The sequence below is a fragment of the Gymnodraco acuticeps genome, unplaced genomic scaffold, assembly GCF_902827175.1.
Source record: "Gymnodraco acuticeps unplaced genomic scaffold, fGymAcu1.1, whole genome shotgun sequence".
NCBI lineage: Eukaryota > Metazoa > Chordata > Actinopteri > Perciformes > Bathydraconidae > Gymnodraco > Gymnodraco acuticeps.
In genome coordinates, this window is record NW_022990276.1 from 1,888,692 (window position 1) to 1,955,250 (window position 66,559).

At 41.0% G+C, this 66,559-nt stretch overlaps 6 protein-coding genes and 1 pseudogene across 7 annotated transcripts in view; 2 read left to right on the forward strand and 5 right to left on the reverse strand.

Annotated features, from left to right (window-relative positions):
• tmem145 (transmembrane protein 145) overlaps positions 1-13,251 on the forward strand; it is a 53,575-nt gene extending 40,324 nt beyond the window's left edge. Inside the window, exons 8-15 of the mRNA XM_034221630.1 lie at positions 872-940; positions 1,564-1,644; positions 2,214-2,292; positions 3,649-3,742; positions 5,997-6,169; positions 6,838-6,958; positions 7,300-7,488; positions 10,921-13,251. Of these exons, the coding sequence (XP_034077521.1) occupies positions 872-940; positions 1,564-1,644; positions 2,214-2,292; positions 3,649-3,742; positions 5,997-6,169; positions 6,838-6,958; positions 7,300-7,488; positions 10,921-11,160 (1,046 nt within the window). The 3' untranslated portion in view covers positions 11,161-13,251. The remainder of the gene's footprint in view (positions 1-871; positions 941-1,563; positions 1,645-2,213; positions 2,293-3,648; positions 3,743-5,996; positions 6,170-6,837; positions 6,959-7,299; positions 7,489-10,920) is intronic.
• A 1,362-nt stretch (positions 13,252-14,613) lies between these two features.
• Positions 14,614-16,984, reverse strand: mrpl17 (mitochondrial ribosomal protein L17). Its single transcript, XM_034221631.1, has 3 exons — positions 16,617-16,984; positions 15,142-15,210; positions 14,614-15,039 (listed from the first exon to the last, which is right to left on the reverse strand). Exons 1-3 carry the CDS (start codon positions 16,788-16,790, stop codon positions 14,800-14,802), a joined length of 483 nt encoding a protein of 160 aa, XP_034077522.1. The 5' UTR covers positions 16,791-16,984; the 3' UTR covers positions 14,614-14,799.
• Positions 16,985-28,038: 11,054 nt separating this feature from the next.
• Positions 28,039-29,723, reverse strand: LOC117549614 (trypsin-1-like). 2 transcript variants are annotated; one of them, XM_034221649.1, is made up of 6 exons: positions 29,684-29,723; positions 29,338-29,488; positions 28,997-29,247; positions 28,459-28,595; positions 28,251-28,352; positions 28,039-28,153 (listed from the first exon to the last, which is right to left on the reverse strand). In XM_034221649.1, exons 1-6 carry the CDS (start codon positions 29,721-29,723, stop codon positions 28,106-28,108), a joined length of 729 nt encoding a protein of 242 aa, XP_034077540.1. In that variant the 3' UTR covers positions 28,039-28,105. The 2 variants fall into 2 exon arrangements, with proteins under 2 accessions (XP_034077540.1, XP_034077541.1); XM_034221650.1 differs by having other exon boundaries at positions 28,459-28,585; positions 28,993-29,247.
• A 2,349-nt stretch (positions 29,724-32,072) lies between these two features.
• LOC117549576 (trypsin-1) lies at positions 32,073-33,715 on the reverse strand. The gene is made up of 6 exons (XM_034221599.1): positions 33,575-33,715; positions 33,154-33,304; positions 32,774-33,024; positions 32,555-32,691; positions 32,354-32,455; positions 32,073-32,245 (listed from the first exon to the last, which is right to left on the reverse strand). Exons 1-6 carry the CDS (start codon positions 33,612-33,614, stop codon positions 32,198-32,200), a joined length of 729 nt encoding a protein of 242 aa, XP_034077490.1. The 5' UTR covers positions 33,615-33,715; the 3' UTR covers positions 32,073-32,197.
• Positions 33,716-42,488: 8,773 nt separating this feature from the next.
• LOC117549575 (trypsin-1-like) lies at positions 42,489-44,146 on the reverse strand. Its single transcript, XM_034221598.1, has 6 exons — positions 44,025-44,146; positions 43,609-43,759; positions 43,230-43,480; positions 42,995-43,131; positions 42,794-42,895; positions 42,489-42,670 (listed from the first exon to the last, which is right to left on the reverse strand). The coding sequence occupies exons 1-6, from the start codon at positions 44,062-44,064 to the stop codon at positions 42,623-42,625; spliced, it is 729 nt and encodes a 242-aa protein (XP_034077489.1). The 5' UTR covers positions 44,065-44,146; the 3' UTR covers positions 42,489-42,622.
• An 8,029-nt stretch (positions 44,147-52,175) lies between these two features.
• LOC117549605 (trypsin-1-like) lies at positions 52,176-53,546 on the reverse strand. Its single transcript, XM_034221638.1, has 6 exons — positions 53,495-53,546; positions 53,247-53,397; positions 52,901-53,151; positions 52,662-52,798; positions 52,473-52,574; positions 52,176-52,357 (listed from the first exon to the last, which is right to left on the reverse strand). The coding sequence occupies exons 1-6, from the start codon at positions 53,532-53,534 to the stop codon at positions 52,310-52,312; spliced, it is 729 nt and encodes a 242-aa protein (XP_034077529.1). The 5' UTR covers positions 53,535-53,546; the 3' UTR covers positions 52,176-52,309.
• Positions 53,547-54,844: 1,298 nt separating this feature from the next.
• Positions 54,845-56,953, forward strand: LOC117549546 (annotated as a pseudogene).
• The last annotated feature ends 9,606 nt before the right edge of the window (positions 56,954-66,559 follow it).

Below are 66,559 nucleotides of genomic sequence, written 5' to 3' on the forward strand. Positions count from 1 at the left end.
GCTGAAATATTTTTGTGATTTCATGCAAATTGGGAGAAGGCTGTGAATGCTCGGCTGTATGTTCCCCGTGTGCATGTTTCTTCTGCCAGCTTTATTTGAGAATTCACTGAAACGCAGGCTTGAGTTTTATATATTTGCACAAGTTAAAGTCAAACAAAGGACATCAAATAACAATGTAGAGTGTTGTACAAATAGAAGAAAAACAAGCCTGAAGGGACTTTATTTTTTCATTACTTCTACACCTAACAAAACAATATTCACAATGCAGTAGGCGTGTGCAGATTATAAAAGATGGGAAAAATGTTTGAGAAAAATATTTAAGTTGACAGAATTTCAATTTATAGGGAAATCCTTTGATAGCCACCATTAGCATACCTTTGAGGAAGCCACAGAAGGATGCTGGATACAGAAGCTTGTGTTTATTCAGGGCAGCTGTGAGTGTGTGTGAACGTTTATGACCCGTCCTCCCCCCTGTAAATGTCTCCCCCGGGCCACTTGTGTTCGCAGTGTTTTGGTAATAAAATTGTCTGGTTAAAAGCGCATTAAACATATTTCCTCAAATCTTAGGGAGAGAGATGGCGAGGGAAATATATATGCGGCCTCATCTAGAGACGACCAGCTCAAGATGGGTGCATACTGATGTCCGCTCGCCTCTTTTATCTGGCCTGTCTCGCTCTCCTTTGCCATCTGTTAGCATATCTCCATCCTTTTTATCTCTGGACACACACACACACACACACACACACACACACACAACACACACACACACACACACACACACACACACACACACACACACACACACACACACACACACACACACACACACACCGCCTCTATCTGATTCCTGTTATTTTCCTCTCTCATGCAGACAACCTGAAGGGAAGACAGCTTCTTCACACAACCTACAAAATGTTTATGATGGCGGCAGGTGTAGAAGGTGAGAGCTTCTGTCCTGAACACACACACACACACACACACACACACACACACACACACACACACACACACACACAAATATCCTCTCCACGACTGCAGCATCTCATATCTTAATCCTCACTTCAAGAGCCCAGATATGATCGGCCTGATTAGCCTTTGAATAAGAACTTCTGCAAACAGCCGTACTGCGCTACAGTGTTCAGTGGAGCATGCTGTCACTGACAAACACCCCCCTTCTCTCCTTTGCCGATCTCTCCTTTTTCCACCCTCCACCCCTCTTATCTTGCCTTCCTCCGTCTCGCTTGCGTGTCCCCTTTTCAAATCCCTTTGCGATCCTCCTGCCACCCCTAAATTCTCCCTCTCCCTCCTCCTCGCTTCTCTCAAGCCTTCTGTTTCTCTTTCCTCTCCTTTTTCATCAACTCCTCTTCTTTTCTGTCTCGCTTCCCCACTCCCCATTTCTCTCCCCTGCCCTCTCTCTTTCCTCATTATCACCTCCCTGTCTCCTCTCTTCTCTATCTTCTCTTTACTTTGCATCTCTGACATCTACTTCCTTTTTTATCTTCTCTTCTCCTTCCTCTTATTTCTTTCCAATTCCTCTCCTCCCTGTGTTTTTCTCGTTGGCAGTGCTCAGCCTGTTGTTCCATTGTGTCTACTGGGGCCTGTACGCTACAGATGGAGTTGGCAACGGCAGCCTGAAATTACTCGGTGAGTTCTTCTCCTTCATCGGCCGCTGACTGACTGACTGACTGACTGACTGACTGACTGACTGACTGACTGACTGACTGACTGACTGACTGACTGACTGACTGACTGACTGACTGACTGACTGACTGACTGACTGACTGACTGACTGACTGACTGACTGACTGACTGACTGACTGACTGACTGACTGACTGACTGACTGACTGCGACCGACCGACCGACCGACCGACCGACCGACCGACCGACCGCGACCGACCGACCGACGACCTGACCTCCCGCGACCTATCCTAGCCGACCGACCGACCGACCGACCGACCGACCGACTGACTGACTGACTGACCGACCGACCGACCGACTGACTGACTGCCTCTGCACTGGAAAATCACTCAAAGCCCGAGCAGAATGAATGAGAGGACGATGATGAATGTGGGTGCAGTGAAGAAGTGGTTTGATATTGCACGTGTGTGTGTGTGTACCTGATTTTGTCTCTCCCCACTGATTGTACATATTCGGAAACCTCCACCTAATTACCCTCTTCTCTTTCTCCCTTTTTGTCTCTGTCCGTCTCCAGGGAAATTACTGTTCTCCGTCAGTTTCTTGGTGTTCCTTTTGATGCTCATATTGTTGGGCAAAGGGTTCACTGTCACCAGGTGGGGGTTTGCAACTTATTTTCATGTATATATTTGTCTCTATTTTCTCATGCAATCCTGTTTTTTTATGCCACTGTCTCTCACGGTCACAATCATAAAAGTATCTCATGACATTGTTAGCTGTCAGTTAGTACGTCGGGTGCGATGGAGTGGATGAACACCTGATATGTCGGGGGAATGAGATAGATGGATGCTGCTCTGCTGTGAACATTATGTTGTTTTGGTGTTTGCAGCTGACAAACTAATGGTTCTCTCACTGTTTCCTGGCGAGGCTTAGTGGACATTAGCTCGGGCAGGCGTTGTTTCAAATAGCCCGCACAATAGACGATTGAAGAGCTCTCTCTGGTTTTCAATTCCAATGTCGAAAGTCCAGTTATAAAACCAGCCAACTGTTCCTAAACATTGTTAGATTTCCCCCAAGCCGTTTCTAGACGTTGGTTGCTTAAGTCAGTGTTTATACAAGAAACAGCTAAATGATAAATAACAGGCTTTGATTTATGGTGAGTCATCATCTAAACCACTGCTCACAAGATTGGTCGTGCTCGGGGCTCATTTGAATCTCTGAACTCTTGTATCGAAAACTGAGCTTGCAAGATTTAAGCTGGCTTTTCAACTCGAGGATTACATCCTCCTCTGGGCTCCACAGACTGATCTCTGAGACTTAAACCCTCTTAAAACCCCGGTTACTAAACCTAAAAAGTGCATCGTCATCAAGCTTAAACCACGGCTGTTTATCTGCCGTAGCATTGTGACATTTTGCAGATAACTACCTGGCAACGTGTGTTCCTCTGCTGTGTGGGGTTACTTTAGTCTGAGTGAAAGATGTTTGGAAATGCTTGTTTCAGTTGTTGACTGCAAATAAAGAAGTATTAATTTCTGCTTTTGTGAGTGAGGACAGGTTTGTACACAGCCTGTCATTTTATATGTATTAAGCTCAGCACATCAGTCCCTTTGTGCTGCATTTTAGATTAGGCTGTCTTTGCTTTGTGTGTGGAGGAACTAATCTGTGTGTGTGTGTTTCACTGCATCACGCCCTCTGTCAGTGTACCTTTTGAATGTGCCTGCATTCGTTTCTTATCTTCCGCTAACTTGTGTGTGTGTGTGTGTGTGTGTGTGTGTGTGTGTGTGTGTGTGTGTGTGTGTGTGTGTGTGTGTGGTGTGTGTGTGTGTGGTGTGTGTGTGTGTGTGTGTGTGTGTGTGTGTGTGTGTGTGTGTGTGTGTGTGTGTGTGTGTGTGTGTGTGTGTGTGTGTGTGTGTGTGTGTGTGTGTGTGTGTGTGTGTGTGTGTGTGTGTGTGTGTGTGTGTGTGTGTGTGTGTGTGTGTGTGTGTGTGTGTGTGTGTGTGTGTGTGTGTCAGGGCGAGGATCAGTCACAGTGGGTCGGTTAAGTTGAGCATCTACATGACCGTCTACACAATCACCTACGTCATCCTCTTCATCTACGAGGCAGAGGTACTACACACACGCACACACACTGCACTTGGGCTACTTAGGTTATGTTCGTTATTCAACATCTATGGAAATGTATAAAATCCACAAAGCCTAGTGAGTGAGTTGAAAATCCACAGATGTAACATTTACTTTTCAATAAAAAAATGTATTAAAATTTGCAAAGCTAAACGGGTTTATTGGTTTTAATTTAGAGTTTTCAAATGTCAGTTATTTTCAGCAATGCTAATTCTTTATCAACAGTTTTAATAATGAATAATTTCAGTTCAAGTATTTCTTCGGTTGAAGCTTCTGAAATGTGTGTGTCTATCACAGAATGTCAATTACATAACTTTATCTTATGTGCATTTGGACTATTGAGTTGACAGAACAAATAAGACTTCAGTTTGTCTCTGGGAGATTGCCATGGCCGGTTTTCACTATTTTCTAACACTTTCTAGACAAAAACGAATCAGTTAATTGGGGATAACAGAATAACATCACTTCAGACGTGTCTTGAAAGCAGCGTTTGATCTAAGCACAGCATGAATATTTCTGACTAGACTGTCAACACAGTATCTGCAATTATTTTTAAGCTTTTTTAACGATATCGTAATTATTCATCGTAGTAGACTATCCATATTAACGTGGGCTGTACGGGCTTTTTATGTCAACTCACTGAATTGATTGTTTAATTTAAAAAAATGATAATGATGAAACTAACAAACAACAAGACGACTCCCTACTAAAACACTCTTTAAGAGGTTTGTAGTACACGCTGCTGTACCTAAGATAATACATCTTATATCAATGACCGCTTCTTTAAGGCTTGCCGATTAAAAGTTGTGCTAATCAGCAAACTGAGAGATCTACACTCTCATTAATCACACTGCGTCTCTGCATGTGAAGACAGAAACATATTTCAGCCGCTATGATGTTATAGCATATAGAGCACGAGAGCTCATGAATTAATTAGACACTGGGGAGTGCAACACTTCCATACATTACTTACTGTGCATGCTGCATAGGCTCCTGCACAGTCCGCTGGCGATGTAATGATGCCGCAATCAAGGACAGTAGATTACAGTCTTTGAATACAGCCCATTAATGACCCAGTGGGACTAGTGCAGGGGAATTATCCAAGCTATATTCAACAGCGGAGCCTATATACTCTTCAAAATGCGGATCTGAAGCAGTGTCATTCATCTGCCGCATGCCCTCTTTCGCAGACCCTGCTATTCAAGAGAGCAAAACTCAGGGGAGCTCCTGCTAAAAATACGCCAAACTAGGTTACGATTGAAATGGGAATAAAGAGTGGAAGAGTGTTCTTGGTACTGAGCCTGGAGTTGGAGAATGACTCGGGTGCTTGGATCCAAAAAACACACCGAGCCGTAAAACCTATGCATTATGTAGCAAGAGGTAACCCTGTATGGCCATCGCTGTCCACTCACTGGACTGTGAAATGCAATCTGGTGTCCGCAGATGCAAGCCACACACACACACACACACACACACACACACACACACACACACACATTCTGACACCCAAGTTGTGGAGACAAGGTGTCAAAGATTCCTGCTTTGGTGTATGGTGGTGCAAACATAAACAAGATAAGAAAATAAGTTGTAAGAGGTAAAAAAATAGCGATTATAAATAGAAAATATATAACATTAAAAAAAGAATAAAATCAAGTATTTACACCAAATTTAAATATATATACTCAGGGTGTCCGAGGGGTCTTAAAAAGTATTAAAAGTTGATAAATCAATTTAGCGAAAATTAAGGCTATTAAAAAGTATTAAACGGCATTTTCCAAGCTATTATATTATGTAGCTTGTTTTCAATGAGTATATAAATTGTCCAAAGAGGTTGTATTCTACAGTTTGGTTGGAAGATAAGGAGGAAGGACAGTCAATACTGTATATAGCAAAGTGCTTGTGTCGCCAATGTAACCGGTTAAAACTCCAAGTGGCGATGAGGTCTTAAAATGTACGGAAAGGGTCTTAAAAAAGTCTTTAAAAGGTTTTACATTTGACTTCAGGATTCCTGCATATACCCTGATACTGCCGTGTATTATATTTTAAAGTGCAGGGCTATGCAGAAATGTGCACAATATATTCAGAGAGATGAACATGGCTCACAGTATTTGAAAAATCTAAACAATATTGTTCTTTTCCAGATTACAATGTGAAGCCGAGCCAAGAAATGCTTATTTTCTAATCTTTTTTTATTGCGTGAGTCTGCATTTTGGCATAACTCCTGATGTTCCTGTGCCAGTTCTTTGACCCAGGTGAGGTGCTGTACGCCTACGACAGCCCCGCAGGATACGGGCTGATGGGCCTGCAGCTGCTGGCCTACGTCTGGTTCTGCTACGCCGTGCTGGTGTCTCTCAAACACTACCCTGAGAAACAACCCTTCTACATCCCTTTCTTCACCACATACACACTATGGTGAGACCCGCACTGCTTCCACTACTCTGCCCTCCCCGGGATAATAGCACCTGAGTGAGATTGCAGGAGTAGCAAAATACACTATTCTCTATTTGAGCTATCTTCAATTTGAATAATTTATGCCGCTGTGTGAAAATGTGCACAAGATAGCCGATGCTTCAGCGGCACGGGAGTGAAAAGTTGTTTATTTTACACTGCCCTTCTACAGCATTGTGTTCCCAACCTCTGTGCTCTGCTAACAGATAAGATAATTGTGCTTGAGTGAATGATTGCTAGAGGAAAACATCTATTTTTACCCAGCTGATGAGGTCTCTACCATTAGAATAATTTATTCTCCCATCGCTTTTTACTGCAAAGTGTTTTCCCTTTTTGAACAGAAACTCTTCTACATACACTCCTCGGCTTCACTGCCCTTCACTCACTGGATTTAAGAGCACGAGCTTCAAATGGAGAGTAGATTACAAAGAATAATATTATCTCAGTTTTTATTTCGCACTCTCATTGCACCACTATCTCCCGCCTCATTATCTATGGCTCTCCCCTCCTTCAATCTTTCTGTGAGATCTCTTTCTTCTCTGTCTGCCTCTCTTTTCCTCGCCATTAAAAACTCTCTTCTTTTCTTTGAATGTGTTTTTTATTATCCTAAATCACTACTCGTCTTTTTTCAGGTTTTTCGCAGTGCCTGTTATGGCTCTGATCGCCAACTTTGGGATTCCTCGTTGGGCTCGGGAGAAGATCGTGAACGGCATTCAGCTCGGCATCCACCTCTACGCCCACATTGTCTTCCTTGTGCGTAACACACACACACACACACACACACGCTTATGCAGACCCTTCATAGTTAACATTGTTCAAGAGTCATTATTGACGCTGTCAGTCATACATTATTCACTATCCTTGAGTCATAACTGCTTCATGCTGATTGTCTCCTCCACACATCATTATCTACCTCATCCTCACCTTTGACACATTGTTCTAGTCTGCGCTGCTTACGGAAATCCCCTTTTATATTCACTGCATGCATTACAATCACATCTTCTCACTTGGGACCTATATGTTCTAGTTATGTGTTAGCTATTAGAAATGATCCATACATAGAGTATACATGTAATCTTTTTGTCCCTTTTAAGGTTATCACACGACCCTCAGCAGCCAATAAGAACTTCCCATATCACGTCCGGACGTCTCAGATCGGGATCCTGCTGTCCAGCCCAAAAGCAGGCGAAGGGGCGGAGAGTTTCCCCCATCATGCATATGGAAACGGTTCCTTCCTGGGAGACTCGCAACCCAACTTCACTGAGCTTTTCTCCATCCATTCAGTGAGTGTAGCTCCACATGGTTATGGGTGCATGATTAATATCTTAGATCGAAGTTGTTGAAGTAGAAGACACATAAGAGAAAGTGCTGTGACGTAAATGACATCGCAGAAACAGGTAAAAGGTCAATAAAATCATTAGAGGGAGAATTGTAGCCCGTGTGCTATATGTAGGGCTGGGTAAAATATCAATATTTCATTAATGAATTAACATTTTATTTTTTGTACCACACGTGGTAAACAATTCACAAAACAAGTACACTTTGACAGGGTGTCCGCGGGGTCTTAAAAGTTGATAGCCTTAATTTTCGCTACATTGATTTATTAAAAAGTATAAACGGCATTTTCCAAGCTAGTACATTTTGTAGCTTGTTTTCAATAAGTATATAAATTGTCCAGAGAGGTTGTATTCTACAGTCTGCCTGAATGTAATCATGGCGTAGGTGTGTAGTGTGATTCTGTGTAGTTTATTTATGGCATCCCGTTGGATTTGACGTCATCTGAACAGGACTTCGCACGCTCACTGTTTGATAGCGCGAAGGTCCGTTTACGCCGGTTGTTGAACAACCGGCGTGAAAAGACGGACATTATAACGCCGGGGGGGCGGCGGTGAGGGGTGTGTGTGTCTACAGAAGGTCCAGTTGTGATAGACACGGTTCGCCACTGGTGTGTACAATATTTAAATGTCTCCATATATTTAGGGCTTTTCTCCACAGCCCTGACGGTATGTGTGTCTTTATCCAGTTTAATCTACCCTAACGTAGCATTTTGCAGTGCTTGCAATATGTAGGCTAATTAGATTAATCTAAGTTTTATTCATTTTTTTAAGCTTTCAAAATGCAAATATTACCGTGTCAAACCTAGCTTGAAATTAATTGCTGTCTCATCTAACAAAGATGCCTCAAATTGGAAGTCATCAGTGAAACATAGTTTGTGAGAGGACATGTTTTTGGGGGATTATGTCTTGGAGTAAACTGCCAGTGGTGAATGACGGTAAGCACAGCGTAACACAGCACACTGATATGAAAACACTTTAGGCACAGGGAAATAATGATTTAATGGAAAGTGTGACAAGAGCAAATTAAGGCATTGTGTTTGCTGTGATGAATCTTCTAGCTTAGGGAACTTTTAAATCTGTGGATATGTTTTCATACTGCACAGAAATGACAGAAGAAGAGCTTGCAGACAATACAGGAATATACCAAAAAAAACACCAAAAGCAAACCAGAGATGATAAGATGCATGACACAAAGTCATGAAAAAGAAAATAATATATCAAGTTTTCTTTGTATAAAAAGGGACTTAAATTATAACAATATCCAAAAGTATAATATAACTAAGATCATTTTGATTGATAAGGTAAAATGGCAACTCTTTAATTTATATTTGAAATGTTACTTTGATTCGGTAACTTGTGTTGTGGCAGATATTTAAGTAAGCTTTCTTAACGCTAATGTTATAATAGTCAGATTGCTCTGAAGATGGGAGGTGATATTCTATTAATGTTCACGTTCACACAGTCGGTGATTTTTGCCGGCCGTCTTTCCTGCAACGGCAGCTTTTCTGTATTTCCTTTCTCTTGTAATATGACTTGATCGCTTTAAACTCCGCACACTGAGCTCTGATTGGTCAGCAGGCGGTGCTTTCACTGAGTTGAGCTCTTAGCCTGCAACATAACCTGCTCCGGAGAAGATTAGCCGCACAGCATAAGTTACCATGGAGATCTAGCCCGGTAAGAAGTGAACCAGCTTCGTAGGACCGGAAACCCCGAGTTTTCCCTGAAGTTAGCTCGCTAAGCGAAAATCCTGCTTCGTAGTACAGGCCTCAGGTCCTGATGTTTTAATGCGAGCCAGTATGTTTTAGTATCTAGTCTTTGCTATTTTCTGTGTTAGAAACCTACCACCAGAATAGCTGCATTTGTCGAAGACATCTAATTAGAAGACACTGCACAAAGGTGATTTGGTGAAAAATAAATGTAAGTCTTGTCTCTGTTGCATAAAAACAGTAGGCCTACGGCATGCAGTGCGATTGTTTTGGGCATTTGGCCTGAAGGGTAAACAGTTACCACATCTGCCTCTGTGGTATCTGGTTGACACATTTAGAAATGTCTAGAAAAACCATTTACAGATAAAATAAATATGCCAAAGGTTTATCAAATGTGGGCAAAGTTCATAAAGGTAAAATAAATCTAAATGTTTGGTATTTTTATATATCTCACTGTTTTAGTAACTTTTAAAAAGTGACTAATGAGCCATTGATAAAGTGCAGCACATGTACTGTACATGTAAACATACGGACCGTGTTAAACAGTCCAAATCATTTGGGAGACTGCAATGTATTAAGAACGTAAAAAGATGGATCAAGGAGGTTGTCAAAGATATTCCAGGTGCCACCAGGATATAAAAACATAGGCGTCATATAATATTCAATGTATATTGGTTTTTAGTACCAGGCACTAATTACCAGAGGGTCTGTTTGTAACGGCCCGTCCACACTACAGCTTCGACAGCTTCAAAAACGGTTTCCAACGCGTCTGCCCATTCACTTTGAATGGGGTGACGTCACTTTTCGCCGAACTGCATTGTGGGAAGCAGAGCGGAGCTTTCCTGGCGTTTCAGGCTGCAAAAGCTGAGCAATGTTCAACTTTTGAAGCTTCTGAAGCTTTCGGTGGAAGCGTCAGCCAATCAAATCATATGCCAGTACAAGCTCTAGCCAATCAAACCGCTGCTTGTGTGTCAGGGGCGGGAGATTCATGTGATTGGTTGTTGGTCGAGCTTCAGACACGCCCAGCTCCAAGCTTTTTTTTAAGCTGTAGTGTGGACGGGCCGTAAGGGACTGGAGGTTAGGGAAAACAGAACAAGTGTAATAGCATAACATAGTTTATTGTAAAAGACAACACGTTAAGAAATCAATACATACAAGAAAATGAAGACACACAAACACCAAACAGCTCAGGGAGAGTGGTGGGCCATCAATACATACTTAATACACTTACACAAGATCTATCAGTCCAGACTTAATCCTCTGTGTTTTATAGACTCCCAGGTAATCAAGGGGTTCCAGATCCGGTAGAATAAGAACAGTTTTTCCTTTAAGGCTGAGGAGAATGCTTCAAAAGGGAAGATGCTTTATACAGTTTAGAACATGTGTGATATACGTACCTTGACCTTTATAACTACTATACAGCATTGGTGGTCGTTAGAGGAAGCTGTCATAATGTGAGTTTAGTATGGTGTTACTGATTGTGTCTGCAAGGTCCACATCACACAGTAGCCTTCATCCAGAGGGTCAGAACATTCTCTTGAACTATTGTATCTGTTCTATGACCTATACAGTATATATGTTGCACTGTTGGAGGAGCCTGTGACATTGCCATATCTACACAGCTAATGTGCAAATGACAATAAAGCCTTGAAACCTCACCTTTTCCCTCCAGGAGCCGGTGAAGACGGTGGAGGAGACGGTGGCCCGTAAAGGAGGCGAGGTACCGAGGAACAGCGAGCAGAAGATCATCACCACTGCTGCTGATTTAACGGCGATATTACCCCCTCCTCTGCCTCCGATACCCCCACGCCAGACCTCACGCTCCCCCCCGCTGCCCCCCCGGCTCCCTTCCTTCACAGAGTATTTCAGCATGCAGAGCGGAGGAGGAGGAGCGTTTGGGACGAAGGCATGAGGCAGGACGGAAGGAGAGGGGGTAAGGAATCAAGGAAACAGACAATACAAAGTAAAGAAAGAGATTTGAAGGTGTTACTGTTCAATGACAGCCAAAAAAAAAGTGTGCATGGATGGACGATGTAGAGTAATCATCAGGAAAGCAAGTCCCTAAACGGTCTCTTTTCACCTGCAAATAGAAATAACCTAGAAGAGTGAGGGGGTAAGGGCTGTGAGATAGGAGTGCAGAGCGTGTTAAAGAATAAAGAAGCAATACATATTTGAAGTTGACCAGTAAGAGGCACACAGGGAGAAGGATGTCAAAGTGGATGTAGCCAGAGCAATAGGATGAAAGCTGTGCACGAGGCAGAAATGAACAAAATTCTTGAAATACTCCTGATCAAACATTCATGAGGCATTGATGGTGTGTCAGTAGGAGTTTGTAAATACCTAAAACCGGAGATAACTACCACTCTGTATAGATTAATTTCAAAAAAAGGAAATTGTTTGGATTTTTTTTTCTTTTTCCGCATCAATAAACTCCTGTTGGTGCTGTGACCATCAGAACAAAATAACTCATACCTTTACATTTATCCAAGTCATGTAAAAAAGAAAAAACACAAGACTTTTTTATGTTTGACACATTTTTGATAAAGCATAGATATTATATGGAGTTTGTTGGGTTAATTTATATTCTTATATGCCTTCATTGCAGCTGGTTATTCTGGATTGATATGCTGATGTGTAAATGTAAAATGTCACGTTTACTGTGGGCACTTCTAAGTACTCGTAAAACACGCATGTTTGTATCGTATTTCCCGTCCTGAAAGCTGATAAATGTACGTGACCATCCAATATTCGCTTATTGTGTGTATTGAGATATATACTTTTGTGAATACATACAATAGTCTTAAGTATATTTTTGACTGGATAAATGTTGGTGATGGAAGCCTTACGCTGTCTAAAACATAAAACCAATATTACACTATGTCAGTTTTAGTTGAATTTTAACTGAAGTGCAGAATATTCCTGCTTGAAAATGTCATATCTGTGTATATAGACGTTGGTGAATGTACTGATGCAATACAGCACAAGGACAGGGGTGATTTTGCAGTAACTGGAATACTACAATACTCGTTTAATAATACTTTCAGCATCCAGGATGTAAGAGCAGGGGAGGGGGGGATGTCTTTTTTAAAATACAAGTTACTTCATTGTCACCCCTGTCTAGTATATTTGTTGGCTTTATTTCACTTTTGAATTCCAACGTTGCGAAAAGCTGAACAAATAACACTAGTTTTGTATCCCCTACCATTGAGCTATAACAAAAAAAGCCTTGTAGATGAACTGTGAAAACGGTAACACGTGTACATTTTGTCTGTCCTGCATGGAGCACTTTAATGTTCCTGGTCTTAGTCTGTTTATTCGTGATGCCGTCACCTTATAGGACTGCTTTGAAACCTGTATTCACGCCACTTACACTTAAGTAGTATTCTACATTTATACACCTGTAAATACAGTCATGTCATCGACTGGCAAAGTACCATGCTAAGTCAATGTAATTTAACATTGAACTGTCATTTGAGATTGTCCCTGAGTTTACCACTAGCTTTCTGCAATCCAGAAGATGCTTATTGATTTCTGACTTGTAGAAATGTATCAATGGCAGTCTTGCTGTAATGGAGTACTGTAGGATGTTAGGACTGTGGTGTGTAACTTGTAAGATTGTAGTGAGAGGTGTAACGTAGTCTGTGAAACCGAATGATACTTGAATTAGAGTATTAGTCGTTAACTCTGATTGTTGGCATGTCTGCCATTACTTGACTTAATAGACACAGACATGCTCACTGACACTATCACCGCTTCAAACGTTGTGTATATGGACGTACAATTACAGAACTGAGACACTGGGAGTGGGAGAACTTGACGCAAAGAGATTATGTATGCATGACAGACAACAGCACAGCTTTTAGGCTACTCAGAGCGATCTGGTTAAGAGCACATCACTAAAGCACTGTTCAAATGCATTTTAATGGTGTCAAATGACAACTCTAAACACGCTGTACATATACACTTTTTGCCAAAATAATAAAAAGATATGGTTTTATTAGAAGGCTCGTCTGGGTGTGTGTTATTTGGCTGCTGTGTTCCAGTTAGGACGAGGGCATGCGTCCAAAAGAGTTTATCTAATATCCGTAAATCATATTTAGAATCTGTTCTCATTAGGCTTCATTAAAGTAAAAACACCACAGGGACAGACTGCAGGCTGGTCGACGTTTTATGTAGGATAGCCTAATTATGTTCTCTGTCCCTGCCAGATTCCCGCTCTGACCACTGAAGTGCAGATTCCTGACAAACTGCAACTCTGCATGCTCACCACTTCTATATTTGTAAATAGCTTTCAGGCTAATCACTGCCAGGAAAGGACCAGAATTATTTAATTATTCTGTGACGGTGTGTGTTCAGTTCAGGAGATATTTTGTGGTTATATAATGAATATTTTAGTCACTAACTCCTTTTTATTTATCTACATCTGCCTTTCACATGTATTGCAATACAATAGTCTGATAATATGGGATTACCGTCTTTGATTTTTGTTTTTAAAATACATATCGTAAGGTGTTTCTGTGGATGGATGACACAATAAGAACACGGCACAATGTATTACAGAGAAGACCCTTCACATGCACACATCGACTTATAAAGGGTTTCTGCAGAATCCACCGAGTTAAACTGAGGGCTTTTCTTTCTGAATGGAGATGTAGAAAAAAACAGGTGGACTTTATTTAAAAAAGAAAGGCTATGCAGTTGCATTACAGTAGATGTATGATCTGATGTTGACCAACAATAAGGAAAGGTCAGGATGTCTCTTTCTCTGCTGCTTTGATCACCTTTTTTTCTGTCTCATAAATGGGGCGAAGCCTGCGAGCTAGTTCAGGCAGTCACCTCGAGCACTTATCTGCATTCATACATAACGCCCCTTGCCACTCTACAACCAACCAAACAGAGTCTCCTTAATATGCCGCTCTATTTAACCTGCCAGATCTCTCTCCATGCATTGCTTGCTGCTGCTATTGCTGCAGCTACCTCGACGTCGCTGCTGCTTGCTGCCCCACCACCACCCCAGCTTCCACCCCAGCTTCCACCTGTAGGCTCGGGGGTTAGTTATTTAATCATCACTCATCGTGCTATGTATATCTCTGGAGTGATGAGGCCCGAGCCTAGTCGCCAAACTCAACTATATGCTGCTTCTAATAAACATGTTAAAGGAACACGTGAGTTGTCTGACTGAACTACCCTAACTTGGATAGACTGGAAAGTGGAGAAGTGAACATATGACAGAGAGCAAAGTGCAACAGGTTGGTTTCAGACCCAGGCCGCTGTGTGAAGAAGGCTTTAGTGATAACTATTTATTTTCTCTTCTGCACTGATGTTGCGTTGCCCAGATATTGTTCAAATGATTATGCAAATCTCCTTCTCTTAAGAAATAATATTTATTTATACATAATCAGTAATAATCGTCCATTTACAGAAATGTCATTGGCTTACATTGACACAGGAGCTTTGGAACTGTTTTTGGGGAAGAAATAGTGTCTATAACCTGCAGCGTCTGAAAGCATTTCACCCGACCATCATCCGTCAGCACATCACTGATCCAGGATCAAGCTTTTGCCCTCTCCTCTCTGTAGCCTTTGAGAAGCTGGTTGACGAGTGCCAGTTCGTTTTTCTTTTTCACAGGATACAGAGGCGGGAAGGGGTTGCCTTTGTACTCCAGGACGGCCATCTTGGCTTTGTCCAGGTTCTCCTTGTTTGGGATGCGTGCCATCCGTGTGTATCCATTTGAGTGAGGCTCAAACCGTGGAGCTAAGACCTTGAAAAGCTTTGGAACCAGATCCTTTTCCTAAAGAGCAGCAAACACGAAAAACACAACTTCAGATGAACTGTTTTACATATAGAGTGAAACAGCTTGTCACTTCACAAAGTTGAGAAGAGCTGCACGTACCGTGAGCCAAAAACTGGCCATTTTCATCGCCTTCTCATCAGTGTCTCCCTTTTTGGCATAGTCAACCAGCTGGAACAAACAAAAACAAGAAACGCATTCAGTCAGGACGTGTGTGTGTGTGTATAATTAAAATCTGAATATATTGCATCTAAAACCGTATTTATATAAAAAATACTCTTGTTTATATAAAGTTAGACATTGTGGGATGAAGATTTTAGATTAAAACTGAGACTATAGAAACAAAATAAATCATGCAACCCTCACACCTCCAATAAGGTTTTTGATGTGATATCATGCTGTATTTGAATTTGCATATTTGTGTATCAATATTAAAATATGTTATATCTTTAACTTTTTTGCAGCCATTTTGAATTTTGAAGGGCTGTTTTGTTAGTGTTTTTTTCTCTCTATATATCTTAATCTCTTGACCATGACATCAGGAGACAGAAATAAATGTTGTTCCTATAACATAAATATTGCATAAGGTCCATTTGCCTTTTAAAACCCCAGTTTATTTCACTCTGGCCTTCACTCTCTGACTCTGTGGCAGAAACACTTGTACACGCCTTCATCCCATCCCGTCTGGACTACTGCAATGGAGTCCTGTCCGGGGTTCCCAGCAAAACCCTGGACAGGCTCCAATACATCCAGAACTCTGCTGCCAGGCTTCTCACCCGCACCAAGCCATGGCAACACATCACCCCCACCCTCATCCACCTACACTGGCTGCCGGTCAAGTCCCGGATTCAATACAAAACACTGCTCCTCACGTACAAGTCCCTCCATACCCTCACCCCCCAGTACTTATCGGACCTCCTCCATCCCTACACCCCTTCTCGGAGCCTGCTCTCCATCCCCGGCTCTCGCCTCCGAACTGATAGTGACAAGCCGTTCAGTGTTGCGGACCCCACCCTCTGGAATGCACTTCCTGCCGAGATCCGTAATGCTGCCTCCCTGGACATCTTTAAATCATCATTAAAAACACACCTGTTCACCCTGGCCATTTCTTGGTCCCCCGGCTTCCTTTATTTTTTATTTGCCCTTTGATTGTCTGTTTGTCCACCATGTACAGCGACATTGGGTCCATTGAAAGGCGCTATATAAATATCATATATCATTTATTATTATTATTATATGTCCTAGGAAGGCCAACGAAGTATGTTGTTTTATAACTCAATTTGTTAAAGATATTCAATTAAACTTAATTGTAATGTACACTTTAAATCATTTTAACATTAAATAATGCCAGAGGTTTATTAAATGTTAGCCTGACATTAACTCAGGTCCCCTTATTTCTACTATATCAGTGTTTTTTCACTCTAAATAGCTGGTGCATATTGATCCTTTGCAGCAACAGAGGTCGAAATGTGCATGTCATGATTACATTATTTACATTTGACACATTTGTTGTGCTCAAAGTACAGTAACATTAGCTTATTTGGCAGCTAGCAATGTTAGCATGTCCTGGTCGGTACCTTTTCAGCGTAGAAGCGGACTTCATCTGCTCGGGCCGCGGTGGTCTCGATCCTCTCGTGCCGGACCAGTCCTGTCAGAAGGTTCCGCAGCATGTTGATCCGGGACTCCGGACCCAGACCCATCTTCCGGGCCACCCGGCCGTGGGAGATCAACAACTGCAGCGTGAGGCGCATCTTGTCCGCTCAGAGTCACAAGAACAGAAACACTATACAAAACGTGAAAATGTTCCAGGGTATAATCTCTTCAACGCGTCCTCTGTCTACTTCATGAAGCAGTACCTTCAATGTTATTACAAAACATGAGGTCAGGTCAGTAATGTCGATGTGAAGTTGACATTGGTGGTGCACCTTTGAATGTGTCCGACTTGGTCACGGAGCTAGGGAGCAATAGTTCCGCTGTACTCACTGTCAGCCAAGAACCACAGAAAATGTTTTTATTATATAGATTTGTATTGTGATTATTTAGTATCCTTGTATCTTTTTGATGTTATATTTGCCTGTTTATTTATTATTTTTATTATAAATGCAAAACACGGTGATTTGCTAAAATCATTATTATAGCTGCATGGCCTCAATGTATTATAATATATTGGTGCCCCACCTTCTGGCTGCAGGTGAGCAAATCGTAAATTGCTGCTGTTATACAACGCCAGTGAATAGTATATATTTGTTGAGGGGAAATACATTTATGCATGCGCATATCACACATGTTATGCCACCTGTGTTCCTGATTGCTTGTTGCACAAAAGACAATTACAATTAATATGTATAAAGGAAGAAACAGAAGGAAGGAAATCATGATAGCTAGACTCAGAATAAATCACACAGCTTTGAATGGTACGCTGTATTCATGGGGAAAAGTGACAGTGACAAGTGTGGGAACTGTGGAGTAAAAGAAGATGTAGAACATATCTTGTTACACTGTGACATCTATAAAGCTGAAAGAGAAAAACTAAAGGCTAAAGTTTTACAGGCAGAGAGAGAATGGAGTGTGGTTGGTGTTTTGGGAACAAAAGGAGAGGGAGTAAGAGCTACCAGAAAGGCACTGTTTACCTTCCTGAGTGAAACTGGGGTAGGAATAATAATGTAACATTCGGTCAGGAAAGATCATAGATTTTATTTTATTTATTTCATGTTTTTTTTGTTGATTTAAAAAAACAATTATGAGATCGTAGGTTAAGAGATGGATTGATATGATGATTCATACTCATGTACAGTAGGTGGCGGTATGCACCTTTAAAGTTGTTTGCAATCCGCCAAAAAACGAGAGAAGAAGAAGAAGAAGGCCCTTTCTCACTTCTCTTATTTTTCATTTCCTCGCTCCTCGGTCTCGGTCTTACCGGAAGTTGATTTGTCTGCGCCATCTTGAGTAGCGTCCCAATGGCCTTATTTCTGCCGGAGGAGCGAGGAGCGATAATGGAGGAGCTATAATCGACGAACCACCATGTCTTAAATGTCCGGTTAGGATGTATTAGAACGAAATCTAAAATGAAAATTGTAAATAAGCAATCTGTATGTAAAAAAACACCTGTATGTAAATTGTAAATAAGCCATCTGTATGTCAAATATGTCTTATATGTCTTAAATGATATGATGAATTGGAAATGGGGGACCCTGATGTAAACAAGACGAAAGTCTTTCTCTGGTCTGCATCCCCTTAACAATTGTATGTTTTGAGCTGTACTGTACTGTACCCAATATACAAGCTGTTAATAAACTTTTCAATCAATCAATCAAAACCAGACCATCCTTCGATGAAATCCTCAGACACTCGCCCCGCCCCCTTACTGTGTATCGCTCACTGATTGGACGATGCAGTGCATGCACTGATCTGATGCTTCTTGACATGAGAGCAGTTTCCCAGCGGAGTAAAGAAATACATGAACCTCACGAGAGTCACTCCTCAGTTTATACTGTGTTTTGTTTCAATTAATGTATCATTTAGTTACAAATATGTGATATATCTGAACAACAAAGTGGTCAAAAATCATTTTATTCATTTATTGGAAACATTTTCATGATCGCTTTTTTCGTTTTACATTTTCATTTATTGTCATTTCCATTCAGTCAGTCATTAAGTGCTATTTAAAATGTGAATTTGCTACATATCCACACAAACACACAAAGTGTGCAATCCAATGAATGTTAATCTAACTGGGTTTTGATAGATAACATATCTCTCAATTATTTTATTTCTATTGTGCACTCTAATCAATATTAATCCAACTAATGTTCGTTTATACATTTTAAGAATGGCGTTTATCTTTTTTGAGAATGAGTTCTTATTTTATTTTATTTATTTGGGTCTTCAACAGATGATACAAATGTTTGTGTCAGTAAATGTGTAGGCGGGGGTGTGTGTGGAAATAACGGGACAGAGCTGGCTGCTGTCAGACGATCAGCTGTGCAGCGTCATCACAAACGGATGTCGCTTCACGTGCTCTTAAAACTCATTTCCCTGCTTCTCGTGGTTTCCTTGGCCCTGTCTCAGGTCGACTATTTTCATTTCCTCGCTCCTCGGTCCTCGGTCTCACCGGAAGTTGATTTGTCTGCGCCATCTTGAGTAGCGTCCCAATGGCCTTATTTTTGCCAGAGGAGCGAGGAGCGAGGAGCGAGGAGCAAGGAGCGATAATGGAGGAGCTATAATCGAGGAACCACCAGACCATCCTCCGATGAAATCCTCAGACACTCGCGCCGCCCCCTTACTGTGTATCGCTCACTGATTGGACGAGGCAGTGCATGCACTGATCTGATGCTTCTTGACCAACACACTCTCACTTCCTAAGCGTCCAGGAGCGACGTTTGGTCAGTGTCCGTGGCGTCCAGTTGTGACGCTCCTAGGCTCCTTCAGCGTCATAAAGGGACGCAAATAGCTTTCAACTGATTGCAATGTATTCCCATCTGCGGCGGGATTTGACGCTCATGGAAGCACGGCATTCGTTTGTGTCGGCTGCCCTTAAAGGCAATGTGAGCGTCCATTCCCATTGGATAACGGAGAATTGTACACCCGGAAGTAAGTACACCAGATTATCCTTGTTAATTACACAACATTGATTGGTTTAAATTGTGTGCAATGCTTTTGTATTTTTCCCCTTCGATTCGGAGAAACAAATGTTTTTTCGGAGTAAAGGATGGCAGAAGACACTACACTACCCAGAATCCCCAGCTATCGTTTGGACTACACCATGTACTCTGTTTGACAAACCCCGTTTTTTTTCACCATTCATTCCAATGGCTGGCGTGGCCCCGTCTCAGGTCGGTTAAATTAAATCCTTGCTTCCCTCACTTGCGTCGTTTCCCTGTGTTTAGTCCCTCCCACCAGGGAAGCATGGAGGGACGCAAGGAAACCACGAGAAGCAGGGAAATGAGTTTTAAGAGCAATGGGACGTCCTTTCCTCCGGAGCGTCACGTGAAGCGACGTCCGTTTGTGATGACGCAGCACAGCTGTTCGTCTGACAGCAGCTCTGTCCCCATTATTTTCATAAACACCCCCGCCACACATTTACTGACACAAACATTTGTATCATCTGTTGTAGACCTCAATAAATAAAATCAAATAAGAACTCATTCTCAAAAAAGATAAACGCCATTCTTAAAATGTATAAACGAACAATAGTTTGATTAATATTGATTAGAGTGCACAATAGAAATAAAATAATTGAGAGAAGAAAAAGAGATATGTTATCTATCAAAACCCAGTTAGATTAACATTCATTGGATTGCACACTTTGTTTGTTTGTGTGGATATGTAGCACATTAACATTTGAATAGCACTTAATGACTGACTGAATGGAAATGACAATAAATGAATGAAAAAAGCGATCATGAAAATGTTTCCAATAAATGAATAAAATGATTTTTGACCACTTTGTTGTTCAGATATATCACATATTTGTAACTAAATGATACATGAATTGAAACAAAACACAGTAAACTGAGGAGTGACTCTCGTGAGGTTCATGTGTTTTCTTCACTCCGCTGGGAAACTGCTCTCATGCACTGCATCGTCCAATCAGTGAGCGATACAAAGTAAGGGGGCGGGGCGGGTGTCTGAGGATTTCATCGGAGGATGGTCTGGTGGTTCCTCGATTATAGCTCCTCCATTATCGCTCCTCGCTCCTCGATCCTCGGTCCTCCGGCAGAAATAAGAGCCATGGGACCAGGGGCGGACTGGCCATCTGTAGAATCTGGAGAACCACAGAACGGCCGGCCGGCCCTTTAAAAAAAAAAAAATAGTTTAACGTCATCATTTAAATTGCACTGACGGCCGACAGAGGCCGCTAATGCAGTTGTGTGGTTCTTATCTGTCAAATAATCACACACGAAGAAGAAAAAAGACCGGCTACACGAAGAGAAGGGATTAGACGCCGCGGCAGACAGGGAGAATGAAAAAACATGGATACAAATAAAAAAATAAAAAAATAAAAAGGTGGGGCCGAGAAGGCAAGAGAGAAAAAGGTGAAGTCACTCGCAGGTGAAGCATATAAATGTCGCAAATTGACAGACCTTTTGGCAGCAGCGCTGCTACAAGCACTATCAGCAGCAGCTTAGAACAAGTGCAAGATGATGAAGAGAATGATGAGGGTGTGAGTTCAGATATACAGCCAGCCTCCTGCGTTCATGATGAGGGACAGAGAGTTGAGCTGGTGGAAGAACCAGCTCAACTGGCACATACACGTGCAGGGCAAGAGCAAGAGGTGGGTGAGAATTATCCCTTGAACTCAGTGGCGTTTTCTCCTGGAGGCCAAGGGAAGCCAGGCTTCCCCTGTTTTTTTGGATTGTAGTTATAATTTTAATAAATAAATAAAAACACTTTGTTTAGTTTCGGTAATTATTCCGCCGGCCCATCTCTCCCCCATTCTCTTTGAGTATTTTACAAAGAGTGAAACAGCGCCCCTCTAGATGTTATGATGAAACAGTATTGCACTCTGTTGCGAGAGGAGGCTAGCCAAAATTGGCTTCCCTTGTTGAAAAGAAATGGAGGGATTGACCAATCAGATGAGGCTCACGTCATGCCTCACAATCCAATCAAATCGCATCAACTTCAGTTCGTACTGTAACTGTCATCACCACCCTTAAAAAGTAGTAAGCAACTGAAGCAATTGCAATTATGGAGGGTGGAGAATTTCATCAAAAAATAATTGTACTAAACTTCCGCTACAGCAGCAACTAAAAATGTAATCTGATGACAGGCCAATGCCCAAACTGGAGCTGTGCACAGAGAGGAAAAAAGGAGCGAATCGGACGTAAAACTTTAAATAATAAACAGCGAATTTCTAACATTTGATATTTCATGTGGCCGGACTGGGTCAGTTTCCAGGGCTGAATTTTAGTCCCAGTCCGCCCCTGCATGGGACGGTACTCAAGATGGCGCAGACAAATAAACTTCCGGTGAGACCGAGGACCGAGGAGCGAGGAAATGAAAATAGTCGACCTGAGACAGGGCCTATGTCACGTGATCTTCAAATTTCTCCCTACAGAAAAAGAAAACATGGCCGAACTTCGTTTTATTCTCGGTGGAAAATGCCTATTTAAAGTTAGTTTGGCCATTAAAATGCGTTTTGATGTCATTTGATGCGAGAAATATGAGTTGTTATTTCAGATTATGTGTGCAGTGGATGTACATGATCATTAGTTTGCTAGTTATTACGAAGATTACTTCAGGAAATCGCGACGTTTTCATTATTACCAAGGTGGTTGCTAGGGACGCTGCTATCAATATTATTTCTGTTATGTTGTGTAACTGTTTAATGGTGTTATCTTTATTGCTACCCCCTTCCCCGTCAATGTATAGTGTTGGTCCACAGCGCAAACATATTAGTTTAACAAAATCCGCATCTAAAGATAGCCTACGTTATTTTCCCCTGTGCAATTCCAGTCTCACATCTCACAGCACATCGTCATTAACAAATAACGGAAACAGACCGAAAACATTTAAAAAATAAATAAATAATACTTTATTCCGAGTGTGCTTGCTTTTCTCTTTGAAAGTCATCACATAACGGCATTGTAATACACGTTTCGGCTGCATTAAATATTACATATCTGCCGTAGTTCTGTATTTATAGAGCCCTGATGAGAAGACTTCTAGACAAACATGAGGAACTGGAAACGTGACATGGATCATAAATATATCAGTCATTAAACAACATCTTACATTTATTTTCACACAATACGTCTCCTTGCAGTATCAACACTAATTCGGCTGACTTTTATATTTGATCCAATTGGTAGATAGGCTGTATTTACACCATAACGGTGCACACCTGATATAAAGGGACACCTAGTGGTTAAAGCATGTTATTGAATTTCATTATTTTTATTATTAGATATTAATAGGATCCCTATAAAGTATATTAATTACTCGTTATTCTCTACTAATAGTTCATTAAAGACTGTATATAATGACTAGTTTGCACATCCCTTTCAAGATTTCAAGATTTCCTAAGGTTTATTGACATATCATATAGGCCTACACAACTATGGTGTAGTTCTGCATTGAATGAAAAAACTTGGGTCGCAGGTTCCTCAATAGTGCATTACAAGACATCTATCAATATTTGTGCATACCTCCAGCAATGTTAACTATGTTGAAGCACTTATTTTAACTGATATTATACATAATGTATTATACTCTTATAAGATGTATGTAGATATTTCATCTCCGGCCTTGTCAGGTATTGAACAATCAATAAATAAAGAACACAGAATTGTTAAATATAAAACACAGAATTTGTGTGATTATACTAAATGATTTACAAATAAACACCACTGCATATTTACAACTGTTGCATGCTGATGTAACGTAAATGTTCCAACTTGGGATCAATAAAGTATATCTTATCTTAAGCTGATCGATGGCTACTGCCATATTTGCAAAATTTGCCTCTGAACCTTGACAAGTGCATGTTTCAGGCTTATCAATTAATGTAATGTAATGTAATGTTATCAATTAACAACAGGGGTCACAAACATAAGACCAGCTGTTAAATAAAGCTCTTCTGACCTTCTTACCCATGTGGGTATATATATTAATGCTGCCCATTATGGGCACAAGCAATTTTCACCCATTTATTAATTATATGTTTTAAATTTGAGTGTTTCCTATCCCCTAAACCTCCAGGGATGTACAAAGTTTAATACTGGCAACTTCTTATTATGGGAAATACAAAAACGTCTTTTAAAACTACAACTCCCAGTAGAGGCGTGCCATAGATAGAGAACATGTTGCGAAACAGAATAGCCAGCATGTGTAGTTCTGGGGACGGGGTGGGGGAGGGGGGGACGCGGTGGACCCGTTCAAATCCAGTTTTGGACAGTCTGCCGTGGTTCCATCCCATTTCAAGTGCTGTTCGAGAATCGGCGTAACCCTCGGAGCACACTCTCCAATCACAGAGCTTGAGGACTATCACGGGGTTTGTCAAACAGAGCACATGGTGTAGTCCAAACGATAGCTGGGGATTCTGGGTAGTGTAGTGTCTTCTGCCATCCTTTATTCCGAAAAAATATTTGTTTCTCCGAATCGAAGGGGAAAAATACAAAAGCATTGCACACAATTTAAACCAATCAATGTTGTGTAATTAACAAGGATAATCTGGTGTTTTTTAGTCGATGAGTAGTGCAGATATCACTGTAAAATCAATCGACAGTAAGAGGAATACTTACTTCCGGGTGTACAATTCTCCGTTATCCAATGGGAATGGACGCTCACATTGCCTTTAAGGGCAGCCGACACAAACGAATGCCGTGCTTCCATGAGCGACAAATCCCGCCGCAGATGGGAATACATTGCAATCAGTTGAAAGCTATTTGCGTCCCTTTATGAAGCTGAAGGAGCCTAGGAGCGTCACAACTGGACGCCACGGACACTGACCAAACGTCGCTCCTGGACGCTTAGGGAGTGAGAGTGTGTTGTCTTGACATGAGAGCAGTTTCCCAGCGGAGTGAAGAAAATACATGAAACTCACGAGACGCACTCCTCAGTTTATACCGTGTTTTGTTTCAATTAATGTATCATTTAGTTACAAATATGTGATATATCTGAACAACAAAGTGGTCAAAAATCATTTTATTTATTTTAATTTTCTGGTTTTCATATTGTAACGGCCACACATTGATTTATCGCAGAGCGGATTGTTTAATTTTGTTTGTGTTGTCTGGCTGGAAAACTGTCAATATAATGAATCAATGCATGACATCTGTCTCTGTTTATTTTGTTTAAGGAGTAGATTGGGCGTTAACAATTCTGGTTTGCCTTTTTATAATATTAGTTCATTCAAGAACCCCTTGTGCGTTTAATTAACACAACTATGTTAGATAGTTGATCGTTACAATTTGCCGGTAGCAGTAGTAGTTATGGAAGCATGTTTGTGCCACAGACATTTTACATGTAACCCCCAGTTTCCACTGGGTCCGTCTGCGCTGCGCCTCGTCACGGCTGCGCCGCGGTTTTGGTCCGACCTCCTCTAGCACCATAACCCATCGGACGCGTCCCAGAAGCGTTTCAGAAGCGTAGCGTCGTGCGTGCAGGCTCGCAGTTTTGTTATTGATTCGGGCATCCTGGACATTTGTACTTCTACAAGAAAGTAAGTAGGCTACGTAGTTAAATGTTTTATTTTTGTGTCTGTTTAATTTGTGTTTATTGTTGTTATAAATTTCCTATTTTGTTGTGTTGTAGTCTACAGACACAGTTAATAATAATTGTAATAGTCCACTTCCATGATGAAAACCTCGTCGTCCATTGTGCGTATCGTAGTGGAGGTGTTGTGATGAAGGAGGGGGCTAAATTAGTATATGTGGGGGATGGGCCTGGCCCGGATGCTCACCTTTCCACTTCCTGCGAAGGGGGGCTGCCTGCCCGACCTTATGTTACGGCTGTGCCGCGGCAAAAATAGGATTCATCCTAATTTTAGAGAAGCGCTGCGCCGAGCCGCTTCTGGGAGCCTGTGAGCCGTAATGCGGCGCGTGTGGTGGAATAGCACCCATTGACTAGAGTGGCCGCGATCCTTACGACCGCCGCGGCGCAGACGGACCCGGTGGAAACTGGGGGTAAGCGCTGGAGTTTCAACGCGGCTGCCAGCTGTGTTTTCTCGCATCATTCAAACAAGACGTGATGGGAACAATCTTCCCATCACTTCATTAACTCAGTATCACTTCCAGCAAACATTTTATTTATACGTTTACGGTCTCTAGCGCTAGTTTCAAATCAAAATTGTAATTACTTACATGTAATAAATATTTAAAACACTAAACAGTTTACTTATTCCATTTAAGACAATAAGTACAATACTCTTTAAAGATTATACTGTGTTTTTTTTGCTGAAACATTCAGACTGTGGGACAAAACCAGAGCACCTGGAGAAAACCTATTCATGGAAAAGTGGGAAATAAAGGTAAAATATGAACCTGTTGTAATAACCGTAGAGAGGAACAGTGGGAAAACACAGTAAAGGAGTGAGATGTGGGATGTTGCAGTTTGGCGCTGTTATTTTCCTGAAAAAGAGAAATAAAGGAAAACTAGAATAAAGCCAGAGGGGTAAAGAGTGGACCAGAGAGGGAATGTAGAACAGCTGGGAAATGTTGTGTTTTTTCGCTGTGTATCATAACCTGATACATTCAGACAACGGGAACAAACCAGAACACCTGGAGAAAACCCATTCATGAACTTGGGGGAAAAGGGGGAACAATGAGAAAACATTAACTTAAAGGTAGAGAGTAAAAAGTGGGTTAGGGAGGATGTGGATCGGCCATTTAATTCATCCATCCTAGCTCGAGGTGCCCCTGCTGCTTCTTAATCCGTTTTGTTTGCTCAGTGGCAAATCTGGGCAATGGTTCGTGTGTCATTGTCATATAGACCTGCATCACCTCTTTACTGTTCTCCTGCTTGGTGACCCGGGTTTTAGGAGTGTCCAATCTGGGCAACCGTTCTCCTGTTTTTTTCCCACGGTTCTTTGATGACTCCACCCCAGTTGGGGCAGAGCGTCGTCCTGCAGGTGCTCCCCTTGTTTTGGTTGGGAGGCGGGTTGGCCGCAGATCAGCAGTACTGCTCTCTTTGAGCTGAAACTTGCCCTTTTCGAGGTAGTGCTTGATCTTCTCCTCCAGGGAAGGGGTGCGCTGCCATCCAGAATTTTCCTTCGTGGGCAACAGTTCACTTGCATCTTCCCGGGTCATTAAGCGGGTCAGGTCAGTACCACGTCTGGGCAACGACTTGTCAGTTTCTCGACAGAAGTGATTGTAATCTGGCACCGCATTTAAAAGGACACGATGCCGTCCTGTCTGAGCTGCTGGATAGGCCATTTCAGTTTGTTCTGTTTTGTCGTGTTGTGTTGGAACAATACTGTGTGTACTGCAACCTGTGTTGTGTCTCAAAGAACTGCTGAACTCAACACTCAAACTTAGTCTTATAAGAATTTGGTCAGACAACATCAAAGCCATTAATGACATAATCGCATCCTTATATGACTGATTTGAATGGAATAACAACAATTGGTTATATCAAGTATATGCAAATACAGAAGGCCTCAGTGTATACATTTCTTTAATTACTTATTCATTGAGGATTCTATTCATTGATTTTTCTAGTTAAAATGATGTGTCAAGCAGCCTGTTTGCTGTGGTTGTCTTTAACCTTGGACAAGTGAGGAAAGACTCAAAGATACTAAAATTAAGAGCTGTGGATGCTTTGAGGGACCATAGAGGATGCTTCTGCACAGGGTCCACATGTTATGCTATGCTCCTGCTAATATGGAAACGAGATGTTACTGGGTGTATGCAATAACATAAACTGGTTATGTGGAAAGATTGCATTTTGGGTTCAAAAATGTTTTTGATATAGTTGTATATGGGAGGATAACGTGATGTACTAACAAGACCACATGTTAACTTTGCGTTTCACATTGAGGATAATTCATGTTTATTTGTCTGCATTATTTTGTGTTTTATTCTTTTTTTATTTTTGAATGCATGATTTTTATTCCATACATTTAGGCTATATAACACACATACAAATACAAAGGACCCCAGTGTATATACATACTCAATATAACATATATCATTCATTTAAGATTAATCTTTGATTTATCCAATCTAATAATTGAAAATGTTTATTTAAATCATGTGAAAATATTATGCCAAGAAACCTGTTAGCTCATTGGGTCACAGTATCTCCTGTGTTGTTCAAAGATTATTATATATAATATGTAGTTATACAATATTTGTTGATCTCTTAATCTATACTTTGTACCCCATTCTGAAGGCCATTTTGATTTAAATCCCAGAATAAAGCATAACACTAATCACTGGTTTTAATGATATTAAGATGATTTAATTTGTCATGTTGATTTGACAGACGGATCAAATGGACAGTGAACGAGAGCGATGCAGAATAAAAGCACAACCTTTTTACCATTTTATTTCAAACTCTATTTCAACAGGCATACTTTCAGTGGCACGGTGGTTTGCAGTGTAATAACCGTGTTATCAGAGCGGTCTCAGTAAGATGCCATGGTGCTCTGCAGCCAGTCTGTGAAAATGCAGGTCTGATGCAAGAGAGGGAAAAGGAATTGGAAAAAGTTACAATCACAGCACGCATTGAGAAATAAATGATTGCTATGGGAAACTTGTGTTTTTTTTTACCTTGGCGTAGACACCCGGGTGGTTCTTCTCTGCGCACCCAAAGCCCCATGACACAACACCCTGCAGCTCACCGTCACACACAACAGGACCACCAGAGTCACCCTGAGAATGAGAAAGCAAAGCAGTTTGAAATACAGTTAACTTTTATGAAAGTGTAGGGGACACTAAACAAGTAATTTGTGCACTTTGCAACAGCAGACACGCATACCTGGCAGGAGTCCTTGCCTCCCTCCAGGTCTCCAGCGCAGAACATGGCATCAGTGATCATGTCGGGGTAGGAGTTATCACAGTCTTCACGAGACAGGATGGGGATGTTCAGGCACTGCAGCCTGTTGCTGTCAACAGCTGTGGAGACGCAGAATAAAAGACACAATGACAAATCAGTTCAAATAAAAGTGTATTTATAAAGCCCAATATAACAATATACGCTTGTCTCAGTGGGCTTTACAGATTAACAAACATAGATGACAGTTTAAAATATACTTTATAAAACTCATGATAGAACGTGAACAACAAATAAAATAGATACAAATACAACAAAAAGACAGAAAATATACAGTAAAATACCTTAAAATGTAGGACTCAGGAGGACAAACGTAGGCTAATGTTAAACCAGCTGTAACTATAGGCTTTATTAAAAAGGAAGGTCTTCAACACAAGGTCTTCAAAACACTCTTAAAATGAATTATGTACACATAGACACGTAGATTGAGTAACATAAGGAGATTGAGGAGTCTGATACTCACCGGAGCTCATAGTCACACCCCAGCCGGAGACGGTGCACATGGTGCCAGCGGGGGCACAGCTGCTGGGCAGAGCCACGGGCTGCACGTACTTGTTGAGGGTGGCAGGTTGGCTCAGCTTGATCAGCATGATGTCATTGTTAACCAACCAGGACTCGTAGTTAGGATGAGGGATCACGCGTTCAGCAGAGATGATCTGTTCATTTCCATCCATGAACCAGCGGTTGTGATCACCGAGAACTATGTCCATTTTGCTGCAAAAGAGATAGAAGTTTCAAGTGAGACAGGTTGAAGGAAAGGGATGCTTTGTGAGGTTAATTTGTTGACGTTTGAGGAGCACCCACGACTTGTAGCAGTGAGCAGCAGACACCACCCAGTTCTCGTTGACCAGGGTGCCTCCACAGAAGTGGTAGCCAGAGTTCAGAGACACCTGATGGGGCTGAGAGTGGGGAGTGCACTCCTGCCCTCCAACAATCTTGTCATCCTCTGTGGCAACTGAACAAAAAAAGGATTTATTAATCTGCAAAGGAGGAATACCTGTGTCCAACATTTTTGTATTTCCTCTGTCTCATTGTTTTCTTTTTAATTATTTAATCTCCAATGTGAGAGAAATAATGTTCCTCACTTAAGATATATTTAGCGATTTGTTTTCTTAGTGTTGATGGATTTTCTAAATGAATCCATACTTACACACAGCTCCTAGGAGCAGAGCAAAGACCAGAGACTTCATGATTGATGTCAGGTTGATTTTCCTCGACCCATGCTGGCTTTTTATCGAACGTTTGAACCTATGCAATCTGTTGAGACACACCTGATAGGGCTGACCAATCAAAACCCTGCAAATAGTGCTGATGGGAAAACTTAACCACACTCCCTAAAACTCTGCCAACGTGTGACTTTATCTACTTGCAGACAACTCCTCCTTCAAAACCTTATTGTGGTTCTATTTCAATGGAAGAATCAAGGTATTAACACACTGTGGCTGACTTATATTTCAAAGGGGCTTTTTCCTCCAGGAGCTGTGTGAGATAAGTTGGAGTCATTCCTTAAAATATTGAGAGCGACTGAAGAATTAAAGACTTGTTTCGTTGAATCAATTCCTTTGCTTCTTGCCACATGGAGAAAAGACCCATATGGTTGTTCTCTGAAGGACATTCAATGAGACCTATCCTGGTTAAATAAAGGTAAAATAAAAGAGCGTATTGATTTCAATTAAAAAATGCTGACTTCTTGAAAAGGCCATCTCAATCATTTACTTTAGCTCCTTCTTAGTAAAATGGCCTTTTACTGTCACCTCTCATTTTATTTCTCTAATGTAAATGTATTGTAGAAATACATATGTTGTGTTATTTTTGTTCTATACCCTGAAAGTAGGGCACGTTGTGAAAATGCATGCAAAACTGAAACACTACAAGTCCAGATAAACTTGATGCAGGCAGATAACAAAACATAAACACTCCTATATTGTGGTCTATAAGTGCAGAGGACAAGCCTTTATTCATTGATTTTCTTTTGCTTCTCAACAACAGTTTTCCTTTTTCAGCAAATGGCAGCAAAAAACCTTTGCGCTTACAGGTGTATGCCAGAATTTTACATTTTGGATGTTATAAATAATGTTTCTAAATATATAAATACTATAAGAGAGAGATATGTTTACCTCATAAATAAAACATGATAGAAAAAGCAATTACAATACTCTAAATCATAAAAAACAAACAACAAAAATGTAATTGTTCAATAACTAATGATTTGTATGATTGTGGAACTGAGTTTGTATTACACTTTTTTCAGTAAAAATCTACTATTGAAGCAGTTCTCTATTATGTATACATTTCAGGAATTTTGCTCCAAAATGAAAAAAAAGGGACTCTATTTGTTTTCTCACAATGCATTTTGAAACTGTGTATTATTTAGCTCAGTCTTAGCTGCACTGGTCTGCTGTGAGTAGAGTATATTTTGTAAAGGTTGTAATAATAGTATGTACGTAAAGGTTGTTTCCTCGGCCCAGACTGTGTGCCACCTGCAGCTTCTCTCACAGATTGACTATCTGAGTGGCTCTGACCAGATATCACGTGCAGTAAAACGCCCCTATACAAACAAATGTTTTTCAAAATATCTATAAATGATGTATCTTTCTCTAAATTGTGTTACTACAGTTCCGTTTAGCAGTGGGTTTGATGATGTGTCACATCACAAAACAATCTTGTCTATTGAACAATGAGTTAAAGAACACAAACATTTCAAAAGCAGTAAAACAAAACACAAACATTTGTTTAGATAAAAGGATAAATGGATGGTTATTAATATTACTCGGGACAGAAAAATACCATTATAATACTGTTTATTAAAAAAAGCAAAACATGAAGTTGTTTAAGATGGTAAAAAGCATCCATAATCACAACAACAAAAAGGCCACTTTTTCATTTTATCAGATGTTCGTACAAATGTTGTGCCTGCCTAAAAATGCTACTGAGCTCTATCACAGTTTAGGATTTCTATCAGTGAAAATGATTTCTGCCAGTTCATTTTCTCTCACAATTGTAAACATAACAACAGTGCTGTTACTTTGTCGATTGCATTGGTTTCTCTTTTTATCTATTTCATTCCTCTGTACTCCTTTAAATATTGTCTGAACTTGACATGTCTCTATCATGGTCATAGGCTGTTTGCAGAGCTGATTATACTTGACAAGGGTTTGTTTATTAGAACACATTTTTCAATGTAGATACTTGGTAAACATTGCAAACATGTTTCCTAAGTATTAATGTCTGGTGTCTAACAGGGCTCACCTTTTAAAGTATTTGATGTAACATATGATCTCTGCATCAAATATGATGTGTATTTCTTTAAGACTCTACTTCACTGGACTATTATTTATTGGTATTGATGGCATTTATTGTATTCTAAACTATTGGAAACAGTTTGATGCGATATACATTTAGAAAGTATTGCTTTGTCTACTGTATCATAAAGGGCAGTAAACAGGTTCACAACTTTGTTAAAGTTCAGTTGAATTTTAAATAATGTAATGAAGACATATTTCTGGGACAACACAGGCAACAAACTGAGGGAAGCATAATTCACAAGTGTTGGACTTTATTGACTCAGATAAAAAATGAATGCAATTAATCAAAACTCAACAACAGTGGAGTTAGAAGGATGGAAGAAAGGCAGCAGAGTAAGATGGTGACCGCAGGATCAGACTTAATAGTTGGCCATGGTTGTCTCCAGCCAATCGTTGAAGAGGCAGACCTGTGAATGGAGACACAATGAGGTTTTTAGAAAACTAGCAAATATGATACATTTTTACTGGGGATGCTCATTGTGAAATATAAGTTTCATATTGTCTTTTTGGTTTACCTTGGCGTAGACACCGGGGTTGTCCTTCTGAGCACATCCGTAGCCCCAGGACACAACACCCTGCAGCTCTCCGTTGCACACGACGGGTCCACCAGAGTCTCCCTGAAAGAGAATTCATTTGTGAAGAAATTCCCAAATATTCTGTATTGGCAACTAAGATGCATTGTTATAGGAAAAGGAGAGAGTTGTTTTGTTACACACCTGGCAAGAGTCCTTGCCTCCCTCAAGGTATCCAGCGCAGAACATGGCATCAGTGATCTGACCGGGGTAAGAGTTATCACAGTCCCTGTCGGACAGGATGGGGATGTTCAGGCACTGCAGCTTGTTGCCGTCAGCAGCTGTAATTTAGTAAAACAGGGTTAGAATAGCACAAATGACACAAAAATAAAGCTTAGCTCCTAAAATGTGGGTGTTACTCACAGGAGCTCTGGGTGCTTCCCCAGCCGGAGACGGTGCACATGGTGCCAGCGGGGGCACAGCTGCTGGGCAGAGCCACGGCCTGAACGTACCGGTTGAGGGTAGCGGGCTTGCTCAGCTTGATCAGCATGATGTCATTGTCGATGTTGTAGGAGCTGTAGTTGGGGTGACGGATGACACGGGAGGAGCTGATGAACTGCTCGTTTCCCTCGGTGACCCTGATGTGGTGCTCTCCCATACGAACCTCCACGCGGCTAAAAGCAAATGGAAATGACTCGATTAGTTACAAAATACAGACAACTGTTCATCAAATAATAAAGTGCATGCCCCACGGGTTAGTAAATCAATCCTATGATCCTGGAAAACATGAGCAATGTGCTTACGACTTGTAGCAGTGAGCGGCAGACACCACCCAGTTCTCGTTGACCAGGGAGCCTCCACAGAAGTGGTAGCCAGAGTTCAGAGACACCTGATGGGGCTGGGAGTGGGGAGTGCACTCCTTCCCTCCGACAATCTTGTCCTCCTCCGTGGCAACTGAGAAAACACACATCAGCATCAAGTTAGTTGTTTGATTCTGCTCTTTAAGAAAAGTTACAATAGAACAGACATCTATTTGAATGTAGAACAACTGCGCATTGTTCATTTGAGAACTTTGGGTGGTTAAAGATCAATCAGATGTTCTCTAATTAAAATCCTTGGCTTTAGGCACATGCTCTGGTTATTCTGAACTAAGTTTTGGGATAAAGGCCCACAGACTGTCAGCAGAGAGGAAGGCAATCGGCTGGATAAGAGCTTCACACTCACAGGCAGCTCCGATGAGCAGAATGAAGACCAGAGACATCATGGTTGCTGTGTGATTCTGTCGATGATAGCCTTCACCTGCAGACCTGGTTTATATCCTCAGTCAGGAGGGCTGCCCTGCTGTCCAGCCTTCCTCATTGGTCAGCAAGAAGCCAATCTCTGTAGCGGGAAATTGGAGTTAGGTGATTCATTTCCAGGATTACGTAAAAAACACTTTTGATTGTACAAGTAAGGATGGTTTTCTTGTCAGCAACATTTGGAAAATTAAAAGGGAAAGTATAGGTTATATTGGGTCCTTTTATTATTTATTAATTTATGACACTACACGTCAAACATATTTTTTATATGATCTTACATTTTTACACAATGTAATCGTTGGAAGGTTATTTAGTTATGAGTTCCTAAGAGAACAGCAAGTGTCGAAAATGCAGAAAAAAATAGCAATACTATAATAAAAACATAATCTAATGTCGTTATTATATAATACTTAATGACTACATTATTATTACACCTTTTCTAATGGCCACCCATGACATGTTTAACACTCATAGCCCAACTTATTGTTTTATTCATGTGGGTGGCTTTTATCTTGACTACCACCATGACAGAGAAGGGTTACATATTAAACCATCACAGAGAAATATCAAATGTTGAATCCTTTATATTTACCTATCATCTGGAATTTCTCAGAATTATGATTTGGATGCAAAACAAATAATCTAGCTCTAGAATATGATTTATTGCTACTAAGCAGTAAATGGAGTTTGATTTAGCTCCACTTTATCAAACTTATCGTTTATATGAAAACATCAAATATTTAAATGCAAGCCTGCTTTGGAAGCTTTTTTCACAATGAGTGATTCTTACATTATTTCTTACAAACCTCTTAACCTTTAGATGCATAAGTGGGTATTTTTTGACCCGGTGTGGTGGTTTTCTTGAAGTATCTTTGTAATTACATTTTTTTTTATCATTTCATATTCCAGCTATTCCTCAAAAAACATGTTTTGGATATCGTGCCATTCAAATTTTGTTTTTACATTTTAAGAAATTGTAGTTTTTGTATTACTACCCCAAGCTTCCATAAGTGGGTCAAAAATTACCCGCATGTATTTTCTGTGGAATCCTATGGGAAAACTTTTTTTTTCAAAATGTAAAAAAAATTTCTAAAATTATAAATGGTGAAAAATGTAATATAACATATTTCTTGGGTGAACCAAAATATAATATTAAATATTATACAAGTGATTTTTCTTAACCAAAATTACAAAAATGGCATAAACACACATATTATTCTAATACGGGTCCTTTTTGAACCACTTACAGTATGGAAGAGTGTAGGGTCCAGTCACTCATGCTTCTAAGGGTTAAAGTTGGCTCGTGTTTCTCTGGTGAGATTGCATAGGTGCACAGATCCCCTCTATATTTAGATGTATGGACACTGTATCTCACAGCTGTGGGTTTCTCAGCATCTGTTACTGAAAAGCTAAATTCAGATATGATGTGTGGGGCTACCTTGAAAAATCATGATTCAAAGATTTATTGTCATAACATAAAACTACGGTGTGATTATATAATGTATGAAAAACGTAGAAAAAAATATATATAAAAAAAACAGGAGACCGGGGGAACTGTAAATTCTCAAATTGCACAACTTAGAACTAACTTGTGAATGCAAAAACAATGCAGATATTATTTTTAAATAATTGTATTCAATAACAGCAACCAAAATAAACAGTATGAAGTGATTTGATTTGTAAATATAAATATAGATTTTGACTAAATGTTTCTCCCAGTAAAATTGGCATGGGACTTATTTTTACCCTCTCAAAGAACTGAAATCAAGAACCAAAAAGACACACTCAAACAGTTTTGAGGTGCAGACTTCGGGAAATTCATCGATAATTACATTTGGCTTTAAAAAAACACAAAAATGTCACAAATGTACTGTTTTTAAATGAAAATGATCACTTGTTGAGTAAATATAATGATTTCTGGCTTTTTCTGTTGTTTTAAACTTTGCCGACTGAAGCTCAGTGCTGACTTCTATTCATTCATTCATTATATTCTTGGTTCCAAAAACAATTTTTCTCAGTTTTATCTTTGTTTAATTGAAGAAGTGCTGACACATCCAGTCATTGATGTTCAATGCACTTACTCAGTGCTTGAATTGGATCATAGTCTCCTGGTTAAATGGTTATGTCACTTGCATAGCTATGGTAACCTGCTTTGTTATTTTTTCATTATCTGAGCCAGTGGTAGCATGTAGATATTAAACAGAAGAGGCCCCAGGATGGAGCCTTGAGGAACCCCACATGTCATATTTGTTCATTCGGATGTATAGTTAACCATAGAAACAAACATGTTTCCTGTCCTTTTAAGTAGGATTCAAACCAATGTAGAACTGTTGCTGAACATCCCTATCAGTTTTCCAGCAGGGCTAGTCATAAGGTTATATTGCAGCACTGTTCTGCTGCTTTAAAGGTCTCCCATTAAACTATTTTTAGGCATATATTATAGGTCTCAGATATATAAAAAACATATCTATGAAGTGTTTTGCTCAAAATACCAAACAGATCACCCATTCTAATCATGCCTCATACCCCTCTATTTCAGCCCTGATAGGGGGAGCTGATTCCGGGTCCGTAGCTTAAAAAAAATTTAAAAAACGAGAGCCGAGACAATAGGCTTGTTTGAGATGAGCTGCGGCTCGCCTCGAAAGTAGACGAGAATAGCCGATTGCAGCCGGGGGAGGTCTCAAAAAGCTCGCCTGAAGTCGGACAGCTCGGAGTCGGCTTGACTCGGTTTGCAATGGCGGAAATTGCGTTGGCGTGCCATTTTAAATGATTTATTCAATAAATAAGGTTAATCCGGTTAAACCAAATCATTACATTACAATAGATTTTATTGGAATGATTTGGTCCCGCGACCCGACCACGGATAAGCGGGAGAAGATGGATGGATGGATTTGGTTTAACTTTAATGGTACATGAGAATTGCTAGAAATAACACCTCACTACAAATGAATGACTCAAGTGTCTGTTCATTTTAAAACAAATCAATATAAGGGGGGTTGAATACATGTAAAAGACAGAACCACTACTTTTCAAAACTACTTCCGTTAGTGGTCTTGACCAGTTTGCATTTATAAGGAATGCACACGTGTTTTTAATCGTTAATGTCAGATATTTACTAAGTAAATACATTTGTTCCTGCTCAAGAAATGCAGTTTAGATTTTAACCTGTTAAGCCTGAGAGACCCCGGTACCGGGGCCCTCCCGCAACATCTTGCAGGAAACAGTTTCTGAGGGCATGTTCATTTCATAAACTATGAATGTTTTATATCCATGTAACGGGAAGAAACTCATCTAACTGATCATTTTAATTTATTTTTCAAAAATAAAACTATAAATTGCAAACAAATCATTTGTGTAATCATGTAAACTATAAGTATTTTTTCTTTGTTTTAACATAGGTTTTTGTTTGCAGTTCTTGTTTCTTCTTTCTCAATGATCAGACTTTTGCTCTCGCTGCAGCTCTTCTCGTTTACGCTCTCTCATTTTTTGTTTGAGATTTTGACACAAACATCCCAGGTGGGCGGGACTTTCAGGGGTGTGTCCTCATTGGCTACTCAGTTTTTGAGTGACAGCCCACTACACCACAGATCATACAGTGCAACTCATGCAACAAACTCCGGAGTCCACTCGGCCACGTTAGTGTCGGTGTCTCCTGAGGAGTTTTCATGAACATATCGGACTTATCTTATGGATTGCTGTGCATTATACTTGTGTTGTGTAGTTTATACTTTATTCCAACTTTAAATATTTTAATACCTGAACACATTGCTGCTGTTAATTAATTTCCCAATTTGGGATTGATAAAGTGTCTGTCTGTCTGTCTGTCTATTTATTTTATAGATAAAAAAACACATCTATGTATTTTCAAGCTAAAGGTGATGCACAATATAAACTGTATACTATTTTTTTTTCAAAGACATGTTACATTTCAAAAGCATATATTGCTATGTTTAGGACAAACAATTAAAGACTGCTTTAATTTTACAAATTCTACAATATAAAAGTGGCATATTTGCTTTATGAAACAGACCTGACCTAGGCTGCATACCAACACAATTAGGAACATGCTCACATCTTACTATGTTGGTCTGAAGAGCTGAAGCATTCATACACAATGGATACAAAATGTGTTGTCTCATTCTATATCCTGTGAGAAAATGATATACATTTAGCATTAACAACTCTACATACTATTCCTAGCCTGAGGAAGATATGAATAATCAACAGATTTGAATGTAATCTCTAACATTTTCATGTAGAATAAAGACAAAAGAGTGATTATACAAATTACATTTATTGAAATTTGAACCAGAAGATGAAGTCTCAAAGAATGTTTTAAATAAAAGGACAAAAAACAAAAAGGTGGATAATAATAACATCTATTAAATGTATATGTAAAGACATTTGGTCAAATGAAATGACACTGAGCCAGTGCTAAGTAACAGCAACGCCCAGCGTGGATGAAGATCTTTCTTTACGCAGGTCTTTCTTCATGCCCCCCCTCCTAGGACCTAATGCTGTCCCCTCAGAGGAAGTGGGAACACGGGATAAGACCTCTGGATGCCACGCTGTCTCTATGATCCACACTGTTAATATGAGAGGAAAATAAATGTTTTAGGAAATGAAAAATATGAAGTTAACAAATACAACACAGCTCAGGGGCAGTCATGGACGGTAGGTTTTCCTACAAAGTTAACTCAGCCTCCATTGATTTTCATATCAAATTAGCATGTTAATAAAATAAGCTATCATGGCTTATACTTCCATATCTAAACAGAATCATGAAAGCCTGTTGGTAGAGTCAGGCACACGAGTCTGTTTGAGTGTGTGCGCCGGTGTCTGAACGCTCACTCACTGCCCGCTTTGTAGCTATTACCTGCTATTAGGCTACTTAGCTTGCATTGTTATGGATCTAAAGCTAGCAAAAGCTAACTTTCATAGCACAGCTTTTCTTTACTCCTCACTTAACACAATAAAGAAACAGACCGTATAGTACAGCACAAACAACACAAACTATCAATACTTACATATATTTTCACTTGTAGTATTATAATAATTGAAATGCTGGTTCTTCTGCGGGTGTTCTATCCAGGCTCAGCTACCGCACCGCAGCTGCACTGTACAATCGCTGGAGGACTGGGCTGTAACTCAAAAACTGAGTAGCCAATGGGGACGCACCCCTGACCTGAAAGTCCCGCCCACCTGGGACGTTTGTGTCAGAATCTCAAACAAAAAGTGAAGGAGCGCAAATGAGAAAGCTGCAGCGAGAGCAAAAGTCTGATCATTGAGAAAGAAGAAACAAGAACTGCAAACAAAAACCTATGTTAAAACAAAGAAAAAATACTTATAGTTTACATGATTACACAAATGATTTGTTTGCAACTTTTAGTTTTATTTTTGAAATTCATTTTATTTTGCTTGACTCAGTTTTTTTTTCTTTTAAACTCATAGTTTTGCTTTATTCTGAGAAAGTGTTGCTTTATCTTTATGATACAAAACTAATCCCATATGGAGATAGGTTCGCTCTGATGCAAAACTGCATGCGCGAAGCCCCTACCTTTTTGTTGTACCATGTGTGTGTGTGGGGAACGCCCCCTTCCATTCTATTGGCTATAACGGTCAGAAAAATATGTCAATCAGCAATATCGACAAAATATATGGAAAATCCACCCAAATGACCCCAAAATCCACCCAAATGACCCCAGAAGTGTTTTTTTTGTTGCTAAATCTCTTATTAATCATCACTTTATTTGCACAAAAAGGTCAGATTTCACTTGTTTTGCATCAATCTTGATTCAGGGTACTTATTATATGTTGTACTTTGGATTCCTAAAGCTTTTAGTCTACTAACCCATCATCCAAGGGTAGTTTTCACTATAAGTACAACATCATTTTTGGACGGACACTATCATTTATAGTTTTTTACTATGTTCAATCTGAAATCTATATTGATTCTGACTTTTCTACATCCAACTCACAGGTTTATCATTACTTTGAGAAAAAAGATTATTAATTGAACCCTTTTAGAAGGGAAGATATGGTCATTTGTTCTGGGAATGTCATTTTCGAGCCAGAGACCTGAAAAACAGGTTCAGGGCTAAACAGGCTAAGCAGGAGTGCAAAAAGCAGTAAAGTGAAAAGTATTGTACACAATCTACAGAATAAAATATAGAATGAATTGAATGTTGAATAAACAGTGAGGGGTATGAATAAACTAGATATACACAGTAGCCTATGAGCAGTATGAACAGTATTCAAGGTTCAAGGTTCTTTATTGTCAAACTAACAGAGCTACAGAGTAATTATGTCGTTGAAAATCTTAGGTCACAGACTTCTCCAACAATGCAACACAATAATACAGATAAGCAGACAATATTATATTAGCAGTGTGTATGAATATGCTAAGCTATATAACGTATGAAAACGGTAAGCAGTGCAAGTATAGTATAACATATATAGATATTAATTTCATGATGATAAACATTGTAGAACAATGAGGAAAAATGTGAATGGAAGTGGCGACGTAAAACTGACACAAAACAACAACAAAACTTTTGCGGAGCCAATTGGAGAGTTTCATCACCAGCACAGGGTAAAAAACACCAATGAGCGCTCAGCTCGATATACCAGCGAGTCGTGTCCCATCAAGCATTTCGCTTCCGCAGCTCATGGAGAGAAACTGCTCCGCCTCGCTCTCAAAACTGCCGGCGTCTTTGTCCCGCGAGATTTCAACGTCTCATGCAGTCGAGCCTCCAGAGCAAGTCGGACAAAATTACTAACCATCATGCAATGCACTAGCAAGACGGCGGTCGCAATTGCGCAGGTCTGCGTCGGTCTCGCTCATCTCAAACGAGCCTGAGAGCTCAGACAGGAGAATTCTGCACAGATACTCAGCTAAACGCTGCCGTGATTACACGCCATGTTATGTTCCAAACCACATCAAGGATTCTTTCTGAAACAGTATGGAGGTCAAATGCTTTTTCTCTTGCGGGTTTACTACAAGTTGAGTAGCGATGCTTGCTAATGTAAACAGACCATATTACTTCCAAAACACGTCGCGCATTGTTTCTGATAGGGCCGTGGGCGTAAAGCCAGCCCACATTTCCGATATTACGTCGGCAACAAATCTAGATCAGCTCCGTTGTACCCCAGTTTTTAAAGATGTGTTTAAAGAGGAAAAGAGAGAGGGTCTAGGGGTTTCATCAACTAATCGACTAGTCGACTAGTCGACTACCTCTACCACTAGTTGGCGCTGTAGGCCCTAGTCAACTAGTCGTGACCAAAATGGAGACAAACGTGGGAGATGAGGATGCCGACATTGGCGCTGAGGTCCTGCAAAATGCTCCAGCAAAACACGTCTGACATTCAGGGGTCCTCATTTTATGCGCAAATGCGCCGCAATTATGCGCACTACAGTTTCAGTTTTAGCTGAACTAAAAGTTCACGAGCGTGTTCCACTAGCACCCCCCCCCTTTGAACAGCTGTTTGGACAACATTTCGAGAGCAACAAGAAAAAACGGGTCAACAGTGGCGCGGATGAGCTACGGGATTACTGCCAGCAGACACCCCATATCCCCACAATGGATAACCCTCTGAAGTGGTGGGCACAAAACGCAAACCGCTTCCCCCGTTTAGCCAAGCTTTCCAGGAGCTACCTGGCTGGCCACCAGCATCCCAAGTGAACGGATGTTTTCCCTGGCAGGCAACACTGTCACCCGACAGCGGTCAAGCCTCCTTCCCTCACATGTTGATGCTTTTGTCTTCCTTAACGCAAACCAAAAAACCTGGAAGGGTGGACATCGTTATCGAGGAGGACAGTGAGTAAAGTGTTGCGCAATGCGCAGTGGATTTATGTTGCATTTATGTTCTTAACAGTGTTTTTGCAGTAGATTTGGTGAGTCCAGTTATTGTTTTTAATTTAATCAGCCATGTAACAGCATGTAACACAAATTAAAATGCTGCTTTGTTACAGTGTTTAACGTAACTGTATAAATTGCAATACAAAATACAGTTTTACACCTCTCTTTGTGTGTCTTTATTATGACGTAACAACTAGTCGACTACTATTTTGAAAAACTTGTCGACTAGTAAATATAGGTAGTTGTGAAACCCCTACCGGGGACACATATTTATGTATAACAGACGTACAAAACTGCCATTTGCATGATAGGAGACCATTAAGAGTCAAACAAAAGTGTATTTATATGCTCATACAAGTGCAAATAAAGTGATGATTAATAAGAAGTATTTAGATGTCCTCGACATCAACTCATGACCCATACATTAAGAAAACATATTTATGTGTATTATGTTAATAGTTTTTTCTTTTCTATCTATATTTTAGAATTATAGAATTCTTTCCAATTTTATCCAATTTTCAAAGTCAGCCAGTGGGATGGATTGGACCAGCTGGTGGTCTGTTATGGCCCCTGTGCCGTTTGTTTCACACCTTGGCTATGGAATTCATGGTTAGATATTATTTCCCATAATGTATGAACAAATAATTTGCTTTATATTGTTTGATTGCCAGATTGTACATGATGGTACAAAATGATGTTGTGCTGATTGAATGTACTTTCTTGTTTGATAACTTTGAGCTTACTGAGGTGTTCCTGAGCCAGTGTTTAAAGATACAGACCTAATAATAATGTACATTGGACAAAGATGTATTGGTATTAAAAAACAACAACAATTATACTCATTACTTGCAAAAGGTTGTGTAGCATATTTTATTTTCTATTTCAACAATTTGGATGTTTCCCAAAAATCCCAGGAAGCAAGTCATTTTAAAGTATTGTGAAGAAGATATGATATCTATAAAAACACAAATAACAAACTGAGGGAAACATGATTTTAAAGTCAAGGTGTAGGACTTTATTTGCCTCAGATTGCGCATTATTCAAAACTCAACAACAGTGGAGTTAGAAGGATGGAAGAAAGGCAGCAGAGTAAGATGGTGATCGCAGAATCAGACTTAATAGTTGGCCATGGTTGTCTCCAGCCAATCGTTGAAGAGGCAGACCTGTAAATGGAGACACGAGGAGGTTTGTTAGAAAACTAGCAAATATGATACATTTTTTACTGGGGATGCTCATTGTGAAATATAAGTTTCATATTGTCTATTGTAGACATATTTTTGGTTTACCTTGGCGTAGACACCGGGGTTGTCCTTCTGAGCACATCCGTAGCCCCAGGACACAACACCCTGCAGCTCACCGTTGCACACGACGGGTCCACCAGAGTCTCCCTGAGAGAGAATTCATTTGTGAAGAAATTCCCAAATATTCTGTATTGGCAACTAAGATGCATTGGTATAGGAAAAGGAGATAGTTGTTTTGTTACACACCTGGCAAGAGTCCTTGCCTCCCTCAAGGTATCCAGCGCAGAACATGGCATCAGTGATCTGACCGGGGTAAGAGTTATCACAGTCCCTGTCGGACAGGATGGGGATGTTCAGGCACTGCAGCTTGTTCTTGTCAGCGGCTGTTCAAACAATGTGGGTGGAAAAGGGTTAGAATAGCAAAAATGAAAAAAACCAACATAGTGTGACTCCTAGCTGTTTAAATGTGGGTGTTACTCACAGGAGCTCTGGGTGCTTCCCCAGCCAGAGACGGTGCACATGGTGCCAGCGGGGGCACAGCTGCTGGGCAGAGCCACGGCCTGAACGTACCGGTTGAGGGTAGCGGGCTTGCTCAGCTTGATCAGCATGATGTCATTGTCGATGTTGTAGGAGCTGTAGTTGGGGTGACGGATGACACGGGAGGAGCTGATGAACTGCTCGTTTCCCTCCTTGACTCTAAGGTTGTGCTCTCCCAAATGAACCTCCACACGGCTAAAAGCAAATGGAAAACGGTGGATTAGTGACAGAAGACAGAAAAGTTAGCATTACACATTGTCTGTATACGCCTCGTGTTAATAAATCAATCCTATGACCCTGGAAAACATGAGGAATGTGCTTACGACTTGTAGCAGTGAGCAGCAGACACCACCCAGTTCTCGTTGACCAGGGAGCCTCCACAGAAGTGGTAGCCAGAGTTCAGAGACACCTGATGGGGCTGGGAGTGGGGAGTGCACTCCTTCCCTCCGACAATCTTGTCCTCCTCCGTGGCAACTGAGAAAACACACATCAGAATAAACTTAGTTTTTTGATACTACTCTTTAAAAAAAGTAACAACAGACATATATTTGAATGTAGTGCACATTGATCATTTGAGTACTGAGGTTTGACAAAGCTCCAAGAGCTGTTCTCTAATTTAAAAAAAATCCTTGGCTTTAGGCACATGCTCTGGTTATTCTGAACTAAGTTTTGGGATAAAGGCCCAAAGACTGTCAGCAGACAAGAAGGCAATCTGGCTCGATAAGATCTTCACACTCACAGGCAGCTCCGATGAGCAGAATGAAGACCAGAGACATCATGGTTGCTGTGTGATTCTGTCGATGATAGCCTTCACCTGCAGACCTGGTTTATATCCTCAGTCAGGAGGGCTGCCCTGCTGTCCAGCCCTCCTCATTGGTCAGCAAGGAGCCAATCTCTGCTGCAGGAGGTTGGAGTTAGGTGATTCATTTCCAGAATTATAGAAAAAAACTTTTCAATGTATCTATTTCTCAGTAAAATTATGGTTTTCGATGCAAAATAAATGATCTAGCTTTAGAACATAATGTTTTGCTACTCAGCAGTATATGGAGTTTGATTTAGCACCACTTTGTCTTATACAAAAACATCACATATTTAAATGCAAGCCTGCTTTGTAAACCTTTTTCACAATGAGTGATTCTTACAATATTTCTTATACTTACCTCTTAAAGTTGGCTTTTATTTCTCTGGTCAGATTTCATAGGTACACAGGTCCCCTCTATACTTAGATGTATGGACACTGTATCTCACAGGTGTGGGTTTTTCGGCATCTGTTACTTACCTTGAAAACCATTTTTTGTCTTTTTTTCAAATTCAATAAATAGTTAGAAAGCAGTGCTTGAGTAAGAACTAACCATATTTAGAGTAAAAGTTCTGCAACTTAAATGATATCTCTGTAAAAGTAGAAAAGTATTACCAGAATAATTTACTTAAAATAAGAAAAATAAATCATTCTTTCCATGCAGAACAGCCTATTGCAGAGTTGCATAAATCCCAAAATATACTCTTTTGAGACAAATAATTACTTTATTCTCAATATTAGTTATTGCCGACTTCATATGAATAGCTGACCTTTGCACAACTCCAACCTGAATATAGTTTATCAGCCAAAATACCTTTCATTGTCGGTCTGCACCTTGAATTTATAATAACGCATTATAAGTCATTCTACTTGTAACAAATGTAACTATTCGTGAAAAAAAAGTGAAATAGTTTTCTTTGAACTATCAGTATAAAATGTTACATTTTAGTTAAATAAATGTAAGAAGCTGTAATATCTTGTATTCTATGCATACTAGACCAAGTAACCAAGTACTTATTAATATCAACTGCACATACTAGTATCATAAGGACAATACAGCATGAATAATTACTTAAAATCGAGGCAAGGCAACAAAAACTTGAGGACGAAACCTAAAACTATTATTATAGAGATGCCTAATGAAAGAAATGTGTTAATTCGTTTTTTTCTTAGTCCACATTAGGGGTGTTGAAAATAATCGTTTCTACGATGCATTGCGATGCGGACGTGGACGATTCGGTCTCGATGCAGTGACGGAAGATAATCGGTTATAGCGTAGTAACGTTGCTTCCTGATTTTCCGGCCGCGGCTTTACTATAATGTTTTTTTTTTCTGTCACTTTAATATCAAATCGGTCGGTGACGCAGAGATCAGGGAACAGACGTGACAGCGGCACAGCAACACCAAACACGGAGCAGTCTGCTTTATCCACCAACACAAGAACACCAGTCCAGAACCAACAGCAGAAGGACCCGCTCTGAATCACTCCGTGTCGCTGCGGCACAGGGATTTATGTTTTCCAAAAATAATCGCGTTACAATCATGTCAGGTTTCTGGTGGATTTAATTAAGTCTTGGATTGCAGAGTATGAATGTCCTCTAGCAATTTTCAGACGATATATACGTATGTAAAGTTTGTGAAGGCAGGAGGAAAAAAGCTTCCGCGATCACCGTCTCCTCTCCGTCCCTCCAAGCCCCGCCCCCTCCATGAAAATAATGAGTGACAGGCTGATAGTGATCCGATAGAAACTTTATTATTCACTTAATCACTGAGATATAATGAAGCTAATTTAATCTCATACATTCATGGGATTTATGTAACAGTAAGACAGAGAATGTACGTGTGCACCCACATGCAGTATTTTAGTTGTTATATGCTGTTGTAAATACTCCTGTTGTCTGCTGTGTTCAGACTCAAGTCCTGTGTGTGATGCCACATTCAGGACATTCAGTGTCCTTTTTTTAACAGAAGACCGTTGCTAGAAGCTGCAGGTAGACTGCAGAAGCATTATTTTTGAGGATGGAACAACTTCACACACAGATATAGGGAGGCTAGACCTATACAATTCATTTATTTTGGTTTATAAATGAATGTCAAGACATTACATTACATTACATTACATTGCATTTAGCTGACGCTTTTGTCCAAAGCGACTTACAATAAGTACATTCGACCAGGAAGACACAACCTTGAAGAAAACAGAATCATATAAGTACATCAGGTTTCATAGAGCCAAACATTTCAAGTGCTACTCAACTGGCTTTAGGTAAGCCAGTCCTTTATTAGTATAAAAGTGCTTCGTTAATAGTTCTAACGCTCAAAGTGGAGTCGAAAGAGATGAGTTTTCAGTTTGCGCCGGAAGATGTGCAAGCTATCTGCCGTCCTGATGTCAATGGGGAGCTCATTCCACCATCTTGGAGCCAGGACAGCAAACCCGTGTTTTCGCCGATGGGAACTTGGGTCCCCCTCGCAGCGAGGGCACAGCGAGTCGTTTGGCTGATGCAGAGCGTAGTGCACGCGCTGGGGTGTACGGTTTAACCATGTCCTGGATGTAGGAAGGGCCAGATCCATTCGCTGCATGGTAAGCAAGTACCAGTGTCTTGAAGTGGATTCTAGCAGTTACCGGAAGCCAGTGAAGGGAGCGGAGGAGCGGAGTGGTGTGGGAACATTTAGGAAGGTTGAAGACCAGACGAGCCGCTGCATTCTGGATGAGCTGCAGAGGTCGGATGGCACATGCAGGTAGACCAGCCAGGAGGGAGTTGCAGTAGTCTAGGCGTGAGATGACGAGAGCCTGGACCAGAACCTGAGTCGCTTTCTGTGTCAGCTGGGGACGTATCTTCCTGATGTTGTAAAGCGTGTATCTGCAGCAACGGGTTGTAGCAGCGATGTTTGCAGTGAAGGACAGGTTGTTATCTAGGGTCACACCCAGATTCCTTGCAGTCTGAGTCGGGGAAACAACTGAGGTGCCGATGTTGATTGTTAGGTCAAGAGTGGGACAATCTTTTCCCGGGAGGTAGAGCAGCTCAGTCTTGTCAAGGTTGAGCTTGAGGTGGTGAGCAGACATCCACTGAGAGATGTCAGCTAGACAAGCAGAGATGCGTGCAACGACCTGGGTCTCTGAGCGGGGAAAGGACAGGATTAATTGGGTGTCGTCAGCGTAGCAGTGGTAAGAAAAACCATGCGGGCTAATGACTGATCCGAGCGAGTTTGTGTACAGGGAGAAGAGGAGGGGACCAAGAACAGAGCCCTGAGGGACCCCTGTAGTTAATTGACAAGGGTCGGACTCAGACCCTCTCCAAGTCACCCTGTAGGTACGGTCTTTCAGGTATGAGGTGAGGAGGGAAAGAGCAGAGCCTGAAACTCCATGTTTTTGGAGAGTGCGAAGGAGGATCTGATGATTCACCGTGTCGAATGCAGCAGACAGGTCCAACAGGATGATGACAGAGGAGAGGGATGCAGTTTTGGCAGTGTGCAGTTCCTCCGTGACAGCAATGAGAGCAGTTTCTGTGGAGTGACCTGCCTTGAAACCAGACTGGTGCGGATCCAGAAGGTTGTTCTGATGGAGATAACAGGAGAGTTGTTTAAAGACAGCACGTTCAAGTGATTTAGACAGGAACGGGAGGAGAGAGACAGGCCTGTAGTTTATAACATCAGACGGGTTGAGAGTGGGTTTCTTTAGGAGAGGGTTTACTCTTGCCTCCTTGAGACTGTTTGGAAAGTGACCAGAAGTTAGAGAAGTGTTGATGAAATGGGTGAGAAACGGTAGAATATCAGGAGCGATAGTCTGAAGGAGGTTTGAAGGGATAGGGTCCAGAGGACAGGTGGTAGGGTGGGCAGAGGTAATGAGGGTAAGAACCTCACTTGGAGAGAGAGGGGAAAAGGAGGTTAGTGTGTTGGTGGAAGGAAGGTCTGGTGACCCAGCGGTGAGTATAGGTGAGTCAGAAAAAGAAGAGCGAATATCATCAACCTTTTTTTCAAAGTGGGTAACAAAGTCGCTTGACAGAAGTGAGGAGGGGGGAGGGGCTTTTGGAGGGTCCAAGAGGGTGGAGAAGATGGAAAATAGTTTTTTAGGATTGGAATAGGAAGATTGGATCTTATCTTGAAAGAAAGTGCTTTTTGCCTGAGAGATCGAAGCAGAGAAAGAGGAGAGGAGAGCCTGATAGGTTAGGAGGTCGTCACGGTGTTTGGATTTCCACCGTTTCCGCTCTGCTGCCCTAAGGACGGTTCTATTAGCAGGCAGTGCATCATTTAGCCAGGGAGCAGGAGGGGACTGACGAGCCTGCCGAGATGTGAGAGGACAGAGAGAGTCCAGAGAGGATGAGAGAGTAGAGAGGAGAGTTTCTGCAGCAGAGTTTGGTGGCAGGAGTTGGAACCAGTCAGAGGAAGGGAGGGCTGAGAGCACCGACGAGGCAAAGGTAGAGGGGGAGAGAGAGCGAAGGTTACGGCGGACAAGTGCAGGATGAGAAGAGATTAGTTTGTTATGTTTGGAAAGGGGTAGAGAGAATGAAATGAAGAAGTGATCGGATGTGTGGAGCGGGTTTACAGAGAGGTTAGAAGTAGCGCAGTTCCTTGAGAATATGAGATCAAGGACATTGCCAGCTTTATGAGTCGGTGGGGACGGAGACAGTGAGAAATCAAAGGCGGTTAACAGAGATGTTAGTTTGTCTATCTTCCCCGTCTGGAGGTTGAAGTCTCCGAGAAGTACAGCGGGAGGGCCAGTTTCAGGGATGTGTGAGAGGAGATTATCTAATTCCTCCAAGAAGTCCCCCAAGGCGCCTGGTGGACGGTAGAGAACAACAATGGTTAACTGTATAGGATGGGTTACTGTGACGGCATGGAATTCAAAGGTGGAAGGAGTGAAGTTAGGTAGCTTGAAGAGGGAAAAGCTCCATTTGGGAGAGAGCAGGAGACCAGTGCCACCTCCTCTGCCAGTGGGTCTGGATGTATGGGAGAAGGAATATGCAGTGGAGAGAGCTGCTGGGGTGGATGTGTTGGATGGAGTAATCCAGGTCTCAGTGAGAGCAAGGAAATCCAGAGACTGCAGGGAGGCGTAGCCAGAGATGAAGTCAGCCTTAGGAACAGCTGACTGGCAATTCCACAGGCCACCAGAAACTAGATGTTGGATCTCAGTGGAGCACGTGGGATAGACGAGAGCAGGCCGGTTATATCGATTAGGAGATACACAGGGCCAATGATAATTGCGAGAAGACACATGAACAGGAATGGAGAAAATACACATGATTATAGCATGAGGGGCTAGAAAACTAAAGAAAAGAGAAATAAGACACCAGCTCAATCAGAGTAGGATTTGCCTCCTCTTTGCCACCCTCGTGACTCCCGTAGGACTCCAATGTCTTTGTCAGTCTTACTCCCGTAGGACTCCAATGTCTTTGTCAGTCTTCGGCTGTCTGACGCTGAAGCTGACGCTCCAGGAAAGAGCTACCTAAAATGGACGCCTGATTGCTCAGTTCTCACAGCTGTAGGGCCACGCCCCTCTAATTAGTTAACTATCTACAGCTGATGGGCAACAATAGACTGGCCCTGCCTATACTAATGCAGGCTTGAGTGCTGAGACCTGTGAAGCAGGTTTCGCCTGAGCAGATCTGAGATTTAAAATCTCTCAAAAGCGATTTAGCCGTTTAAGCTACAATAACAATTATACAGAGTCGAATAAATGAAACAGAGAAGTCTAATTAAACAAGAATATAACTTACAGTGGTTGCTGCGTCAATAGGTAATGTCGTCACCGGGTCCAGATGCACACTGAGTTCATCAGATTTTAAATGCGGTATTTAAATGCTTTTTTTAGGTAAAAAATGACTGAGTCACGCGGTTGTACTTCACGCAATCAATAGACTGGCCCTGCCTATATTAATGCAGGCTTGAGTGCTGAGACCTGTGAAGCAGGTTTCGCCTGAGCAGATCTGAGATTTAAAATCTCTCAAAAGCGATTTAGCCGTTTAAGCTACAATAACAATTATACAGAGTCGAATAAATGAAACAGAGAAGTCTAATTAAACAAGAATATAACTTACAGTGGTTGCTGCGTCAATAGGTAATGTCGTCACCGGGTCCAGATGCACACAAGACAAGACAAGACATTTTATGTTATTGATTTCTGAAGCACTTTCTAAATAATAAAACGAGAGTTCATATGTATTTACTGCATGTATGCATTGATGAAAAATAAGCCATGTGCAGTAATATAGAAAATTGAGGATGCAACGCATTGGTATGAATCGTGATGCATCGTGATATCGAATTGAATCGAATCGTTGACATGATAATCGTAATCGAATCGAATCGTGAGACCAGTGAAGATGCACAGCCCTAGTCCACATTGGGCATACAAAGCACCCAAATGAAGAAGAAAATCAAATATACTTTTACTTTAACCACTGATGGTCTCTCTTTTATAAGGTTATATTGCAGCAATGTTCTGCTGCTCTAAGAGTTAAACATATTTATTAATACAAGTGCAAGTGAAGTGATAATTATTAAGAAAAAATCATATATTTTAAATTGTATACGTTTTTAGATGTATGTATCCTCAACATCAACTCATGAACAATGGATAAAACTGTATTGTTTTAATTTTGTTTGTTTGTATATTTACTTCCTTGTTATAAGTCTAACTTTAAATTACATAGACAAGACAAATATGGGGTACCCCAAGGCTCCATGCTTGGGCCCATTTTATTTCCCCCGTACCTTCTCTCCCTGGGCGTTATCATTAAAAAATATGGCGTCTCATTTCATTTTTATGCAGATGATTCCCAAATCGTATTGCCCCTGAAAATGAAAGAATCCAGCTCTTTTCAATGCCTGTCTGTTTGTCTGCAGGACATCAGAGCCTGGATGGCCTTGAACTTTTTCCATTTTAATAAAAAAATGACAGAAGTGATAATGTTTGGACCCAGTGGAGGCCCCAATGCCCCACTTGTGCTTGATTCTCTAATCCCATATATGAAACCCACTGTTACTAATCTGGGTGTACAGATTGATCCGGATTAGATTATTAAACTTGATTGATTACTGTAATGCCCTCTATGTTGGATTTAGCCAGGCCACCATCACCCGCTCAAAGCTTGTTCAGAATGCTGCTGCACGCCATTTTACGAGAACCAAATGCATGAGCACATTATACCTGTACTCGCATCTCTACACTGGCTACCGATAAAGTTTAGAATCAAATTTAAAATGGTATTGTTTGCCTACAAAGCTCTTAATGGTTTGGCCCACCTTACCTGGCAGAACTTCTACAATCCTATACATCCTCAAGGTCACTGAGGTCTACTGAGATATTTCTCCTTGTAGTTGGAGGTCGAGGTTGAACCAGTGGGGGGACAGGGTTTTTGCTGTAGCAGCTCCCAGGCTGTGGTACGATTTGACCCCCAATCAGACCTGCTCCCCCTTTTTTAGATCTCGCTTAACGACAGATGTAACATGACATACATTAAGGAATGTGATATTTCCCGCTGAGAGAGAGAATTATTATACTCGCAATGTGAACTGTTGCAATCCTGTTAATAACCCACGGCATGGCATGGCAATAAAGCACAGAAATTGAAAAAATGCAGTCCAATTTGCAACGATAGTGGGTCCGGTAAACTGTACTTAAGCATTTGAGATCTTATCGACAATCTTATCGACAATACCTGCCACAAGTCATCCAGTGGGATGGATTGGACCAGTTGGTGGTCTGGTATTGGCCCTGTGATGTTTTTTTCACACTCCAGCTTTATAATTCATTCTTGGATATTATTCCAAATTGTTAATTTGTCATATTACTAATGGATCCAGATTATGTTGAGCTGTTGGAATGAATTTGCTTGTTTGGATCCCTTAGTTGTGTTCCCCAGCCAGTTGCTGAAGATCTAAATCTAATAATAAGGTACACTGGACAAATATGTATTGTTGTTGATAAATAAATCAATTTAGAAGAGTTAAACCTTTGTATCTATATTTATATACAAGATAAGTAGTAATTGCCTTGTTTTTACTGTATCCCAAAAATCCCAGTAAACATTATACTACTCTGAAGAAGATATGATGTACACAAACACAAACAACAAACTGAGGAAAACACGATTTAAAAGTCAAGGTATATGATTTTGTTTACTCAGATTGCACATTATTCAAAACTCAACAACAATGGTGGAGTTATGATGAAAGATGGAATGATGGAAGAAAGGCAGCAGAGTAAAATGGTCGCAGGATCAGACTTAATAGCTGGCCATGGTGGTCTCCAGCCAATCGTTGAAGAGGCAGACCTGTGAATGGAGAAACAGTGAGGTTTGTTAGGAAGATTAAACTTTGAATTCCAAAATTAAAATATAAGTTTATTTTGCAGATAGATCATCTATTGTAGAGATCTTTTGGGTTTACCTTGGCGTAGACACCGGGGTTGTCCTTCTGAGCACATCCGTAGCCCCAGGACACAACACCCTGCAGCTCACCGTTGCACACGACGGGTCCACCAGAGTCTCCCTGAGAGAGAATTCATTTGTGAAGAAATGTAATAATATTCTGGATTTGGTGCAATGGAATATGAAAAGTAGTGTTTTTGTTACACACCTGGCAAGAGTCCTTGCCTCCCTCCAGGTATCCAGCGCAGAACATGGCATCAGTGATCATGCCGGGGTAAGAGTTATCACAGTCCCTGTCGGACAGGATGGGGATGTTCAGGCACTGCAGCTTGTTCTTGTCAGCGGCTGTAACACATCAAACAAAGAGGGTGGAAAAGGGTTAGAATAGCACAAATGAAAATGAAAACATAGTGTAACTCCAGCTGTTAAAATGTAGGTCTTTCTCACTGGAGCTCTGGGTGCTTCCCCAGCCGGAGACGGTGCACATGGTGCCAGCGGGGGCACAGCTTCTGGGCAGAGCCACAGGCTTCACGTACTGGTTGAGGGTGGCGGGCTTGCTCAGCTTGATCAGCATGATGTCATTGTCGATGTTGTAGGCGTTGTAGTTGGGGTGACGGATGACACGGGAGGAGCTGATGTACTGCTCCTTTCCCTCGGTGACTCTAAGGTTGTGCTCTCCCAACTGAACCTCCACACGGCTGGGGAGGAAATAGCGGTTGAGTGGCAATTAAGTTTCATAATGCCTGTTAAAAGTAGTCAAAATCTTGTCTTCGTAATATGAGATGTGACTTACGTCTTGTAGCAGTGAGCGGCAGACACCACCCAGTTCGCGTTGACCAGGGAGCCTCCACAGAAGTGGTAGCCAGAGTTCAGAGACACCTGATGGGCCTGGGAGTAGGGAGTGCACTCCTTCCCTCCGACGATCTTGTCCTCCTCCATCGCAACTGATAAAACACACAGAAGACTCAATAGTTAGAAAAAAGTGACTTTTATTTTAATTAAATTAAATTATTAAAACACAGCAGGGAAATATATGCTTACAGGCAGCTCCGATGAGCAGAACGAATACCAGAGACCTCATGGTTGCTGAGTGATTCTGTCGATGATAGCCTTCACCTGCAGACCTGGTTTATATGCTCATCTTTCCATCCTGTACACGCCCCAAATGTTGTTTGTGACCAATCAGGGCTCTGGGAAAAGTAACTCCAGGTATTGTGGTCGATATACTGCCTGCCAGGAAATTGTATTCTTTATACAACTTTTACATTCGCTGGTGTGCAGATGGTTTTGTTCACAACCACAGTTATTGGATTTGGCTTTCACAAGAAAACCAAACCACGTGTCTTTAGATAGAATGACCCTAACAAAATGTTGATAAAGTGAAGAGACAAGATGCAAACACAAAAAAAAATTAAATCACTCGATCACAATTACTATCAGAAAATATACTCAAAAAACTGCATTTGACTTGCATTATAAAAGATGGTAGGGTCAAAAGTGTTATTTAACAATTAAGATCATTACATGGAAGTATAAAAGACCATTTAATATTGAAGAATTCTGCACAATAACGCAGTCAATTGTGTGTTGAATTCTGTGCAAATCTGCTGCTGGTGAAGCTTGAATCAACCTGAGTTACATTTGGCTGCTTTGATGTAACAGCAGAGCAGCTTCAATTTAACATGATAAATATGCATGAGTGACATGAAGAAGATTAACAAGAACAGGTGCAGTCTGAAGATTCAAAATCCATGATGTGTTTGGGAAGATTTGGAAACTAGAGTGTGTTGTTGTTGTTGTTGAACGGTGGCATTTGTGATAGGATGCTCAGTTTTAAAGATGTGCTTGAATGGCAGTGTTTCAGTTGTACGTGTCACTGCAGAATATAAGTGTTTGACAGATATTGGCTTATACAGTGGCCGATTCAGGGACCAGGTCAGCTGATACACAAAAGGGATTGGCATTGACTGTTAAATGTTAAAAAAAAAATCAATATTCATACAAGAATTTGTTATTTTTCTGCACTGAACATGAACAAGAAATGGCTGTAAAACGATTAATTTCATTATTAACTGTACACTCATTATATGCCAGTTTTTTTGTTAAGCCTCATGCACTCTTGATGATATCCTGACTCACTGCTACATTACTGATATGCGAGTCGGCCTTGAGCAAAGGCTCTCTGTGAATAATCCAGCTGTTACAGCTATTTTAGGGTACTTTTTTTTCAGTCAAAGTTCTTTAAGATCAGTCACCTGAAATGAACCACCTACACCTGGCGGCCAGTGTATCAACTTTTATTTTCATTGGCAACTATTGGACCAATCGGGCAGCTTGGAAGAGATATAAAATATGAATGCAAGTGTACTGACTGGATTAAACTTTGCAGCCATGAAGTCCCTGGTCTTTGTTCTGCTCATTGGAGCTGAGTAGCTTGTTTTTAATGCATCATACACTTTTATTATATATTTACGGTACAGCAGTATTCATTTAGCATGTTGGCTCTCTTATTGATGTCTTAATTGTTTTTAGTTGCTGCGGAAGATGACAAAATCGTCGGTGAGCCCCATCAGGTGTCTCTGAATATTGGGTACCACTTCTGTGGAGGCTCCCTGGTCAACGAGAACTGGGTGGTGTCTGCTGCTCACTGCTACAAGTCGTAAGCACTTTAAAGCCATTAATATTCATCTGATGCGTTAATAAACAAACAAGCCCCCATTAATCACCAACTTCTCTCTTAGTCGCATTGAGGTGCGTATTGGAGAGCATCACATCGGAGTCACTGAGGGAAACGAGCAGTTCATCAGCTCCCTCAGTGTCATCACACACTCCTACTATGATCACTACAGCCTCATGAATGACATCATGCTGATCAAGCTGAGCAAGCCCGCCACCCTCAACCAGTAGCCTACATGCAGCCCGTGGCTCTGCCCAGCAGCTGTGCCCCCGCTGGCACCATGTGCACCGTCTCCAGCTGGGGAAACACAATGAGCTCCAGTGAGTAGAAAAAGTTCAGACAAGCTTACATTTTTGAAACTGTCATTTTTTTTTTAATTGATTTTTTTTCTATTATTTAATTGCACAATGGATATCAAAAAAGTTTACAAAAGAAAAAGTATTGACAACAAACATGCATAATACTATACATGTTGAAGAAATAATCACAAAAAAAACATCACTTGGGTTATATGAGGCTGTGGCTCAGTGGATGGTGTGCTGGACTTCAGAGGATAGCAAGTTCAAGTCCCACTGCAGTCAGCATTTCCTTGTGTCCCTGGGCAAGACACTTCACCCCAAATTGCTCCTGTGAGGATTGTCCACTGTACTGAATGTATGTAAGTCGCTTTGGATAAAAGTGTCTAACAAATGACAAATGACATGGACAGGAGACAAGAAGAGTGGTTCTGTTTTTGTAGGGAAAGTCTAGCTAGGCTGGGGTAGAAATAAATCAGCTCTGGATGTACTGCAGGAAAATATAATTCAGGGTTAAAGAGAGCTGTTCCAGGTTTATATGATCAAAAGATTGAACCAATGGTTGATTGATAATATTGTTCTTCTAGTAAAATGGTTTTCTTTGCTACAGTCTGACACTGTCTAAAAAAGCGTAATCTACTACAAGCCGCTGCACCCCTCTCTGTTGTTGCATTGCTGCAGCTGCTGACGGCAACAGGCTGCAGTGTGTTGCCGTCCCCATCCTCTCTTATGAAGACTGTGATAACTCCTACCCCGGCATGACCGACAACACCATGTTCTGTGCCGGATACCTGGAGGGAGGCAAGGACTCCTGCCAGGTGTGTATCTCTGATTGACTTTATAATAATAATAATAATAATAGATTTAATTTGTTAGCGCTTTTACAGGTGCTCAAAGACGCTTTACAGATATAGTGAAGATAAAATAAAATAAAGGAACAACAAATAAATATATAGTTAAAGTTAAAGTCAAATAATACAAAAACAATCACACATTAAAAGCCAGATTGAAGAGGTGAGTTTTTGTAAGTGTTTTGAAGGTGGTGAGGTCAGTGCAGTCTCTGATGGGTTGTGGGAGTGAGTTCCAGAGGGAGGGGGCAGCGACGGAGAAGGCTCTGTCCCCCCAGGTCCGGTGATTGCTGCGGGTGGGGATGGATAGGAGGTTGGTTTCTGATGAGCGGAGGCAGCGGGAAGGGGTGTGGTGGTGCAGCAGGTCTGGTTATACTGCTTTATTTTCTAATTGGACTACATTTTTTTAACTCTCTAAAATGACATCTCTCAGGGAGACTCTGGTGGTCCTGTGGTGTGTGACGGTGAGCTGCAGGGTGTTGTGTCCTGGGGCTACGGGTGTGCAGAGAAGAACCACCATGGTGTCTCCAAGGTAACTTCCCTGCATCTCCTAAAAATATAGAAATATCACACTCCTTAAAGTATGTCATATTTCACTGCAACAAACTGACTGATATATTTTTATTCTCAGGTGTGTGTGCAGACTGAGTGGCTGCACAACACAATGGCTACCTATTAACTCCACCATCCAACCTCCACAGCAGACACGCATATACTGTCTGTCTTAATTCTAACTGTCTTTGCTGGATTTATAGTGAAATAAATAAATTGATTGAAATTAATCATTGTTTTGTCTTTGCAATATTTTGTTCCTTTAATTTAAATGGTATTTCTAGTTGATGCAATTTTAACTTTGCCATAACTTCTATAAGAAAGTAAAACAAATGTAATTAAATATTAAGATAATACTTTTTTTTTTTAGTTGTAGAGTTGATATGAGGACACAGGCAGCCAAGAAATAATCTATAAACGATATTAATTAACTATAATTTCCCCATCCCTTGTATCATCATTTAAACGTAGGTTACTTTTCACTCGTAGCACAACAATGCTGCAAAACAACTTTATAAATGTAAGACCATCAGTAGTGGTTATTTGAAAGTATACCTGATCTTTGGGTGCTTTATATACTGCCCTTACCTCTCACCAATTCCAATTAAGGTTCCAGCGGGGATCCGACCTTGTTCCCTGCATGTGCCTCTCCACCTCTGTTCCTTACTTCTTCTCTGCACCTCCGTTCCTTACTTCTTACTTGCTACCCCTTATCCCTCAACCTATCCTAAGGGAATGCATGTACGTAGACACGTTAGTTTAGCTGCTATAGGCTCGGACTGTCGGGGGACGCCTTGCTTTTTCCTTCTGTCTGTCTGTACCTGTGTACTCTCATGTTCCGATTAACCCAGCCTCCCCCAAATTTCTTTTTTCTTTTGTGTCTATATCTACGCCGGGAGCCTGAGTCGAGGCTGATCCTGTTGCTGCGGTCCTGTGTCCTGGATTCTCTATCCTGAGTTCTGGATTGAGTCCTGGACTTCGAGTCGTGGCTGATCCTGTTGCTGCGGTCCTGTGTCCTTTATCGTGAGTCATGTGTCCTGAGTCCTGGATCCTGAGTCCTGGATCCTGTGTCCTGGATCCTCTATCCTGAGTCCTGGATCTGAGTCCTGGACTTCGAGTCGTTGCTGAACCTGTCTCTGTGGTCCTGCCTGACTCTCATCATACTGCTTCCCTGATGGCTCCCACAGGATTGTTGACATCCTCGTGGATTCATCTTCTTATTATAGACACATGCATTTCCTAACATTCGGTCTATATGCTGTAAAATGTATTATCTCTTCAATTTACACACGGCATCTATTGCACGTCTGTCCGTCCTGGGAGAGGGATCCCTCCTCTGTTGCTCTCCCTGAGGTTTCTCCCATGTTCCCTTTAAACTGTGGGTTTTCTCTGGAAGTGTTTCCTTGTACGATGTGAGGGTCTAAGGACAGAGGGTGTCGTTTTCTCATACTGATATTCTGTACAAACTGTGCTGTTGTATTTGTTGTAAAGTGTCCTTATTGTAAAGTATTTTTACTGTATGTACAGCACTTTGGCTATACCCAATGTGGACTAATAAAGAAACAAATGCACACATTTCTTTCATGTGGACTCTATAACAATTTTTTTTTTAAATATTAAAATAAGAAAAAGGGTTTGAAATAAACCATTGTTTTGTTTTTGCAATTATTATTGTATCACTATTAAATATGGTTTGTCTAATTAATAGAACTTAATTAGATGACTTGTCTAAACAATCTTTTGAGGTTTTCAGCAGGTCTCGGAGATAAGAATTGTGAACGGACAATTAATAAAGTTATAAAATATTAATATATCAAGGAAAGCAACTTTCAAAAAGTATTTCCATAAAGTTATTATTATTAATTTGATAAATGAGTCATCACTTCACCATCTCTTCTATCTGCATTAACAAAAAAAACAGTTCTGTAATATATATATATTATAAATATAAGACCATTAATAGTGGTTAAATAAAATACAAAATGCTGCTTCATATGCCCAGTGGGGGCTGAACAATGTACGACCCATTATTCTAAATTATATCTGTTCTGTGAAACAACTCAGGCTTGCTGAATTTGTATCTTTTTGTGTTATTAGGTATTTCTTTAATAATTGTTTAGTTTACTTATTTAGTTTTGGTTGCCTTGCCTCTTGTTTCCAATATAAGTACTTGTGTTGTATTGCATTGACGGCAGTAGTTTGTGCCATTATCATTTTTAACATGTTCTTAGTAATGCATAATATATAAGCTCTTACATTTTCCTGTTGCAAAGTGCTTTCTAACTTCTGACATTTACTCAAATACTGTACTTAAGGATAATGTTAATATATATTAGATTAAACGTTATTGTCATTGCACAGAGTACAACGAAATACAGTTTGCATCCAACCAGAAAGTGCAAATACATAGTAATCAAAGCGCATAGTTTTCAATTAATTCCCAGAACTAATATGAGGTGCAGGGTTTAAACATATATAGATAAATACAGATGTAATCGATAGTAAATAAAGACATTGTAAATTAGTGCAATGTCACTGAGTGTGAGGTGCTGTGGGTTAGAGCCACATGTACATCAACCTAATTTAATTATGTACCATTAATGTTACTTCATACTTATAATCCACTACATTTGAAAAACTAAATATTTTACTGTATTTCGTATTACAAAAAATATTTACTTTGCATTATTATAGATTAAAACACTATGCTTAACCACAAAAGTATTTCATATGGCTGCAAAACTATATTTAGGGAAGAGTTGTGCAAAGATATGCTGGGATTCACATGAAATCAACATTTACTAATAAAAAAGATTAAGCTGTAACTTGTCTCACAACAACTCTAAAGTTTTATATTTCTGGACTCTTCAACTTAATACTCTAGTATGGACTATTCTGTATAATGTGTACCTTTTATTTTTGATACATTACATCCATTTGTCTAGAAATACTTATCTACTTAAACTAAATGTTACTGACAGCAGTATTATTTCATTGTTGTTTTGATACCTTCGTGTGAAGAATCTGAGGACTTCCTCCAACTTCTTTCTAGCTATTTATTGAAAAGTGACTTTTAAAAATGTTTATAAAGATACCTTGTTTTTTTCAGATCTCCCTTTTCTCAGATCTCCCTTCCTATCTGAATTTAGTTTTTAGGTAACAGATGCTGAGAAACCCACAGCTGTGAGATACAGTGAGCACACATCTAAATATAGAGGGGACCTGTTTACCTGTGCAATCCGACCGAGAAACACAAGCCAACTTTGAGAGGTGGATTCAAACCTTTACAAAGTTATGAGTCGCAAATGTTTTAGTTTTTTTAGGCAAAATAAAAGGAGCAGAAACACTCACTGTGAGAAATGACTCCATAGCAACCTAATTTAAATGATTGATGTTTTTATTTAGAGATGAGTTTGACAAAGTGGTGCTATATCAAGCATCATAATGTACGGCTTCATACCAATACATACTTTTCTAGGGCTAAATCCTTTATTTGGCATCCAAACCATAATTATATTATGTATTTATAGCTTATAGATAAATTAAGTGGATTAAAAATGGAAATGTTTCTGCTTAACATTTTACCCTCAACTTCTCTGTCATCATGACAGTCAAGTTAGTTTTGATTAGATTTCTAGTGAGAAGTGTATATTGTACTTTTATAATCCACGTCCAGTGGATGTGTAGGATCTATAGTTTGATAGATATTACCAAGATGATTTGAGGTCTCGCCAGGAGAACGTCTAACAGCAGCGTCCATGTAAAGTTAGCGTCAACCCTCACGGGGTGAAAACACCAGTATTTCCAGTCTCGAAGTTTTCATAATAAAACCGTATTGCCCCCACTGTCAAATGATTTTAAAGCTATATCTGCAGTACTCATCCACTAAAAACATCAGTTTATCCTTGTTAATCACACACAATGAATTGGTTTAAATTGTATACAATGCTTTTGTTTTTTTCCCATTTTTCCCATTTCTTTTTTCAGAGGTTTTGATAGGTTAAAACATCGAACTTGAAGCTCGGTGATTGGATGTTTTAGCCGCAATGCACATTGGGCCATAAGGTGAACCCTGTTATCGTTTCATCCTGCTCCACAGAAGTGGAACTACACAATCTTTAGTTCATAAAAAAGAACGAGTCATGCTTATCCACCAAAAAAAAGTTTCGTCGCTAAAATTCCTGTCAATTCTTCGAGGCACGTAAAACGAGGAAAACGCACCAGAAAGTCTCAAAAAGTCAAAATTATCAACACACAAACATTGTTACATGCATATTACGTCTGTGAAGCACAAAAAGGTTGATTATTTTACCAATACAAGATGGAATACGTACAGGACAAGCTTACAACGGTGGCTCGGCTTGAAGGGAGACTCTCGGAACGTGGTGGCTGAAAACCATAAGCACTGTCTTGATTTCGAGTTCGAAGATATTCCTGAGGACGCTGGCTTCCACCACACATGCTACAGAAGGTTTACCGACAAAAAGGCCATGATGAAGGTGGAAAGACGGCTCGCACGTGAGGGAGATCAAGACGTTAGGGAGGACCTTGAGGTCGAGCCCATCCCATCGACGTCTAGCAGCACGTACCGAAGCCAAACAGAGAAGCTACGATCAAGGTCAGGCCTGCCAATCGCAGGCTCTGGCCCCGTCCTTCCTGCCCTGTGCATTATACTGTATGCAAGATGAAGGAGGAAATGATCATCAAAGCAGGCAAGCGACAAAGGGATCAACTGTGTAAGACTGAAACATTATCAGCAGGTAAGCAAAAATCGAAAATGCAAACCCCCTCCCCCACCCACACACACACACACACACACACACACACGCACACACACACACACACACACACACACACACACACACACACACACACACACACACACACACACACACACACACACACACACACACACACACACACACACACACACACACACACACACACACACACACACACACACACACACACACACACTTCACACATTCTTACAATTATGTGTGAGAGATACGTCAACAAACTCATTGAGTTGTCCATTTTTTCCGTTTAGGCAAATTGCAGAAAGCTGCTGAGAAGAAAGATGACCAAAGCGTTCTTTTACATATAAAAGACAAAGACTGTGTGGCTCTGGAGGTGCGGTACCACAAAAGCTGTTACAGTCAGTACACCAAGTTTTTGCTGAGACCTGACAAACCAGAGACAGAACAGTAAGTTATTTCTCCTTGGATTGCTTTACCTATTTGCACTACCACCAGACTGAAGTCCAGGTGTGTGTCGGCGATGGCTATATATATATATTATATATATATATATATATATATATATATATATATACACACATACTTAACATTATATAAGTAAACATCCAATTTCCTTCTGTTATATGTGGACACAATCACAACACTTATTCATTTATCCATTTATTTACTCATTCATGTGTTGTAGGGATGAGCCAATGTTTGATGCCAGTTACAGGCTGTTCTGTGAGAGGATCATCCGCCAGAGGCTATTGTCAACAATGAGGTGCTTAGAATGGGCCAGCTGAGGAAGGCCTTCATTGACATGGTGAAAGCAAACGAAGGTGTTGATGCTTCAAACTACAGGTAACTGCAATGTCATACAAGTCTTATTATTTATCATGTGCAAGGCCAGCTTTAAACAAAATGTGTATGACAGGCCTGTTTGGAGAAACAGTTTTTAAGTCTTGCTGTTTGCACAGACATGTGCAACTTCCTCAACAACTTCCTCAACTACTCAACTTCCTCTTGACTGCCTTTTTTTTTGTTTATTTTATTTGACTATATTTACTTATTTGCCTGTCCTTGTTTGTCTACCCTCCCTCATCATTGTAAAGCATCTTTGAGTTGTGAAAAGCGCTATATAAATAACATTTATTATTATTATTATTATGTACCAGTTGGCAACATGGAGAACAGCTGATGTGTAGTGTGTAGTGTTGTTTGTGATGATGTGGGCCTTTATTTGGCTTCTTTGGTGTTAAATGTGCTGCATGGCAGATAGGTTCTAGTCTGTAATGTCTTGTATCACCTCCACCACTCTCTGCTTTTGATGGTACTCCTGTGACTCGTAATTGTCACTGTTTTGTTGTGTTACAGACAGGATCTGTTGAAGAAGAGGCTGGCTCAAGATTTCCCTCAGCTAGCGTTTCACATGCCCACCAAGCGCAACGTCTGCGAACTGGTTTTTGCTGAGACTCTGTCAAAGGATGCACTCGTGGACATGCTACCAGATCCATCCGGTACGGAAACAACACAGTCCAGTGAATTGAGCCAGACAGACAGCGACAATGAAACAGGGAGAACAAAGTGCCAAACAACACAGGAGGACACAAGGACACTGTATACAGCAGCGTTGCTTTTGAAAAGACTGCTTAGTGACACTCCTGGCATGTTATGCCCATGGCCTCCCACTTCTGAAAATCTAAATGTGCCACTGAGGAGCCAACACTGGATCATTATGTCAACATTGATGATGACGTACATTTGAAAGTGTTGTCTGTTTGTCAAGACATTGTGTACCTTGCTTCCAAGGGCCGCAAGCAGACACCCAAGTCCTTGGCTTTAGGTTTAACTGTTCGACATTTAACTGGATCATCACGCATTGTATCACTGCTTAACAGACTGGGACATTGTGCAACATGGGACACAGTTTTGAGTCTAGACACTAGCCTTGCCCAACTGACACTAGTAGAAGGCAGAGACAAAATACCAAAGGGATTCTCAAAGCGGACACCCACAACACTTGTGTGGGATAACATTGACTTTGGTGAGGAGACACTATCGGGTCGTGGAACTACTCACCATACAAATGGAATTATGCTCCAGAGTTTGCCCGTCGAGCCTATGTCCACAGCAATCAGACAGCCACTGAGAAAGGGAGTTACCTCATTCATAGCCCCCCCCCCCAATGCCTATATAACCTTACCATCAGTCCAAAAGGCAAGGGCCACAGAACTTGTGTCAACCAGTGCAGTCAGCGACATGCAGAATGGACACCCACTTTGCTGCACAAGCTGAAATGGCATATATGCTTTTGTGAAGTCCACATGTACGGATAGTTGTACAATCCCAAGCTGGACAGGGTTCCATACACTGCTTCAGGATGAAAACACTCTGCAGAAGTCCGCATTGTATTATCTTCCAGTCATTGAAGCCTCACCAACAGAGATGTCAACAGTAAACACTATCCTGAAGCGAAGTGTCCAGATTGCTGACCAGCTAGAACTGGATCATATAGTTTTAGTGTTTGACCAGGCTATATATGCCAAAGCACAGCAAATACGCTGGAAGGATGTTGAGTTTACAAAGCGTCTAGTGATTAGACTAGGTGAATTCCATACATGCATGTCCTACCTGAGTATTCTAGGCAAAAGGTTTGGAGATGCAGGACTGCAAGATATCCTCATTGAATCTGAAGTTGTTGCCCCAGGATCCATCAATGGGGTACTCAATGGCCATCACTACAATCGCAGCATGAGGGACTCATAAACTTCTATATGAGAGTCTGCAGCGCATCCGGTTTATCACCTTCATGGACTCCTTGCCACCCCAAGAGAGAGCTGCGTGCATGGATGTCATCACTGAGATGGAATGTGCCTTTCCAGACAGATTGATGGATGTTTTGAGTGCAGATCAGAGGTTTGATAATATGTGCTCGAAATATGCAGACTTTGTGCAGAGGAGGAGTACAGAGAATGCAACATTTGCTTTCTGGAGCTCATACATTGACATGATGCAGCTACTCCTCCTGTTTGTGAGAGCAACGCGAGAATCAAACTGGCAGCTTCACCTGTCAACCGTCCGGTTAATGATGCCATGGTTTTTTGCCTACGATCGAGTAAATTACGCTCGATATTTACCTGCATACTGGCTGGAAATGATGAATCTGCCTGTCACACATCCCTCTTGCCACAGTGACATGAATGTGAAAGGCCAGTGGACTGTCCAGCGACAAAGTGTTCATGGATTTGCCTCCATTGCTTGCGACCAGGCTATTGAGCAAACGCTTAACAGAGATGCCAAGACCAAAGGTGGCTGGACAGGGATCACACAAAAATCGGTCTGCAGTGTATCGCTGGATACTGTCACAGCATGAAAGAGCCGCGATAGCAAGACAGTGTGAATCAATGGCAGGGATATCTCCTGAGCTACGGACAAGAAAAGACCTGGACAAGACACGCATCTCTGCTGATGCAAAGGCTGTGAGTAGAATCTTGGACACTATTGATTCCATGCTCAACCCTTTTGATGTACACCAACACAGCATTGTGTGTCTTAGCTCTGGAAGAGTAGCAACAGGAGAAATCACAAAGGATTTGCTTGTTGCCTCAGAAAAGGGTGACAATGCTGTAAAGGAGTTTATGGAACAGAGACTGTTATCCAAAACAGTTGACATACTGTATTTGCCCCCATAATATCACAACAACTCAAGACTCTCAGTGATCAGAAAAAGCTCCCCAAAAAATCTGCAGCAGGCAAGGAAGTGATTTTGCGTGCTGACAAGAAGTTATTTTCCAGGCTCCTCATCCTTGGCCAGAGCAGGAAAATTGAAATGAGGGAAATTCTGTCATATTCCTTGGGAACTGTGTCATATCCATTAGCAAGTGCTGATGGTTCACTTGCCAAAACAAACAAATCAGCTCTCATAGATCTATTGGAGAGCAAAGGTGGAGAGTGCTTGGTTGACAAAGTTCCAATAGGTGGTGCCATTCTTTTTGATGGCATGGCAGTCATGCAGGCCATGCGATCCAGACCAGCAACATTTGGAGAGCTTGCAGAGACCATACTGCAGAGCATACTCCAACTTGCTTTGGCATCACAAGTGTACACGCATTGATTTAGTCACTGACCGGTATCCACCCATCAGCATCAAAAGCCTAGAACGGTCCCGTAGAGCTGATACAGGGTCACAACTAATAACAATCTTCAGATCAGAGAACTCCAACCCAGTGGAAGAAGTTTCTCTCTGACGGAAAAAATAAGGAAGCACTGGACGAATTCCTTTATGTGGCATGGACATATGCAGACCTCACAACAGTGGGTAAAAACCTCAGCTTGTACATTGCCCATCAAAATCAATGCCACTGTGTAACTGTCATGGAGGGTGTACAGTCTGTTGATGTTGTTGAAGACCTGCAGTGTGATCATGAGGAATGTGACACACAGGTGTTTTTACATGCCCAACATGCTGCACAGGAGCACAAAGCTGTTGTCATCAAGAGCTCTGACACTGATGTGGCAGTCATTGCTGTAAGTCTGCAGGCAGATTTGCCATGCAGCTTATATGTGTTCACAGGACTGGCAACAGGACACGGATCATTGACATTGCCATGGTGTCATCAGCTCTCGGACCAGTGTGCGTTCAGCCTTGATTGGAATTCACACGTTCTCTGGGTGTGACTCCACAAGCGCTTTCTATGGCAAAGGTAAAGAAAGTCATTTGCTGTTGCAATGTGAGAAAGATGACTACCTTAAGGCTTTTAGAAGTTTAGGTACTAAACTTTAACTTGGAGCAATCAACATTTTGCACTTCTTTGCATCAGCCAGCAGCCGAAAATGTAAATGATGCTAGGTACAAGGCTTTCTGTCTGGCATCATCGGCCTTGCCAGAATTAAGCATTCTCCCCCTACTCCTGATGCCCTCCAATCAGCACTGGCAAAAGGGCAAATTACCAGGCCGCAATAATGAAGGTCCTGTCTCAAAAGAGAATAAT

What these genes read in the sequence shown, in the direction of transcription:
- mrpl17 (XM_034221631.1), bottom strand. Translation starts at nt 16,790, where the DNA reads ATGCGCCTCACGCTGCAGTTGTTGATCTCCCACGGCCGGGTGGCCCGG. An exon ending in TCCGCTTCTACGCTGAAAAG is followed by an intron (nt 15,211 to 16,616) that starts GTACCGACCAGG and finishes TGTTTGTTCCAG; the next exon opens with CTGGTTGACTATGCCAAAAA. An exon ending in TGGCCAGTTTTTGGCTCACG is followed by an intron (nt 15,040 to 15,141) that starts GTACGTGCAGCT and finishes GCTGCTCTTTAG; the next exon opens with GAAAAGGATCTGGTTCCAAA.
- LOC117549605 (XM_034221638.1), bottom strand. Translation starts at nt 53,534, where the DNA reads ATGAGGTCTCTGGTATTCGTTCTGCTCATCGGAGCTGCCT. An exon ending in TCTGCTCATCGGAGCTGCCT is followed by an intron (nt 53,398 to 53,494) that starts GTAAGCATATAT and finishes GTGTTTTATCAG; the next exon opens with TTGCGATGGAGGAGGACAAG. An exon ending in ACCCCGGTGTCTACGCCAAG is followed by an intron (nt 52,358 to 52,472) that starts GTAAACCCAAAA and finishes CTCCATTCACAG; the next exon opens with GTCTGCCTCTTCAACGATTG.
- LOC117549576 (XM_034221599.1), bottom strand. Translation starts at nt 33,614, where the DNA reads ATGATGTCTCTGGTCTTCATTCTGCTCATCGGAGCTGCCT. An exon ending in TCTGCTCATCGGAGCTGCCT is followed by an intron (nt 33,305 to 33,574) that starts GTGAGTGTGAAG and finishes GTGTTTTCTCAG; the next exon opens with TTGCCACGGAGGAGGACAAG. An exon ending in ACCCCGGTGTCTACGCCAAG is followed by an intron (nt 32,246 to 32,353) that starts GTAAACCAAAAA and finishes CTCCATTCACAG; the next exon opens with GTCTGCCTCTTCAACGATTG.
- LOC117549575 (XM_034221598.1), bottom strand. Translation starts at nt 44,064, where the DNA reads ATGATGTCTCTGGTCTTCATTCTGCTCATCGGAGCTGCCT. An exon ending in TCTGCTCATCGGAGCTGCCT is followed by an intron (nt 43,760 to 44,024) that starts GTGAGTGTGAAG and finishes GTGTTTTCTCAG; the next exon opens with TTGCCACGGAGGAGGACAAG. An exon ending in GAGGCAAGGACTCTTGCCAG is followed by an intron (nt 42,896 to 42,994) that starts GTGTGTAACAAA and finishes ATTCTCTCTCAG; the next exon opens with GGAGACTCTGGTGGACCCGT.
- LOC117549614 (XM_034221649.1), bottom strand. Translation starts at nt 29,723, where the DNA reads ATGAAGTCTCTGGTCTTTGCTCTGCTCCTAGGAGCTGTGT. An exon ending in GAGGCAAGGACTCCTGCCAG is followed by an intron (nt 28,353 to 28,458) that starts GTATGCGTGTCT and finishes TCTCATTCTCAG; the next exon opens with GGTGACTCTGGTGGTCCTGT. An exon ending in ACCCGGGTGTCTACGCCAAG is followed by an intron (nt 28,154 to 28,250) that starts GTAAAAAAAAAC and finishes CTCTTGCATCAG; the next exon opens with ACCTGCATTTTCACAGACTG.